Source organism: Silurus meridionalis, chromosome 1, assembly GCF_014805685.1.
Source record: "Silurus meridionalis isolate SWU-2019-XX chromosome 1, ASM1480568v1, whole genome shotgun sequence".
NCBI classification, from domain to species: Eukaryota; Metazoa; Chordata; class Actinopteri; order Siluriformes; family Siluridae; genus Silurus; species Silurus meridionalis.
In genome coordinates, this window is record NC_060884.1 from 29,286,536 (window position 1) to 29,358,624 (window position 72,089).

The following is a 72,089-nucleotide window of genomic DNA, read 5'->3' on the forward strand; positions in this document are numbered from 1 at the left end:
TTCCAGATTTGCTGCTTAAACGGGCAAACAATTAGTGCTAAAATAAGTTCAGAAGATGGTGTCTGGGGGTGGGATTATAAAACAGAGATGTTACAATAAGCAGTTTTGCTTTAATTCTTTTGACTCATTAGATTCGGAGCCTGCACTGCTAAAACAGCTGCTTCCTGTGAGATTATGCCTAATCGCTCTTTAATAATGTACTCATCAGACGCAGGGAGCTGCTTCAACTCATCAGTTGATAATTATTCCCTTCATGAGGCAGGTGCTAGACAGATAAACCACTGACATGTGCAGTTCAGATTTCCTTCAGGACTGAAACTGTGAAGCTCTCCTACAATTATAGGAGATACATTTGATATAATGTTTGCCAGAAAATTACCTTATAATTGTTTCAAATTGATCATTAAGGACAAAAATATATTTCAACACTATTAAACAACTATTGGGCTACCTGACTTTTTCAGGTCATATGTGGTTCTTCCACAAACTGTTACCACAAAGCGGAAGGCACACATACTGTATAGAATGTCTTTTTTAGGTTGTAGCATAAAATTTCTCCTTTACCTGAATTAGGAAACCCAAACCAGCTCCAACAAAATCCTTGTACACAAAAACAAGCTCCCTAAAAAAATAGTTTACATGAATTGGGGTGAAAGATCTTGAGCAACTTGCTACAAAGTTCTGATCTCTACCCTACTGAACACCTTTGGGATGAATTGGAATGCCGACTGCACCCCTGGACTCTTCACTTCACCTAAATCAGTACCTGACCTTACTCATGCACTTGTGGCTGAATGACCACAAATCTCCACAAGCACACTCCATAATCTAGTAGAACATCTTCCCAGAGAAGTGGAAGTTATTATAACAGCAAATGGGGACTAAATATGGAATGGGATGTGAGCTGTCTGTGTTGCTAACTGAGCGATTGGGGAGAAGGGCCTTAGTCAGGGAGGTGACCAAAAACTCGATGGTCACTCTAAAAGAGCTCCAGCATGTCTTTGTGAAGAGAGGAGAACCTTCCAGAAGAATAACCATTTCTGCAGCACTTCACCAATCAGGCCTGTATGGTAGAGTGGCCAGATGGAAGCCATTCCTCAGTAAAAGGCACATGACAGCCCGTCTGGCGTTTGCCAAAAGGCGCCTGAAGGACTCTCAGATCATGAGAAACAAAAATTGAACTCTTTGGTCTTAATACCAAGTGTCATGTCTGAAGGAAACCAGGCACCGCTAATCACCTGGCCAATACCTTCCCTACTGTGAAGCATGGTGGCGGCAGCATCATGCTGTGGGGATGTTTTTAGCAGCAGGAAGTGGGAGACTAGTCAGAATCGAGCTACAGGTGAATGCAGCAATTTACAAACAGCCTTGATAAAAACCTGCTTCAGAGTGTTCTGGACCTCTGTGGAGATTGGGAAGATGGTAAATCTTCCAACAGGACAATGACTCTAAGCACACAGCCAAGATAACGAAGGAGTGGCTATGGGACGACTCTGTGAATGTCCTTGAGGTGCTCAGCCAGAGCTCAGACTTGAACCCGATTGAACATCTCTAGAGAGATCTGAAAATGACTGTGCAACGACGCTTCCCATCTACCCTGATGAAGAGAAACGGGAGAAACCGCCCAAAAATAGGCGTTCCAAGACTTGAGGCTGTAATTGGTGCCAAAGGTGCTTCAACAAAATATTGAGCAAAGGCTCATTGGCATTTTTTTTTTATTTATTTTTTTTTTATAAATTTACAAAGACTTCAAACACTTCTTTTATGTTGTCATTATGGAATATTGTTTGTAGAGCTTTGAGGAAAATAATGAATTTTATCCATTTTGGAATAAGGCTGCAACATAAAATGTGGAATAAGTGAAGTGCTGTGAATACTTTCCGGTATACACAACAAAATATGATGATAATTCAGGGGCATTCTACGCTAGGAATAAAAGTTGTCTACTGTTCATTCGTCACGCTTGACACATACTGGATGGGTTCGCTTCTTGCCACCACAAGGAACTCCCAACTATCTTTATCGCCAAAGACACTCAAAATAAGATAAGACAGCATAAACGCTGCCAACACGTACACACACCCATCTTCACACACACACATGCACACTCACACACACACATACAGAATTCATATGAAGAAAATGTGCAGCTTGCAGTCTTCACCCTCCCTCACTGTGCCAAATCATGATAAGGAGAAACAGACTACAGATAAATAAACATTATTGCTCTCACAGAATTGCTTTGAATATTCAATGGAATTACATGCTGCACATGTAAAAATCATACATGATTGTTCCCTCAATCAGCAAATATAAAAAAAAAAATACTATATAGTGAAATTCATATTCTGCATCATATAGTTGCCATTACTTCTTAGTAATAATGTAAATAACTGACTGATAATAGGCCATGGTGATCAATAGCACAATAAAACCCTTAAGCTGTAATGTACATGTGACAAATAAAAGCCCATTTACCTTACAATAAATTACCAAACATGTTCGTATTTTCAATAAAAAAGACAAAGTACTTATAATATGTAAGGAATTAACCATAAGATGGAGTGATGTTTTTGGAAAATGATCAGGGAACAGCCTACTATGAGGCATCTTACAATAACTACCTTTAATGAATTAGCTTTTAACAACAGCAAGTCCTCAAACATCACAGCATACTGCCAAAGATCATATCTTTAAAAATGCAACCGTACAATGAGTTTTTATTTAACATACCATAAAACCAAATCCATGTGTATTTTTTTATAACAATGAAAACATTATTCATTATCATCAACAGAAACTATATTTCCATTAAAGAAATATAATCAAGATTTTTCGACCAATCAGCGCTAAGTAATTATTATAAAATATGATTATATAGTAATAGAAAAATGTTTATTAACTCAGTGGTTAAGGCTCTGGATTACTGGGTTACTGATCTGAAGGGTCGAGGGTACGAGCCCCAGTATCACGAAGCTGCCAATCTTGGGCCCTTAAACAAGGCCCTTAACCCTCTGTGCTTCAGTGTTGTTATATCATGGGTAACCTTGCACACTGAACCCAGCTTTATCCCAACATTCCTGGGATATGCAAAGAAAAATTTCACATAACTGTGCAACTGTGAAAAAAAAAAAATTAAAAATTAAATCTGAGGTAAGTACAGGAACATGTTTTAGAGTTTATATTATTATTATTATTATTATCTGTGTGGTAATCACAGATGTACTACATGAAATATAGATGGAAAACATAAAAGATGGAAAAAAATCAGAGGGAAAGGGAAGAAGAAAGAAGGGGATGCAGAGATGAGGGGGGAAAGCAGGTGATGGATGAAGGAAGAGGAGATAAAATGGATAGAATAAAGGAATGTGTGAGAGAGAGAGAGAGAGAGAGAGAGAGAGAGAGAGAGAGAGAGAGAAACATTTCAAATTAAACATACAAGTTAGAAAAGAAAATGGAGGGGGATATAGTGAACAGTGTAAAAGGCGGAATAACACTGAAAGATTTTTGAAGAGCTGACAAGAAGAACAAAGATCCCAATCATGTGAAAGGGAGGAGTCTTAAAGCAGTCCAGTGTCCGCTATACCATATCTGAGGAGCTGATGTCAGAAGGGATGACTGGGCACTATGTCTATCTTTTTTTGTGACAAGCGCCGCAGCTGTTTAAACGCTTAACTGTTTAAAAGATTAGCGTGGAACCTTAACAGGAGTCAAAAAGTTAAAAGAAGTTCCACATACCTGTGAAAATTCAACTGCTTGAGGTAAGGTTTTGTTTGCATTTATAAAAGTGAGACTATAATGAGCTACAATAACAGATTATTTAGACTGCACTTGAACATCTGTGCAATATATTTAAGCATGAAAGTGAACTGGTTATTCTTTACACTTACATGTAGACATCAGAATTGTCTGTAGAGATATAGAGAAACACAGGATAAAATACTAAATTTAATTGGGCAATGAGTAAAATATAAAAAATTAAGTACAAAAAGTACAAAATAAAAATATATTACTTGTGAACAAAAGTTTGGGCATTCATTACCAATTTACATAATTAACTGACATTTAAAAATAATATATTTTTTTTAAAACAATTTTATATATTGTTTTAATTTATTGATTTATATTTTTTTTTATTGTAAAACTTTTAAATCAAAATTAAATAGAAACTTGTAACTTTATAGTTTTGTATCGTATATAGTTGTGTTTAAATCATGTAGAAATCAAATCGTTTACACTGTTTCTAATTCCCTTTCAGGAGCCCATGGATCTGAGTCTGTATATAATTATTTGTATGTATGCTGGAAATGCTGCTGTTTGGGGTTGCCCTCCGAGTTGCCAGTGCAAAGATGGCAATACTGATTGCACAGGCTATGATATTAAAGAATTTCCATCCCCTATTCCACCAACAACAAAGTCTATACACATTTTATATACAAACCTGTCCTCCCTGCAGCCTGCTGATTTCGATGCATTTTCTGAGACTCTAACAATTCTCAAAATCAATAATTCAAAGATAAATGAGGTGCAACCTCACACATTTGACAAAACACTCAAACTCACCACTTTAGTGTGTTCAGGAACTGAGCTGGTTTCTCTTCCAGAGGATTTGTTTCAACAACTATACTCACTCTCCAATCTGATTCTGAGCAACAACAAGCTAAATCAACTTCCTTCATCTTTGCTAACATCTCTTTGGTCTCTGAAAAGCTTAGACCTAAGCAAAAACAACATGAGCTCCATCCCAGAGGATGCATTACAGGGTTTAGTTAACTTGGAGAAGATTGTTCTGCATGGCAATGGCATCAGAGTACTACAAAATGGAACTTTCCATGGACTTAAAAAGCTTAAAGTGTTATCCCTTCAACATAACAAACTAAAAGTGATCCCTGGCAATGCATTTGAGCACCTGGTTAATCTGGAGACCTTGCATCTGCAGCATAATGCTATCACAAATCTTCCAGCACAACTTTTTGCACAACAGCAGAAGCTCCAGAAACTCTACCTCTCTAATAATCAGTTGGCTTTTCTTCCTGAAGGCATCTTCTTGAGGCTCCCGAAGCTACAGCAGATCTCACTTTATGACAACCATCTGCAGAGTCTGTCTATTAACACCTTTGGGCCTATGCTACTGCAGGAGCTGTGGCTATATGACAACATGTTAACCCGGCTTGAGGAAAACGTATTTAGCAATTTAACCCACGTACGACTTTTGGTGCTGAGCAGAAACAAGATCTCGCATATTTCTCCAGGTGCTTTCAATGGATTGACTGCGCTAAAAGAAATTTCTTTGCACACTAACTGCCTAGCGAACCTCGATGAAGGAGTGTTCATGGGGCTTCCACAGTTGGTTAAAATATCATTGGAAAACAACAAACTTGAGTATATTCCAGAGAATCTGCTCGATGCTATTCCTTTTTAAACCAACTGGAGCTACAAAACAACTCTCTATTCTCTTTACCAAAGAAATTTCTAGACTCATTAATCAAAGTTGACAGTGTGGTGTTAACTGAAAATCCTTGGAGGTGTGACCATGGCATTGAACCCCTTCAAGAATGGTTAAAGCAAAACCAAGATAAAGTAAAAAATGTCACTCTTGTGTGCGCTAGTCCTTTAGACTGGAAAAACATCAGTATAATAAACTTTCTTTCCAGGAATAACTTTCCCGCAGATAAAACAACAGTACTTTTAGAGAAAAAAGAGCTCCTCATCGACGCACTAGGAATGCATATGATCATCGTCGCAGTAGTTTGCACTGCAGTCAATGTTATTATTATCACTTGTGTTGTTTGCTGGAGGAAGAACAAACTGGACAGTCAAAAAAATGTATTATAATGTTGAGTTTCTAAAATGCATTAAAAAATGTAAGTCATGGAAAAATATAAATTTGTATTGAATAAGAAATAGATTTTTCTTGCTAGATTTTTTTGAAAAACTTACTTGTTGAAAGCCTCACAAATTGTACAGTGACCTAAGTATTATTATTATTTATATTATAATGATTATTATAATAATAATTATTAATATAATTTTTATTATTATTCATTTTATTATTACCTTAAAATTGCTGTATTTTGACATTGAAAAACGAAACTTGTATGAGGTAATATGATTATAATAAAAAGTACCAAGATTAAATATGACAAAATATGTTTGTCAGCAAAGAATTGAATGTATTATCAAATACTATTTTTCTGTTTGAAAAAAAAAAAAAAGAAGGAATTTCCTGTAAAAACAAAGATCTTGAGTTTACTGATGCAAAGAATTCTCACACCCAACATCGACTTTGGTCAGTTTAATGTTTCTTAATCATGCATTTTTGCTTTACATGTTTCTAAAACCTCTACACAATATTTTAAAGAGTATGTGGAAATATTTACAAAGTGTGTAGTTCCGAAGAATCTAAATTCAGCTCCATTACATTTTCATTTTGTCTTTACTTCAATGTGGATGTTAATTGTTAAGAATTATGTGGAAAAAAATACATGTGGGAGGCGTATTATTCTTGTAAAGGTCTTTGAAATGGATTGAACTAACATCACGAGGTATTAAATTATATCAGTATGTATACTTTTATTTTTATTTACATTACACATTTGATATCAGACGGAGTCTATAAAATGTTGATTTTTAAATGAAACCTTTTCAGTTTTATAATAGAATTTTGGGTAGCATCAGTTAAAACGTATCCTTTATTTATTAGTTAATTTGAAACAATATGCAACCAGATTATGGTTATAGATGTTAGAATGATCTGCAAATTGACTACTCTAAAATATATCCACGTTTCATTTCTATAGTAGTGTCCCTTGAGAAAATATAATAAAATGATTGCTGAAATGTAAGGAGTGCACATTTGTGAGATTCTGTATAATATCAAACATCAATAACCATAATCTGGTTGCATTTTGTTTCAAATTAACTGATAAATTGGAAATATGTTTTAACTGATGTGACCCAAAATTATATTATAAAACTGAAATGGTTTAATTTAAAAATCAACATTTTATAGACTCCTTCCAATATCAAATGTGTAATGTAAATGAAAACATGGCTGTATGCTGTTACATCGCTCACTTTTGTGAGATTCTGTATATGCAGCCAATTAGACAGCACCTAGACCCTTTCTAGTTTTAAAATCAGTTCATTTCAAAACTATTTAAATATTTAAGGAAATGTTGTTGCAAGGTCTTGAAACATAATGTGATATGTTGTTGAGAATCAGTTAATGTGCTGTTTTATACTTAATATATTTAATCGTCCCAACAACACTCTTTACAATAAATGTTCCACTTCCATGTATTGCAGTGTAAAGATTCAATAGTAGAATAATAAAATAGGTATAAACATTAATAGAAATAAATGTGTACTTTTTAAGTCCAATGTTCTATGAAAGTACAGTTTAATGTCCAGCTGTTATCTTTAAAACAGAAAATGACCCGCCCACACATCCTCAGGTTTTCATGTATGCTGGGAAAAGAAGATAAACACATTGCACTGCAGTACGCACTGACACAAGTCAAAATTTTGGAGCAATAGAGTACAAGGTAAATATTTTTTAGATCTTATTAACACATGATCTTTCTATTTTTTTCAATTGCTGACTATCCTACCAAACTGATACAAATATTAGAAGATTAATATTATGAATCTTGTGACAGTGATGTGTTTCAGAGCATATCTTCTTATATTTTATTGGTTGGGTAAATGTATTAATATTTAATGGTTTTTTTTATAAGTATACATTCTATTGGTGAAATTAAATATAGTGTTGTGTATGTGTGTGTTTAAAAGAAAACAACCATTGTGTGTGAAACAAGTTATTTCCTATTATCACATACATCTGTTATATGTACATATACATATAACATCTATATACATTACCTCACTTTTTCTTTAAACTAATAAAAAAAATTGTTGTTCAGAGAAGCACACAGTGCAACATTCTGCATTCTTTGACACTTCATCAATGCTTATTGGTTATTTGCAGGTAAAATAATGGACAAATTGCTATATATCTGCATTCTACTCCATTTAATCTGTGGTTCTGCTACTCAGAAAAATGGAACGTTTCTTTATGGCAAAGAGGTGACAGCAATTCCAGAAACACTGAAGCCTGAAATCAAAGAGTTCCTTTTCATCGAGAGTCTGATTGATATCATACCGAAAGGAGCATTTTCCAATAACCCTCAATTAACAAAAATTGAATTTTTTAGGACAAGTACATATTCTATTGAAGAAGGTGCATTTGAAGGTTTAGAACATCTGCATACCATTGACATTTCAAAAACCAACCTGACATCTCTACCTGTTGGTGTTTTTAAGGATCTGTCCAATCTTAGAAAACTGATTCTGAAATCAAACAAAATTCAGAAGCTTGAAAAGGGACTGTTCGATGATACCAAGAATCTTGAAATACTCCGCATGCAAGAGAACGACATTTCAGCAATTGACGAGGGAACATTTGATCACTTGGAGAATCTCACAGAGCTTAATCTCGCAAAGAACCTTCTTTCATCCATCTCATCATCCCTTTTCTCAAAGCTCAGTAAGTTGATCAAATTCAGGTTGTATGAGAGCCAGCTGTCTTCACTGCCTGATGGAATTTTTGATAATCTGCCTAATCTGAGGGAAATAGACCTCCATATGAACAGACTCACACAAATACAACCAAATCTGTTCCCGCACAAGAAGACATTGACATTTATTTTGTTAGACAATAATCTCTTGACTGATCTTCCAGCTGAGCTATTTGTGGGTTCCTCTGCACTTAAAAAGTTGACATTAAATCACAATCAGCTCACCACTATCCCACCTCATCTTTTCAAAGATGCAGATATGATGTCTGAATTATGTCTGAACAACAACAAACTTACATCTTTACCTGCTGGGGTTTTTCAGTCACTGACACAGCTTAAGAAATTAGACCTGTCCTCAAATCAGTTTTCAACTCTATCTGGAGACTTTTTTGAAGGACTTGAGAAACTTTCGGAGCTCAATCTTCAGAATAATCTCATCGAATCACTAAAGCCTGAAGACTTCACGAAACTCCGATCTCTTTCTACCCTCAAACTGAATATCAATAAACTGAGAATGATTTCAAAAGAGGTCATTGAATCTCTGCCAGAAAAGCTCAGTAAGGTATATTTGAACAACAACACATGGGAATGTGACTGTAACCTACTGCCCATGTATACGTGGATGAAGTTAAATCCAAGTAAGATGAAGTCTACTTTTCCAGAGGTTTGTGAGTATCCTGAGTATTTAAAAGGCCAACCAATCTCATCATTACAAAACGATCAACTGATATGTTCCACAACTAAACAATAACAACCTTATCACCAACCACTACTACACCATCAACTACACTATCAACTACACCATCAACCACTTTTCCTTCCACAACTGTTCCAACAACATTCACCACTACTTTAGAAACCACTCAGCCTACAACTACACCATTGTAAGGATGGTCAGATCTGTTCTTGGTACCAGACCCCGAGAACTGCCATGCAAGTTCATAAGGCCAGACCCCAAGAACTACCATGCAACAAAACAATAAACCTTCTAATCTGAGGAGATGATCTCTTTGATCTGAGGAGAGAAAGCCATTTATTCAGCTGCCCAGTCACCCATCCTTGAGCCCCCCTCTTTCCCTCCTGGGGAGATGGCCGGATTATGGAAAGGTGACTGAGAATGTCCCGGAATTCAAGCTACTTTACTTGAATAATAATTACAATTAAGGAATGTATACATTTTACCTTTACATGTTTAGTATCATTTTAAAAGTCTCAGTGTGATTGAAAATATGATCTCAGTCCCATATCAGTAGAACAGACCCCAGGTTCGGGAAAATTCTGTCCTACTGACATAAGGGTTGCCCCGGAAAAGATCCTTACCACTTCTTCTTCCACAACTTTTCCAACAACAACATTCAGCACTACGTTAGAATCCATTCAATCACACAATATGTTGAGTTTCTAAAATGCATTGAAAAATAAAAACTTTGTATTGAATATTCAACCTCTCACTGGAGATATTCAACCTCTCACTGGAACAGTCTGTTCTCCCCTCATGCTTCAAACAGTCCACCATTGTTCCTGTCCTGAAGAAACCCCAGCCCGCCTGCCTCAACAACTACCACCCTGTAGCCTTGACCACAGTAGTGATGAAGTGCTTTGAGAGACTGGTCATAGACTTCATCACTGCGTCATTACCAGACACACTGGACCCTCTACAGTTTGTGTAGCGTCAGAACCATTCTATTGAGGACGCCATTGCTCAACTCCTCCACACTATGATGAGCCACCTGGACTACAGAAAAGGGAACTATACAAAGATGCTGTTTGTGGACTACAGTTCAGCATTTAACACCATAATTTCCTCCACACTCACCTCTAAGTTGAAGGTCCTGGGACTCAGCCTGTCGCTGTGTCAATGGATCTCTAACTTCCTGACAGACAGACCACAAGCCGTAGAATCACGTCCTGGTTCAGGAAAAGCATCATGCAGGACAGGCGAGCCCTCCAGAGGGTGGTGCGTTCAGCTGAATGTACCATCCACACCGAGCTCCCTAACCTGCAGGACATCTACAGCACGCAGTGCCGGACCAGAGCCAGGAAGATTGTGAAGGACCTCAGCCATCCCAACAATGGACACTTTTCTTTGTTGCGTTCAGGAAACGCCTTATCTCCCTGAAAGCGAACACAGAGAGAATGAGGAGGAGCTTCATCCCGCAGGCCATTCGGAGTTTGAACCAGGAAACACCCAGCATCTAAAACTTGTCCACTCTCTCCATCGCCACACCACATTTTTCTCCCCATCCTATTCCCTTATGCCGGACAGTCGTATAAAGCATTTCACTGCATGTCGTACTCTGTATGAATGTGTATGTGACAAATAAAATTTGATTTCATTTCATTTGAATTTGATTTGAATATGAAATAGAAATTTTATAACTTACTTGGTAATATCCTCACACATTGTACAGTGACCTAAGTATTATTATTATTATTATTATTATTATTAAATGTATTCTTATTTTAATATTGCTGTATTTTGACATTGGAAAACTTAACTTGTATGAGGTTATATGATTATAATAGAAAGTGCCTTACAGGTTAGCTAACCATAGCAGATTAAATGCGAATACACATCTCACAATCACAATAAACATCCACAAACACAAACCATTCATAATTAGTCCCAATCACGACATTACATTACACAATACACTTATATACAACTTCTATATAAAACACCTAACACATTTTACATAACAGCACATGAACAACATTATAATATTCGACACAATATTAACATTTACCGTGTGCGCCTTTGAACCACATGCAGATAAATGGTAGTTATTTGTGCAAACCGTTCATATCAGCATGTTCACGTGTCCATGTCTTTGCTACGCTCTGACCCATAATTCCCTATTCCCGCGCACAACACTGGCTTCACGTGTACATCACATCGTTTAAAGAAACATGCACATACACATTCTCTGAACATTACGTTTCATTTTTAACCTTCTGTTTAAACTTCCATGAAATAAAATGAACTTGAAATAATAACAAAAAACAGTTAAACTGTCTTGCAGACATTTACAATATTTACTAAGTGTGTAGTTCCCAGGAATCCAAATTCAGCTCCATTACATTTATTTTGTCTTTACTTCAATGTGGATGTTAATCGTTAAGAATTATGTGGGGAAAAAAAACATGTGGGATGCGTATTATTATTTTTGTAAAAGTCTTTGGAATGGATTGAACTAACATTACAAGGTATTACATTATATCAGTACGTATGCTTTTATTTTTATTTACATTACACATTTGATATCGAAGGAGTCTATAAAATGTTGATTTTTGAATGAAACAATTTCAGTTTTATAATAGAATTTTGGGAAGCATCAGTTAAAACTTTTTTACAATTAATCAGTTAATTTGAAACAATATGCAACCAAATTATAGTTATTGATGTTGAATATTATACAGAATCTCACAAAAGTGAGTGCACAACTCACATTTCAGCAATTATTTTAGTATATGTTCAATACTACATACATGAAAATTGGATATATTATAGAGTAGTAAATGTGCAGCTTGTATATCAGTACAGATCTGCCTAATCTGGGGGAAATAGACCTCCATATGAACAGACTCACACAAATACAACCAAATCTGTTCCCGCACAAGAAGACATTGACATTTATTTTGTTAGACAATAATCTCTTGACCGAACTTCCAGCCGAGCTATTTGTGGGTTTCTCTGCACTCAAAAAAGTTGACATTAAATCACAATCAGCTCACCACCATCCCACCTCATCTTTATAAAGATGCAAATATGATGTCTGAATTACTTTTGAACAACAACAACCTTACATCTTTACCTGCTGGGGTTTTTCAGTCACTGACACAGCTTAAGAAATTAGACCTGTCCTCAAATCAGTTTTCAACTCTTTCTGGAGACTTTTTCGAAGGACTTGAGAAACTTTCAGAGCTCAATCTTCAGAATAATCTCATCGAATCACTAAAGCCTGAAGACTTCACTAAACTCCGAACTCTTTCTACCCTCAAACTGGATAACAATAAACTGAGAATGATTTCAAATGAGGTCATTGAATCTCTGCCAGAAAAGCTCAGTAAGGTATATTTGAACAACAACACATGGGAATGTGACTGTAACCTACTGCCCATGTATACGTGGATGAAGTTAAATCCCAATAAGATAAAGTTTACTTTTCTACTTTTCCAGAGGTTTGTGAGTATCCTGGGTATTTAAAAGGCCAACCAATTTTATTATTACAAAACGATCAACTGATATGTCCCACAACTCCAACCATAACAACTTTATTACCAACCACTACTTCAACTACACCATCAACCACTTTTCCTTAGACAACTGTTCCAACAACAACCTTCACCACTCCATTAGAAACCACTCAGCCTACAACTACACCGTCAACCACTTCCCCTTCCACAACTTTTCCAACAACAACCTTCACTACTTCATTAGAAACCACTCATCCCACAACTACACCGTCAACCACTTTCCTTCCACAACTGTTCCAACAACAACTCTCACCACTACGTTAGAAACCACTCAGCCTACAACTACAGCATCAACCACTTCTCCTTCCACAACTGTTCCAACAACAACATTCACCACTACGTTAGAAACCACTCAGCCTACAACTACACAATATGTTGAGTTTCTAAAATGCATTGAAAAATAAAAACTTTGTATCGAATATTCAACCTCTCACTGGAGATATTCAACCTCTCACTGGAACAGTCTGTTGTCCCCTAATGCTTCAAACAGTCCACCATTGTTCCTGTCCCGAAGAAACCCCAGCCCGCCTGCCTCAACGACTACCACCCTGTAGCCTTGACCACAGTAGTGATGAAGTGCTTTGAGAGACTGGTCATAGACTTCATCACTGCATTACTACCAGAACCGTTCTATTGAGGACGCCATTGCTCATCTCCTCCACACTATGATGAGCCACCTGGACTACAGAAAATGGAATTATGCAAAGATGCTGTTTGTGGACTACAGTTCAGCGTTTAACACCATAATTTTCTCCACACTCACCTCTAAGTTGGAGGTCCTTGGACTCAGCCTGCCGCTGTGTCAATGGATCTCTAACTTCCTGACAGACAGACCACAAGCCTTACGGGTTGTAAAATACACCTCATCCACCCTCACTCTCAGCATTGGAGCTCCCCAGGGTTGTGTTCTGAGCCCCCTGCTGTACTTACTGTACACATACAGTACACTTCCATCTCCACCACTATCATCAAGTTTGCTGACGACACTGTTGTGGTGGGCCTTATCTCCAACAATGACGAGACGGCCCACCTACAGGAGGTTACAAACCTGGAGAGATGGTGCCAGGAGAACAACCTTCTCCTGAATCAGCAAGACTAAGGAGTTGATAGTGGACTTCAGCACGAAACTGGAGCGGTCATACCAACCGATAAACATCAATGGGACTTCAGTGGAGAGTATCGACAGTTTCCGGTACTTAGGTGTTTACATCACACAGGACCTGTCTCGGTCCTGTCACACCAACACCCTGTTGATGAAGGTTTGGCAGTGTCTGCACCATCTAAAACGCTTAAGGGACTTTACACTACCCTTTTAGGTGCTAAAGACTTTTTACACTTGCACCATTGAGAGCTTTCTGACGGGTAGCATCACTTCCTGGTTCAGGAAAAGCACCATGCAGGACACCGAGCTCCCTAACAGGACATCTACATCACGCAGTGCCGGACCAGAGCCAGGAAGATTGTGAAGGACCTCAGCCATCCCAACAATGGACTCTTTTTTTTGTTGCGTTCAGGGAAACACCTTATCTTCCTGAAAGCAAACACGGAGAGAATGAGGAGGAGCTTCATCCCACAGGCCATTCGGAGTTTGAACCAAGAAACACCCAGGATCTAAAACTGGTCCACTCTCTCCATCGCCACACTTTATTGAAAATATTTTTCTTTTCGCACTACGACACTTTATTTGCTGGACTGTCACTTTAACTGTGGACTTGCACAGCACAGTGCACTTTATACCACACCACACCGCACCACGATCACTTTAAGGACAATCACATTAACCACCTTTAATCTTTACTGTTTTACTGTTTACTGTCATAAGCATACCTTGTATTTACACTTTTTCTCATATATATATATATATATATATATATATATATATATATATATATATATATATGCATGTCGTACTCTGTATGTATGTGTATGTGACAAATAAAATTTGATTTGATTTGAATATGAAATAGAAATTTTATAACTTGTTAAAAGCCTCATAAATTGTACAGTGACCTTATTATTATTATTATTATTATTATTATTATTATTATTATTATTATTATTAATAATATAAAATGTAGTATTATTTTAATATTGCTGTATTTTGACATTGGAAAACTAAACTTGTATGAGGTAATATGATTATAATAAAAAGTGTCTTTCAGGTTAGCTAACCATAGCAGATTAAATGCGAACCAAGATTAAATATGACAAAATATGCTTGTCAGCAAAGAATTTAATGTATTATCAAATACTGTTTTTCTGTTTGGAAAAAAAAAAAGAAGGAATTCCCTGTAAAAACAAAGATCTTGAGATTACTGGTGCAAAGAATTCTCACACCCAACATCGACTTTGGTCACAAATTTTTCTTGCACTTAATCATGCATTTTTTTCTACACAATATTTAAGAGTATGCGTAATATTTACTAAGTGTGCAGTTCCTAAGAATCCAAAATCAGCTCCATTACATTTATTTTGTCTTTACTTCAATGTGGATGTTAATTGTTAAGAATTATTTGGAAAAAAAACATGTGGGATGTGTATTATTATTTTTGTAAAAGTCTTTGGAATGGATTGAACTAACATTACAAGGTATTACATTATATCAGTATGTATGCTTTTATTTACATTACACATTTGATATCGAAGGAGTCTATAAACTTTTTTTCGGCTTCTCCCGTTAGGGGTCGCCACAGCGGATCCTCCGCACGTTTGATTTGGCACATGTTTTTACGCTGGATGCCCTTCCTAACGCAACCCTCCCCAATTTATCCGGGCTTGGGACCGGCACTGAGAGTGGCTGGGGAGGGTTCCCTGACCGGGAATCGAACCCGGGTCCCAGCGGTGGGAGCGTTGCGTCTTAACCACTAGACCACCGGGGGACCTATATCAAAGGAGTCTATACAATGTTAATTTTTAAATTAAACAATTTCAGTTTTATAATAGAATTTTGGGGCGCATCAGTTAAAACTTTTCTACAATTAATCAGATAATTTGAAACAATATGCAACCAAATTATAGTTATTGATGTTGAATATTACACAGAATCTCACAAAAGTGAGTGCACACCTCACATATTCTCAAGTGACACTACTATAGAAATTAAACTTGGATATATTATAGAGTAGTAAATGTGCAGCTTGTATATCAGTACAGATTTACTGTCATCTGACTGTAACAGTATATAACAACATACAGCCATTATTGTCAAAATAACTGAAAACAAAGTCAGTGGTCCCCAAACCCTGTGCCGTCACCTGTCCGTGGGTCAATTGGTACCGGGCTGCACAGACCGAATACATAACTTACATTATTTTCGTTTTATTTATTATCTGATTCTGAACAATGTTTTATTTTAGAAAATGTCCGGATTCTCTCCGCCACATCTGTCTATGACTCACTCTTGATGCATGTAAAGATGCCTTAGTCACATGTCTTACCTCCATCCGCTATGTTGTTGCAAGGTCTTGAAACATAATGTGATATGTTGTTGAGAATCAGTTAATGTGCTGTTTTATACTTAATATACTTAATCGTCCCAACAACACTCTTTACAATAAATGTTCTACTTCCATGTATTGCAGTGTAAAGATTCAATAGTAGAATAATAAAATATGTATAAACATTATTAGAAATAAATGTGTTATTTTCAAGTCCAATGTTCTATGAAAGTACAGTTTAATGTCCATCTGTTATCTCAAAAAACAGAAAATGACCCGCCCACACATCCTCAGGTTTTCATGTATGCTGGGAAAAGAAGATAAACACATTGCACTGCAGTACGCGCTGACACAAGTCAAAATTTTGGAGCAATAGAGTACAAGGTAAATATTTTTTAGATCTTATTAACACATGAATTTTCTATTTTTTTTCAATTGCTAACTATCCTACCAAACTGATACAAATAATAGAAGATTAATATTGTGAATCTTGTGACAGTGATGTGTTTCAGAGCATATCTTCTTATATTTTATTGGTTTTGTAATCTTATTAATATTTAGTGGTTTTCTTTAATAAGTATACATTCTATTGGTGAAATTAAATATAGTGGTGTTTATGTGTGTGTTTAAAAGAAAACAACCATTGTGTGTGAAACAAGTTATTTCCTATTATCACATACATCTGTTATATATACATATACATATAACATATATATACATTTCCTCACTTTTTTAAAGCTAATAATAAAATACAGTTCAGAGAAGCACACAGTGCAACACTCTGCATTTTTGACACTTCATCAATGCTTATTGGTTATTTGCAGGTAAAATAATGGACAAATTGCTATATCTCTGCATTCTACTCCATTTAATCTGTGGCTCTGCTACTCATAAGAATGATTCGTTTCTTAATGGAAAAGAGGTGACAGCAATTCCAGAAACACTGAAGCCTGGAATCAAAGAGTTCCTTTTCGTCAAGAGTCTGATTGATATTATACCAAAAGGAGCATTTTCCAATAACCCTCAATTAACAAAAATTGAATTTTTTGGTACAAGTACATATTCTATTGAAGAAGGTGCATTTGAAGGTTTAGAACATCTGCATACCATTGACATTTCAAAAACCAACCTGACATCTCTACCTGTTGGTGTTTTTAAGGATCTGACCAATCTTAGAAAACTGATTCTGAACTCGAACAAAATTCATAAGCTTGAAAAGGGACTGTTCGATGATACCAAGAATCTTGAAACACTCCGCATGCAAGATAACGACATTTCAGCAATTGACGAGGGAACATTTGATCACTTGGAGAAACTTACAGAGCTTAATCTCGCAAAGAACCTTCTTTCATCCATCTCATCATCCCTTTTCTCAAAGCTCAGTAAGCTGAAGACATTCAGGTTATATGAGAGCCAGCTGTCTTCACTGCCTGATGGAATTTTTGATAATATGCCTTATCTGAGGGAAATAGACCTCCATATGAACAGACTCACACAAATACAACCAAATCTGTTCCCGCACAAGAAGACATTGACATTTATTTTGTTAGACAATAATCTCTTGACCGAACTTCCACCTGAGCTATTTGTGGGTTTCTCTGCACTTAAAAAGTTGACATTAAATCACAATCAGCTCACCACTATCCCACCTCATCTTTTCAAAGATGCAAATATGATGTCTGAATTATTTCTGAACAACAACAAACTTACATCTTTACCTGCTGGGGTTTTTCAGTCACTGACACAGCTTAAGAAATTAGACCTGTCCTCAAATCAGTTTTCAACTCTTTCTGGAGACTTTTTCAAAGGACTTGAGAAACTTTCAGAGCTCAATCTTCAGAATAATCTCATCAAATCTCTAAAGCCTGAAGACTTCACTCAACTCCGATCTCTTTCTACCCTCAAACTGGATAACAATAAACTGAGAATGATTTCAAAAGAGGTCATTGAATCTCTGCCAGAAAAGCTCAGTAAGGTCTATTTAAACAACAACACATGGGAATGTGACTGTAACCTACTGCCCATGTATACGTGGATGAAGTCAAATCCAAGTAAGATAAAGTCTACTTTTCCAGAGGTTTGTGAGTATCCTGACTATTTAAAAGGCCAACCAATCAAACCATTACAAATCGATCAACTGATATGTCCCACAACTCCAACCATAACAACTTTATCACCAACCACTACTTCAACTACACCATCAACCACTTTTCCTTCCACAACTGTTCCAACAACAACCTTTACCACTCCATTAGAAACCACTCAGCCTACAACTACACCATCAACCACTGCTCCTTCCACAACTGTTCCAACAACAACCTTTACCACTCCATTAGAAACCACTCAGCCTACAACTACACCATCAACCACTTCTCCTTCCACAACTGTTCCAACAACAACCTTCACCACTCCATTAGAAACCACTCAGCCTACAACTACACCGTCAACCACCTCTCCTTCCACAACTGTTCCAACAACAACATTCACCACTCCATTGGAAACCACTCAGCCTACAACTACACCATCAACCACTGCTCCTTCCACAACTGTTCCAACAACAACATTCACCACTCCATTGGAAACCACTCAGCCTACAACTACACCATTAACCACTTCTCCTTCCACAACTGTTCAACCAACAACCTTCACCACTCCATTAGAAACCACTCAGCCTACAACACCATCAACCACTTCTCCTTCCACAACTGTTCCAACAACAACCTTCACCACTCCATTAGACACCACTCAGCCTACAACAACACCATCAACCACTTCTCCTTCCACAACTGTTCTTATAACAACCACAACTCCAACTACAGTGTACACCACACCAACAACTACAGAACAAACCACCACTTCTACAGCTTTAACAACGTTACTTACCACAGTTACAACTCCTGAGGCCACAACTACAACATTCCTTACTACACATACAACAAGACAAACAACACCAACCTCCATCATGCTCAAGACATTTGTATGTACTAGTTTCTCTAACTCTCAGCATGCTTCTTCACATGTGTTTTCCTCCTCACTAAAAGGAGCTTCATCATGTAAGACCTTGCTGATTTTCTATTCAATATTGCTGGGAATAGAAATATTTTGTACAGTAGTACTTGTCAAGTTATTATTCACACTGTATTGTTTGCTCCAGGAACGTGAAAAGTTCTACTGCACTGTCAGCCTCACACACTTTTCCTACACTAAATCTGTTACACTCAGACCACTCATAGAAACTGAGACTGTGGCTTTATAAAACTGGATATAAAAGTATTTACTCATTTGGAGCCTCAAAACAAAATAAATTGTAATCAATTATCAGCCAAGTTCAGTTATATATTCAGTTATACTGTATAGCACTGAGTTATAAACTTTTAATATAATGGTTTGTCTAGCATGGTAGTGGGAATGGGGTTGATGCCTGATGGTGATGCCTATATGGCTATACTTATTTATAAAACAACTCATTTAATTTGAGCTGCAGAATTCTCACATTTCATTGAAAGCACAGTCATTTTTCGGAGATACGAACACGGCCACCAAAAAAAAAAAAAAAAAAAGGAAATCAAAATATATTCAAGAAAACTTTCAAAATCCAGACGCGCTATTCAGATTTGACAATGCCGCAAAGGGGGTGAAGAAGAAGAAAAACACGTAATCGACTTTTTCCGGCCCCCATCTATTTCGTAAGTCGGAGGCTACCTGTATCTTTTGCCTCCTTCTTGTCCATATTGATTTTTTCCCAATTCAAAATGATAGGTTTCGATCGATGTTAGTATAGAGCAGGGGTGAACACACTTTTTCAGCATGCGAGAGCTACTTATAAAATAACCGTCAGCATGACCTACCTACTATAAATATGCATAAATAAGTATCTATTTTTTTGATGTTATGCGATCTAGCCACACTACCTTTGCAATCGATGTATTGGGAACCCCTTGTATAAAGCATGTGTTATGCTTATTTATCTTTTTTTCTTTTATTATAGTAATTGGCTAACCCAGCCATTAGGGAGGCACATGTCAGTGCACTCTTAGTGCTGGTCCCAGCCCGGATAAATAGGGAGGGTTGCGTTAGGAAGGGCATCCAGCGTAAAACATGTGCCAAATCGAATATGTGGGTCACGAATAAGAATTTCATACCGGATCGGTCACAGGTATCATTAGCCGACAGGGTACCTGTGGAAATTGGGCTACTGTTGGCCGAAGGAGGAGAAATTAGAGGAGGAAGACGACTACAGAGACAGCAAGAAAAGGAGAAGTGTAGGAGAGTGGAGGTTCGGGTTGGTACTTTAAATGTTGGCACTATGACTGGTAAAGGGAGAGAGGTAGCTGATATGATGGAGAGGAGAAAGGTAGATATGTTGTGTGTTCAGGAGACCAAGTGGAAAGGGAGTAAGGCCAGGAACATTGGAGGTGGGTTTAAATTGTTTTATCATGGTGTGGATGGAAAGAGAAATGGTGTAGGGGTGATTCTGAAGGAAGAGTACAGTAAAAGTGTAGTGGAGGTGAAGAGAGTTTCTGATAGGGTGATGATCGTGAAGCTGGAAGTTGAAGGGATGATGATAAATGTCATCAGTGCCTATGCTCCACAAGTTGGCTGTGAGATGGAGGAGAAGGAAAGATTCTGGAGTGAATTAGATGAAGTGGTAGATGGTGTACCTAGGAAAGAACGATTGGTGATTGGGGCAGACTTTAATGGGCATGTAGGTGAAGGAACAGAGGTGATGAGGAGGTGATGGGTAGGTATGGTTTTAAGGAGAGGAATGTGGAAGGGCAGATGGTGGTAGATTTTGCTAAAAGGATGGAAATGGCAGTGGTGAATACGTATTTTAAGAAGAAGGATGATCATAGGGTGACCTATAAGAGTGGAGGAAGGTGCACACAGGTGGACTATGTTCTATGCAGGAGATGCAACCTGAAGGAGATTGGAGACTGTAAGGTGTTGGCAGGGGACAGTGTAGCTAGACAGCATCGGATGGTGGTCTGTAGGATGGTTTTGAAGTCGAAGAAGAGTGAGGACTGAAAGAAAAATAAGATGGTGGAAGCTGAAGGAGGAAGAGTGTAGTGTGAGGTTCAGGGAAGAGGTCAGACAGGGGCTCGGTGGTGGTGAAGAGGTGTTGGATGATTGGGCAACTACTGCAGGAGTGATGAGGGAGGCAGCTAGAAAAATACTTGGTGTGACATCTGGAAATAGAAAGGTAGACAAAGAGACGTGGTGGTGGAATGAGGAAGTGCAGGAGAGCATAAGGAAAAAGAGGTTGGCAAAACAGAAGTGGGATCGACAGAGTGATGAGAAAAGTAGGCAGGAGTACAAGGAGATGCGGCAGCAGGTAAAGAGGATGTGGCGAAAGCCAAGGAAAAGGCATATGAGGAGCTGTATGAGAGGTTGGACACTAAGGAGGAGAAAAGGATTTGTACCGATTGGCCAGACAGAGGGACCGAGCTGGGAAGGATGTACTGCAAGTTAGAGCAATAAAGGATGGAGATGGAAATGTGTTGACTAGTGAGGAGAGTGTGTTGAGAAGGTGGCAGGAGTATTTTGAGCAGCTGATGAATGAGGAAAATCAGAGAGAGAGAAGGTTGGATGATGTGGAGTTGGTGAAGCAGGATGTAGATAGGATTAGTAAGGAGGAAGTGAGAGCAGCGATTAAGAGGATGAAGAGTGGAAAGTCGGTTGGACCAGATGACATACCGGTAGAAGCATGGAGATGTTTAGGAGAGATGGCAGTGGAGTTTTTAACCAGATTGTTTAACAAGATTCTGGAAGGTGAGAGGATGCCTGAGGAATGGAGAAGGAGTGTGCTGGTACCGATCTTTAAGCATAAGGAGATGTGCAGACCTGCAGTAACTACAGGGGAATTAAGTTGATCAGTCACACCATGAAGTTATGGGAAAGAGTAGTGGAAGCCAGGCTGAGAGAAGAGGTGACCATCTGTGAGCAACAGTATGGTTTCATGCCGAGGAAGAGCACCACAGATGCCTTATTTGCTTTGAGAATGTTGATGGAGAAGTATAGAGAAGGACAGAAGGAATTGCATTGTGTATTTGTGGATTTAGAGAAAGCGGACGACAGAGTGCCAAGAGAGGAGTTGTGGTATTGTATGAGGAAGTCAGGTGTGTCAGAGAAGTATGTGAGGGTGGTGCAGGACATGTATGAGGACAGTGTGACAGCAGTGAAGTGTGCAGTAGGAAAGACAGACTGGTTCAGGGTGAAGGTTGGACTGCATCAAGGATCGGCCCTGAGCCCTTTCCTGTTTGCAGTGGTGATGGACAGGTTGACGGACGAGGTCAGACAGGAGTCTCCTGGACTATGATGTTTGCAGATGATATTGTGATTTGTGGTGAGAGTAGTGAGCAGGTTGAGAAGAGCCTGGAGAGGTGGAGATATGCGCTGGAGAGAAGGGGAATGAAAGTCAGTAGGAGTAAGACAGAGTACATGTGTGTGAATGAGAGGGAGGGCAGTGGAGTGGTGCGGTTACAGGAGAAGAGGTGGAGAAGGTGGAGGAGTTCAGGTACCTGGGGTCAACAGTGCAAAGTAATGGAGAGTGTGTTAGAGAAGTGAAGAAAAGAGTGCAGGCAGGGTGGAGTGGGTGGAGAAGAGTGACAGGAGTGATTTGTGATAGAAGGTAATCTGCAAGAATTAAAGGGAAAGTTTATAGGACTGTGGTGAGACCTGCGATGTTGTATGGATTAGAGACAGTGGCATTGAGTAAAAGACAGGAGGCGGAGCTGGAGGTAGCAGAGCTGAAGATGTTAAGGTTTTCTTTGGGAGTGATGATTAGAAATTAGTCTATTAGAAGGACAGCCCATGTAGGATGTTTTGGTGACAAGGTGAGGGAGGCGAGATTGAGATGGTTTGGACATGTGCAGAGGAGGGACATGAGTTATATTGGTAGAAGAATGCTGAGGATGGAGCCACCAGGTAGGAGAAAAAGAGGAAGGCCAAGGAGGAGGTAATGGATGTGGTGAGGGAAGACATGCGGGTAGTTGGTATGAAAGAGCCAGATGTAGAGGACAGGGTGGTATGGAGATGGAAGATCGCTGTGGTGACCCCTAATGGGAGGAGCCGAAAGAAGAAGAAGAAGAAGATTATAGTAATTGGCTGAAGACTTTACAGTGAAGTGAACATGGAGTATTATAGGCTTATTCTAGCTGTTACGTTTACATTTCCTTCTATTGTGCACGTTTATTTATATGTTACATTTGTGCATAATGTTAAATATTATATTATATTATATTAGATTAGATTAGATTAGATTAGATTCAACTTTATTGTCATTGTGCAAGGTACATGTACAGAGCCAATGAGATGCAGTTAGCATCTAACCAGAAGTGCATAGATAGCTTATTTACATTGGCAGTGTAATAAGTAAGGGTATGAGGTTATACAGAAGGTGTAGTAATATGTACATATAACTGAATAAGGGTATATATAGTGTGTTTTTACAGTATGAAGTGGTATGACAGATATAGCTGTATAAAAGGAATGTCAATATATATATATATATATATATATATATATATATATATATATATATATATATATATATATATATATATATATATATATACACACACACACACACACACACACACACACACACACAGAATAAACAGAATAAATATAGATGGACATACAAAAGTGTTTTTGGGTGTTGCAAGGATGCATGATTTTAAAGTGGTGCAAAATAGTGCAAAACACAGAAGAAAAGTGACAGTGCAGTGGTGATTGTTAACACCATATCAGCTGTTCAGTGCAGAAACAGCCATGGGAAAGTAGCTATTTTTCAGGCAAATATGTGCTTAGGTATGTCATTGTGCTATTCACATATAGATCTAGAGTTATTTGTATACACTTGTTTAATTGTACTCATTTTGTTTTTTGTGATGATTGTTTTGTTTTTTATTTGATAGTATTTTGACCGTATGTAAAAGCCTAAATAGAGACGAGGGCTGCAAACTAGCTTTATGCTATATGCCCTATTTACAAGGCATGGGTTGCCAGTGTGCAACAATGTCTAGTGCAGGGGTCACCAACTTTTTTTAAACTGAGAGCTACTTCTTGGGTACCAATTAATGTAAAGGGCTACCAGTTTGATACACACCGTTTTCAGTTTGATCTGAAATAACAGATTTGCTCAATTTACCTTTTATTATATGTTATTATTAATAATTAATGATATTCATCTATGTGAAGACACTGATCATGTTAATGATTTCTCATAATAATTATCAACAATGATTTAACAGAGTAGGAAACAGCTACCTGGCGCCCCTTGTTCTGGTGCATTGTCCCTGTAAAATAAACTAACAAACAAATAAACCAAAATATGTAAAAAAAAATAAATTAATTAATACATTTAAAATACATTTATTACATTTATTAGCAAACTTGGCCATTCTTGAACCTTCCACAAACTTTTCCCTGAAAAAAGTGGAACGCAAACCATCTAGAATGTATTTGTATCCTGTGAGTATAAGATTTCTATTCACGTGAATTAAGAGGCCAATGAATACATGGTGGACAAATTTGAATGACTTGCATAAAGCCCTTGTTGGTGTAAACTGGAATGATTTCTGCACCCTCCTCAGCCAACATCAGTACCAGATCTCACTAACGCTTTTGTAGAGGCCATATAGTGTACACTAGTGTTGCATGGTCCAGCCAAGTCTCACAGCATTTCGTGATATATAAAATGTAATCTATAAATTCGTGTTCTTAGACGCAAATTTCCCTCTGTTTTCGCGTCCCTGACGACTTTCTATGTAATGTACTACAATAGGAAGTGTTTTTGGTGCCTCCGCCAAAGTTCTGCCACTGATGTTTTTTTCTTGTTTGTCATTTATTTTTTGTATCTTTTTTTTTAAGCACCATTACTCAACATTTATGCAGGAAATGTTATCAATGTTCTTATTGCTTTATATTCGTTAAGCTACTCGCTATTATGAACCATCGTCAGTGGTCCCTTAGAGTCAAAATACAGTAAATATATTCTTCCGGGTAATTAAGGAGACTGCGTTAATTAGAGACGCACACATTTATTACAGTGTAACCCTTACCTTTACCCTAACCGTATACGTTCAGCTTTTTTCTCTGATAAAAATGGAAAAAAGATAACCTTTAGCATTTCTGTCAGCATTACCCATGAACCATGATGGGGACGGAGCCAGATGGAGACAGTCGTGCTGAATGACATGAAAAAAGAGGGGAAATTCGTGTCAATGGACACGAATCGATAAATTAAAGTTCGTGACTATATCATATATATCATATATATTGTGCTATTACTAGATTTCAGTCTGCACAATTTACAGCATATGAGCACTACTGTGTTATTTTATTCCAAATAGTAGATTTGTTTATGATACAATTACAATACAATTTTATATTGTAATGTACAGTAACGTGCCAAATACCCGTTTTGTGTATAACACCATATAATGATTTCTATATAACGCTTGTACATTCATCCTTAAATAAAGTCATATTTTGAAAGCAAACAAATCTATTGTTCATATACACACACATAACCATGCTCTGTCACAGCTAAGGGCAATTTATGTGAATGTGAAGAGACCAGCAAACTTAAAAAACAACTTGCACATACACTATATTGCCAAAAGTATTGGGTCACCTGTCCTTTCCTGCTATATGTGGTTCTTTTCCAAACAGTTACCACAAATCTGGAGGTGCTTAATTGTACAGAATGTCTTTGGATGCGCTATAATAAAATTTTGCATTCACTTGGAACCCAAACCTGTTTCAGCATGGCAATGCCCCAGTGCACAAAGTGAGCAAAGTGGTTTCCATGGTTTGGAGAGGAAGATCTTATCCCTACTGAACACCTTTGGAACGAATGTGAACGCTGACTGCACCCCAGGTCTTCTCACCTACATTAGTACCTGACTTTTGTAACACCCTTGTGGCTGATGAACACAAATATCCATAAGCACACTCCAAAATCTAGTGTTCCCTGAAGAGTGGAGGAAATTATAAGAGCAATTTGGGACCAAATGTGGGATTCAATGCTCAAAAATCACATACTGTACTTATGACCAGGTGACCCAATACTTTTGGAAATATAGTGTACATTGGGAGAACATGCAAAGAAATGAGTTCAGGATTGGAGCAAGGACCTGGACCCTGGACCCTGGACCACCACCCCATCCTATACACATAATGTAATGAAATATAATTCTTGGTATATGCCTATACAATCAAACAGGCAAAAATCCGGGGCAATCGTTCTAGAATATGAATTTATTTATGTGCATTTTTATAGCATAATTAACACATGCCAGTGTTTCAGACACTGTGACTTCTTAGTAAAGTTACAGACATACTAAAATTCTACATTCCCTTTATAATTTGATATAATAGAACTATGACCTGCATTGATACTTGAGAACAAAATCAATTGTACGATTTTTTTTTTTGCTATAAATAAAATCCTGGAAAGTCTTTAATTGTGGAGTTTTTTTGCCACTTGGTGCCAGTGTTGTAAAATACATTGAAATTTTGTGATGTGACGTTCAAAATAATCTAGATATGATTCTTTATGTGGAGAGATGTGAAGCCAGTCAATCTCTATGGTAAGTGATGGAGGAACGTCTTCGAGGTAGCTATGCATATTTGTTCTAGACTTGTAAAGAATTCGAATTTACAACCTCAGCTACAACACGTTATACATTTGCATTTAGAATTGAAATACCTGATTTAGTAGGCTCTTAGATTCCTTTTTTGTTTGTTTGTTTTAGGAGTAATCATTAAGTATTATATGCAGACTGCACCCACAAACAGCTTAATATATCTTCTGTTGTGGATGAGGTTATTTACTGTTAAGTTATTTACTAACTAATTAAGCAATTTACATGAACTAACTGTGATCCCCTGGAAGGAATTTAAGGAGCCGGAGCAGGATCTCCCTGTGGTGCATCAGGTCTTTGCCACAGCATCCTACAGCCTGATGACTAACTGAGTTGTCCTATCAACAAATCTCTATCCTGGGGCCTGAGTCTGATACCAGCAGAGAGAGTCAGCTAATGACTAATTTCCAGCAAAAGGGCACTGGAGCTTGTCTGCTAATTAGAATGAGCATTAATGGTAGGATTTAAGCAACAGTTCTTTGTTCTTCTAAGGGCAAAATTACATAGTTAGCAAATGGCACTCTGTTCATCATAGGCCCATAAAACCTGCTATATTTTCAATACAAAAGCAATACATGAATAATTCATAAATCAGTTAAATACGAGGATGTCCTGCATAAGTCACATACAATACAGTGAAACAAATATCTAAAAGGATTTAATGATTATTATTTAATTTATTTGTTCGTTTGATCATTTATTAATCTTAAAAAGCTTTAGCTATAGAAGTTCCTGGTATTCTCAGACACACAAGTCAAGTCAGGTCAAGTCAGGAAGCTTTTATTGTCACTTCAATCATATATATAGCTGACGCAGTACACAGTGGAATGAAACAACGTTCCTCCTGAACCATGGTGCTACATACAATAACAATCACAGAAACAAAAAAAAAAAACAGGGCTAAGGAATAGTAAGTGTCCTCGCCACATAAAGTGCATGTGTGCAACCTGGTGCAAACGGTGCAAAGACAACACAAGACAGTGCAAGACAAATACACAAAATACAAAATAGTGCCACTAGTAAACCTGTGAAGAGACAAAGTGAACAGTGGCAAAAATGTAAACAAAAATGTTGTGCAAAAGAGATTATTATTATTATAAAATAATAATAATAATAATAATAATAATAATAATAATATTATTATTATTATTACTTTTCATAGCTAAAAAATATTTTAGTTATAGAAGCCCCTGGAATGCCTCTCACAACTATGCCATTGAACAATTAGTCACACTTCCTACTTGAGTATGAATGGAACAGATATCTTATCTTATTTACTATTATTAATATTATTATTATAATTATTCATTCATTCATTTAATCCATTTTAACACCAATTCCTTCATGTGAGGAAATTATGTCTTTGGTCTGAGGACTTTTCCGGGTAGCTAACGCTAACATTTAAACCGTTGGTGAGAGAGACGGCTGATACACAGTGATATTGTTATACTGATATCGATACATGTTGTTTATGCTCTCTCAGACCAGCAAGTAACTTCCTGTCGGAAATGAAAGTTTCTGAAAAACGAAACACAACGTGACGCTTGGATTGCAGAAGTAAAGGCTAGATATCGACTAGCAACTCCAGTATATCTACTTTTATCTAAAACTGAAACCACATGATGAATTACAATTGAATAAAAATGAGATTAAACAGACACAAAACAGACAAATTAAACAGACAAATGTATTTATATTTTTTATTTATTTATATTTTGATGTAATATGGCAATGAAATGCACTAAATTTAGATTTAGATGTCACAGATATTTTTGGATGCAGTTTTAGCAATAAAATGTGAATATCTCTAAAAAAAAAAAAAGGAAACAAATTACTTGTTCATTTTAAGAATCCTGTCTTATTTTTTCTTGTATATTTCTTCTCTTCCCCCTTCTTTCCCGTTACCATAGCAACGACCCAAACAGACACCTTTTTCAAACACTTTATAAAGTGAGGGACCCTTCAGCCTTCGTCATACACAACCTAAACCACGTTGACGTTGTGTGACCACAAAATTTTCACCACTTTTCTGCTAAGAAGTACCAGTAGGCATCCAGACTGTAGTGTAGACGCACTCGGTCTCAACTAAATAATAATACAAGCCTGGATACAGTACTTAAAGGTAAACTTTTAATGTTATGATTGAAAAGTTGTCGCCTAAATGTGATTTTCGTGGTCTTTAGATGAACAATGTTTTAGCTGTAGAAGCCCCTGTATACCTCACACAAACTATCGAACAGTTAGCCACGCCCCCTTGAGTAAAAATGGAGCCCATTATTATTATTTTTTATTATTAGTAGTAGTACTTAATTATTATTAGTGGTAGTATTTACTAGTTTTTCTATGGCTAAAAAAAATTACATTTCTATAGCTAAAAAGCTGGTATACCTCCCTCTTTAAATTATTATTATTATTATTATTATTATTATTATTATTATGTATGCAGTTGAACACTTAACCACGCCCCCTTGAGTAAGATTGGAATATTAATATCCTCTTTAAAATCTAAATGATTTATTATTATTATTATTATTATTATTATTATTATTATTATTAATAATATTAATAATAATGATGACTTTTCAAAACCAAAAAAAAAAACGTGTAGTGCCCCTGGTATACCTCATGCATGTAAGCCTTTGAACACTTAACCACGCCCCCTTCAGTAAGACTGGAACATTAATTCTCTCTTTTAATTATGACTTACGTAATATTATTATTATTATTATTATTATTATTATTATCAGTGACTTTTCTATAGCTGAAATAAGTTGTAGTGCCCCTGGTATACCCCATGCATGTATACCATTGAACACTAAACCACGCCCCCTTGAGAAGGACTGGAACATTAAACCCCTCTTTAAAATATAAATGATTTATTATTATTAATAATAATATTATAAATAATTATTTTTCCATAGCAAAACAAAACAAAAACCGTGTAGTGCCCCTGGTATACCTCACGCATGTACGCCGTTGTATGCTAACCACGCCCCCTTGGGTAAAACACGGAACATTAAGCCCCGCCCCTTGTTGTTACGTTCTCACTTTGAAAGTTGAGTAACTTCCGGCTTTTCTTAGTCCCGGCTCGGTGAGTTTTCGCTAAATGTTCAAGAAACTATGAAACGGCCATTTTCACTGAAGATCTTTAACTAAACTTGCCATTACTTGTACCAGCTCTTTGCGCTATGGATAATCAGATCAGCTCCACTACAGACGACCTGAAGAACCTGCAGCAGGCAGATGAGAACCTCGCCCCCAAAGAGCTCACGGCGGAGGTGTCACATTTCTCCCAGTGTAGTAACTTCGACATAGATGATATTTTGGACTTAGCCGGAGGCGCGAAAGATGCCATTGAAAGACACCGAAAATCAGAAGATCAGCTCATGGAGATAGAAAACAGCACGAGCTCTCAACCTGAAGAAGAGAAAGCACCTGCGGAAGCTGAAGCACTATCATCTCAGTGTGAGTAGAAACCGTGAACATAATATTTACACTTCACATTAACGGTGAAGTTTTTTAATCAACAATTACAGAAATGACAATTCAAAAACAATAAGTTCTACAATTAGTCCTGTAGACCAACCGACCAATCACAGGCTTCTTTCTCATCCGGGTCTCCAGGCAGCTGTCTCTAAGCTAAAGGGCACCTTGCTGTCTGGAAGATTCCATTTCACTATTGGGGTACATTTGTTTCCTCTGATATCAAATTACATTTACAACTCTGTATGAAAAGTAAAAAATGTTTATATATAAATATATAGATATAATGTATGTCTATTAATAAATATAAGTAAAGTGTCATCCACAGAAACCCATATGCAAAGTTCAGATCAGCAACTTAAAAACCCAGAACTTAGAAACCAACATTTTCACCACGACTTCCTTAAAATATGACCATTAAAAACCCTCCAAAATCATATTAGTTCACACTAATTCCCAAATTAAAACACTTTAGTTCATATTGATTGAAACAAACCTGTTACTTGAAACAGTCACCCCCCCATAAAATTTGGAACCTTCCACAAACCTAATCCAAATCCCAGAAAAAAAGAAAACCATCCCTTATCCTGTTTCATCAAATTGAACAATCGTGTGAAAAATCACTGATGAGGTCAATTCGTTCACTGATGAACGTCACTCTCACGTGCGTTCGTCATCCAGGAAGTGAGGAAACGAATCAGAGTAAAGCTACATATATATTATTTACACCATATGTGCCAAACATATAATAGACACCATGAGAGGAACCTCCATATCGCCTACACACACTTGTACACATGCCACGATGCAAACGTTGCCTGCAGACTACATCTGCATACGTTTTCACATACGTACAATTTGTTCTTCGCATATCCTAGATTGCTCAGAAGCTGGGGTTAGAGGGCAAGGCCCTTAACCCCAAAGGACGGGTTAAGGGCCTTGCTCAGGGGCCCAGGAGTGTCATCCTCTGCACATGCTTTAGCAGACTAGTACTCATATGTCTGTATTTTATGCCATAGGCTGCATAGAGAATTCACCAGAATGCCATTGTACATATGGCATTAAATAGAGGTGGTTAAGTCTGAAGTCTTTTGAATCAAAAGGTCATGAGTTCAAATCCCACAACTCTGCTGCTCGGTTTTCCGAATGACACAAATGGACGTCCGATTTTGCTCGTATTTCCTATTTATTTAACACGTTTCCCATTGGTTCTTCTGACATTCTTTAGCTTCTACTGGACACCGCATCCCTCTATAGACAAATTTCTAATTTTACTAGTAGGGCTTCGTTGAAAGAGGTTACATCATATAACTTGAGTACTACAATATACAGGAGGCGTGTCAAATTAGATTTTCAAGGAACACTAGTTTATACATTTCAGCATAGATCATGTTTAATCCGCACTCGGTTGAAGTGTGGGTCGCAGTGGATCCACAACATTTACGTTTTATTTATAAACAGTTTATAAACGTTACTCTGTGATAGGAGTGTTTTATAGAATGTTATTTCATCTTTGTGTGTGTGTGTGTGTGTGTGTTTTATGTACATATACGTTCATTCTAATCATATAACAAGAAGCATTACAAGATATTACAGTTACCACTTATAAAAAGCGGTTAGTCAACATTTTGTATAAAGATTTTTCTCATACCTTTAGACCTCAATTACTATATAATGAGAAGGTTTTCAGTTAACACCCCTAGATATCGTAACTTGTTAACGAGTAGCGTAAGTTGATTTTATTTTTTATATTGCGAATATAATATGATGTAGTATTTTTCTGCATTGGGATGTTGGTAATTGCATTTTTATTATTTTTTTATAAAGCCTCCTAGTTTGAACAAGTTGTTTTTCACTGGCATTCTCTCCTCTATATTTGATTTTCTCACCAACTTGTGACCTTGTTGAGCAGGAGGTTAAAAGGGTTCGACGAAGCGTATCAAAAATGCGTTTTTGTTTTTGTTCAAAGCTCACCCCGTAGCTACGCTTTGTAAAAGGATCTGCATTCGACCTGCCTGGAGGGTAAGAAATGTAACCTTCCATCATAAAAACTGTTGTAACCGATACCCCAGATCTCTTGGTTGGAGGATTTTTCTAAAAAACAACAAAAACAACAACAAAAAACTCTTCTGTCTTTGCCTGCAGATATTTGGTTTGTGCTGCTATCTAGTGGCTCAACTCCAACTTTGCATCCAATACAGTTCATGCCCGTAAATGCTTGTGTGTACATATATAACTGTCAAAAAAAAGATTGGGCAAACTGTAAATGCAACATCACTGAAACAAAACATAAAAAGAGAGAGAGACAGAGAAGTCCTGAGTGCACTAATCATGATGTAATGTTAAGTGCATATGGAAAGTAGATTTTTATGTTTGCATTTAACTCGTGTATGAAGCCAAAGATGAAGCTGGTCAACACACAATAAGCTTTCATTTGGATTTAAACATTTGTGTGCGTCTCAATCAGCTCTCCAGCTTGTTGTCTCATGAATCGGTATATCTAGTAAGCAAGTTGGGGCACTGGGACCTGGCTTACTTCACTGTGGATCAGTTATGTCTTTATTTCCGGTTACACGAGTTGCAAAACGACACCACTGGCATCAGCAACACGCTGGAGAAACTTCAAGTTTGTCATACACTGCAAAAAGCAGAACATAACACATTTGTTTGTGTGCCTGTGGCAGCGTGTTCAAGCAAGACTCTGATATGTGAAACTGACTGCGGCAAATAGAACCAAGTGTTGGTTGAAACCAGTCGCCCGCCTCCTATAACTTCTCCCAGGTTTTTGTACCAGTGTGGAGAGAAGGAAACGGAGGCAGGTGACTGCTGGTTTCATTTGCCACAGTCCCTTCAGTTTCACTTTTCAGCGTTATTTTTTATTAATACACACACACACCCACACAGAGCTCTTCCTGTCTGGCTCTTTTCCTCAGCTTCCACCTGTCTCATTTTATCCTCTCTGCTACCCACTGCAACAGAGAACACGTGTTCGTAAAACCACACACAGGTGTGTGATCCTTACCACTCATTTCTGCCAGCTCCGCCCACTATTTGCAACCCGGTGCTTGACAACGCCCCAGCTGACACAGTGCCATATAAACCTTTTAGCGTAATCACACGTTTCTGTCATAGCACTTTGAGCAAAATAAATAATAATAGTTATAAAAAGAACTATATATATAATATGTAACTATAATATAATCTATTGAGAGCGACAACAACCATAACAAGCGACTTCCATCTACTTCAAACTCACAGCTTTAGATATCATTTCTAGAAGGGGAAAATCATAAGCATTGATGCTCTGTGGATTCTGGGATGTTTTTAAGAGACTTAAACGTTCCAGTGCGCTAAAAAGGTTCTGTGATCGAAACAGGCCTTAAAATGTCTGATTTTCTTGATTAGTACCCTGATTACCGAACTAGAGAGCTGACTGTTGCGATGCATCTTATGTTAAAATAATGCATTAAAAAAGCTGCAGCTTATGTGCCCACTTTGAATTGACCCTTTATTAAGTCATAGTTTTTCAAGAAACTGAAAAAGTGAGTCTGGTTAGTAAAAAAAAAATATTTTGCAGCTATACAGTAACAAGTAATACAATACGAAAGAGGGAAATTATTTTTTTATTGGTTTAATTTTTATGTAATAAATGTTGAAACAACTGTTTTAATTAGTTTTAATCCAACATACGACTTATTTAGACCTAAAAGGCCTTGTTGATCAGTGCATAATGACTGGTTTAGGTACAAGGTAACTGTGATGCAGTTTAAGACCCAGCTTAGAAAGGGTAAAGAGTGCATCTGAGAGACAGATGCATACATACAAAGACAGATAGTAGAAATCAACAAATGCTTTAATTAGTGCAATTAATCCGCACCAACCGTTGATGGCCGGAACTATCAGCCATCTGCAAAAAATCCATACCGATAGTTTTTCCAGGTCACGTCTGCGCTAGAGCACCCGAGAAGATTCGCTGTCATTATACAGTACGAGAGCGGCCTCTAGAGGCGAATCGCTGGTGCCACGTGCTGTTTGTTTTGACTCGCAAGACTGCGTGCTGCCTCATTCGTGTCAACTCAAGTGAAGAGATGAAATCAAAATGAACTTAATTAAAACCACTTTAAGCATTTATTACCTTCAGTTGATGTTTCAAATGGAATCTTACACTGTGTTACCGTTTCACATAAATCCTGTCCTACTTAAAATGGCCAACTAAAATTCCTTCAAAAAGGCCAGAGCATTGAAATGACCTTTTATTCATTTTTATTTTTGAAAATATTTATCCAGTATCAATTTTAAAAAACGGTTGTAAACCGATACTAAACTTAACCAATCGGTTATCAGCAAATACATTCCATATGAGTAAAGGTAAAGTAGACCTCTAACAAACAGACAGACGGACTGACAAGAGAACCTTTTGGGATGTATCCAGGATGTGGGCAGTCATCCTCATAGTTAAGCACCAGGTAGAATGTTGGCTTAGGTGTTTCAGTAAAAGATCTGCTGTGCCACATTGTAAAAAAGTGTGTGTGTGTGTGTGTGTGTGTGTGTGTGTGTGTGTGTGTGTGTGTGTGTGTGTGTATCAGTGTGGGATCTGCTGTACTGGCACAACGTACAGAAGACAGCGTATGTGTTCGGAGCGACGCTGTCCCTATTGATCTCTCTGAGTCTGTTCAGCATCATCAGTGTATCTTCCTACATCGCTTTGGCTCTGCTGTCAGTCACCATCTGCTTCCGGATCTACCGAGGAATCACAGATGCTTTTCAGAAGAGCCAAACCACACACCCGTTTGAGTGAGAAACATGCACTTACACCCTGGCAACCTGGAAAGATTATTTACAGCTATAAAGCAGATAGATGCTGACGTGTGTGTGTGTGTGTGTGTGTGTGTGTGTGTGTGTGTGTGTAGATTTTATCTGGAGCGGGACGTTACTCTACCAGCTGATGTATTTTACAAACACAGTGACATGCTGCTGAAGCAAATCAATGCCACTGTTCATCGGCTGATGCATCTCTTCCTGGTGGAGGATTTGGTTGACTCTCTGAAGGTATTGCTCTAATAATAAAGATAAAGTTGATGATGATGATGATGATGATGATGATAATGCTGTTGTATCTGTGTGTTAAACAGTTTGCATTGCAGCTGTGGGTTCTGACCTACGTCGGATCATTCTTTAACGGCCTCACCCTTCTCATCATCGGTAAGTCTTCATCTCAGCAGCGTCCGAAGGGGAGTTTGTTTTCTCATAGGAAAGATTCCGAGCATAATACGCAAACACACCACTGATCAAATGTGAAGCACAGTTCCCACTTTAATTAGGAAACATGTCGATAACGTTGGCCCACTGAACCGCAAAAGTCATTGCATTGCTCTTATTTCTTCACAAAGAAAGCCTCGTGTACGAATCAGAATCTCTGAAATCTGAATGCTATATCATGTAGAAAAATGGTGGAATTTGGGATCGGTTCTGAAAGTGACGCCCCTGGCTTTGATCCACTTTTATCTCTCAAACAGTGGGCTTGTTTCTAATCTCCACGTTTTTCTGTTGAAACGGAAAGAAAAAAGGCTCGTAGCCTCTCAGCTATACAGCCGTAAAGACTGACCTTGCTACAGCAGCCCCTTTGAGCTTTTCCAGTCTGGTTTCTTTTCACTGCACAGCACTGAGACAGCTCTTGTAAGAGCCGCTAATGCTCTTCTCATGTCAGTCGACTCGGGTACCCTCAATATTCTTCCTCTTTTAGACCTCAGTGCTGCCATTGATGGAGTTAAACTCTCTTGCTCGCCAGCAAGTTTCTGGCATGGTTTGCATCCTGCCTCTGGCAGACTCCACTTTGGATCTATTGATAACCATAAATCCTTTACTGTCTCTTTCACAAAGGGTCCCTCATGCTTCGGATCGTAGTCCTTCTCTTGGATTTACGACGGCACTCGCAGTAATGCCTTTTGAGTAATTGAATGCACGTATACATGATCAAGAATAGCGGCTGAATTTCAGCGTCACAATTTTACCCCTGAACCCCGAAGCCCCCGCTTTAATAGAACCTCTAAGCTTTCTGTTGCCATTGTGTCACTGTTAAGCCTCTTGCTAGTGCTTCCAATCAGTAAGGCTTCATCTGGCATAAAGCTTAATAAACTGCAAGTTATTCGAAATTCGTCTCACGGCCACCCGAGTGCTCAGCTCAGATTACACCTGTGGCTGGCTGGGTCATCCTGCGTTAAGCACAAATTACCGCTACTTACATTTTAAGCTCTTTAGAGTCCCGTCGCATTCGATGTCTTGGAGTGTTTACACTCGTACAATCAAGCTTGCATATTTAAGACTTGCTGTAAAGGAGGGTTTTTTTTTTTGTTTTCTTTTTTCGTGTCAAATCCCAAAAGCCTCAGAAAGCTATTTTCAGCACCGTTGACCCAAGATTACTCATATTAAAGCAGAAATGAGCAGTATTTTGCTAGGAACAATGTAAAAATGGAACCAGAAAACTGTAATCATCATTAACGGTGCCTGTTCATCTGACACGGAAGATCATGAGTTCAAACCCCAGAATTACCAAGATGCCACTATAAGCCCTAAAACAAGGCTCTTAACCCTAATCTGCACAGATGTATGTTTAGAAATGACTTACAATTGCCATCAATTTGTCTTCTAATGTTTAAAAGAACACAAGTAACGTGAATAAGATTACCGTATTTTTCAGACTATAAGCCGCTACTTGTTCCCACGCTTTGAACCCAGCGGCTTAAACAATGAAGGCTAATTTATGGATTTTTCCTGGGTTTTTCCTGGTTTCACAAACTTCATGCCAAAAACCTAAGCCCCATAACATTTGACCAATGAAATTGCAGAACGGGTTCAGGTGAACCAATGAAACTCTTTATATTAAATCAGATGCGCTCCCACTGAATCGGGCCGCACCACATCTTAAATATGGATGATGTTCCAGGATATACAGGAAATGCGAATCATTCGTCACGCTGAAAACAACCGGGCATGAAAACACACTTCACCTGTGTTCTGAGCTGCACGGCATCGGGAGAAAAACTTCACCGATGGTGATTATTAAACGCACGACGATGCCAAAAGATAAACTCCCGAGAGAAATAGTTGTGAAAGTAAGGAGGAAGACAGTGAACGATGAGTTTCTTGGTAGGCTACTGTTTAGGTACAAGCCGTGTTACAGACACTGTCTTTCATTAAAGCCTGTGTAAAGTTCATTAGTTTCAGTGTAGACACCTGCGGCTTATAGACAGGTGCGGCGTATTTATGTTCAAAATAAAAATCTTTGTCAAATTCAGTGGGTGCAGCTTATATTTGGGTGCGTTTAATAGTCCGGAAATTACGGTAATCACCTCACTGAACATCAGTACCTGACTTTACCAACACAACCTTGTGGCTGAATAAGCTGAAATCTTTCCAACCACAATAAAATCTACTGGAACATCTTTCCAGAAGAGTGAAGGTCATTCAAACAGCATATGTGGACTAAAAGTGGATTGAGATGTTCAAAAAGGACATACCAATCTTATGGTCAGGTGTCCACAAACTTTTTTTTCTATACGGCATCAACTGTATGATGGGAAAGGAAATAGTTCTGACTCATACTCATCTTTAGACTTCTAACGGAATGGACAAAGAGGTAAATGTTATGACACCAAGGTTATCAGTGGCTTTGTTGACTCCAAGAAAGGACAGAGAAAGAGGCAGCAAGCAGTTGAGGGTTGAGAAACAGGGAACATTCAGTGTTCATAGGTTTGTTGTTGTTTTTGTTTCCCCCCCAAGAAACTGGTTATTTAGACCTGTGATCATTGATTTCTCTTTTCTTTTGCAGGTGACGTCGCAGCGTTCACCTGCCCAGTCCTCTATAAAAAATACAAGGTAAGACTGAGCACAAAAAAAGACAAAGCATGTTGTTATAAGAAAATAGTCCAAATCATGTTGGCGCGAGGCAATTTGATTGGACGTGCAATTCTAGCAAATGCCTCCAACACGTTTTTAACGTATTACAGTTACATGATATGTTAATGCGTTCATGTGTTAAGGAACGACGCATTGTGCTTTTTTCCCCATTATAGTCGCCTTTAACAGTTTTAAGCGCTGGTCTTAGGGTCCACATTCTTATTTGAACTGTTATGCCTGAAAGTTTTGTGGACACCTGATGCTAAGGCTCATAACACCCCTTTCCACATTTAGTTCCTATTTTAGTTCCCGTGTACAGATTTGGTCTCATTCAGCCACTAGGGCATTAAAAAGGTTAAATAAGAAGCCTGGGGTGTGTTCCAATTCACCCCAATGGTGTTTAATAAGGTTAAGAGCTCTATTGCAAGTCGCTCAAGATCTTCCACTGTTCCAACCCAGGTAAAGCATAATCTTTATTTAGCTGTCCTGCTGGAACAGGTTTTGGTCTCCTAGTTCAAATGAGGGCAAAATGTATTTGTAACGCTGACAGATTCGTGGTAACAGTTCGGGGGGGACGACTCGGGCGTCCCAATACTTTTATCCATATAGTGCATATCAGCGTTCTTCTGTTACATATAAATGATGTCTTGTCAATCGATTCAAATATTTAATTGCGATTAATCATAAGATTTAATCACATTAATCGCAACTCAATCGCACATTTTTATCTGTTTTAAATGTACCTTCAATAAATACTTTTCACGTTTTTAATACTCTAATCAACACTGGCACGGACAAATACGGATGATTTATGCAAATGTATGTTTATTAAAAGTGAAACCTAACTGAAAATATTCTTGTAAATGTTTGAAATCAATTATGTTTAAAATTCCGTAAATCAGGACACCAATCGGGAACTTTTGCCATGTTTCCACACGGACGGTTTTAATTGCCGGATGTGCGCATCATGACGGATTTCGGTGCTCGATTCGAGAGCGAGCGCATCAGTAAAACAAATGGTTTTTTTTCGGCTGATTTTTTTCCTTAATTCCTTTTTTATATCCGAGTATAGAGAAATAACGCCACGAAGAAACACACGTTTATATTTTATATAAATATATACAAATATTCAAATTTTTTATTCTTCTTTGTGTTTCCTCTCCCGTAGGTGCAGTTTGATCATTACTATGGACTGGTTCAAAGCTACTTCAAAGATGTAGTGCAAAAGTAAGTCTAAAGACCATCTGTTTGTTTGTTCTTTTAAGCATTTAAAGACCTATTGATGTAGTTAAACAGAATTCACTTCATCACATTTATAGAAGAACAGAAACTATATTTGCAAAAACAAAACAAAAAGGTTTCCACAGGGGAAGAATTTGGTTAAGCATTTCACATTATTTGCCAAAGACTTAAAACTGCACTTTCAATTATATTATCTTCAGCAGCATTTGCCGTAGTGACACGTGTGATGTCAAACAGCAGGGGCAGAGCTACAGCGTGACAGCTGGCGCCTCCTCCGTGGCACTTGACACTCTAATTAACGTGATGCTTCCGTACCCCCTAAAGTAATTTTATCATTTTATTAAGCACAAACTGACTGGACTGTCAAAGCCTCTCAGATTTGCCAACCCCATGAAGATTCTATTCTTCGGAGTTGAGTTCGAACTGGGGGGAAGAAGAATGTGGCTTTCATGTAATTTTCCAAACATAATAAGAGGAAGATGATCAAGAAAATAAAGATAATGCGGAAGATGACAAGACAGAAGGAGAAGAGAAAATAAAAGGAAAAGCAGTGCCTTCAATAGTCTACCATGGCTCACGTATGCAGCGCATCCGGAAAGTATCTACTTTTTCTCCTGAATGGATCAAATTCAATCAAACCTCAAAATTCTACAAACAAAACCCTATAACGACAACGCGGAAGACTTTCGATGAAATCTTTGCTTATTTATCAAAAAATTTGTACAACGGGAAACCCCCCCCGCATATATTCACATCCTTCGCTCAATATTTTTGTTGAAGCACCTTTGGCACCAATTTCACAAGTCTATTTTTGGGCAGTTTCTCTCATTCTTCTTCGCAGAACCTCTCATGCTCGATCAGGTCGGACGGGGAGCGTCAGTCTACAGCCGTTTTCAGATCTCTACAGAGATCTGGCTGGGCCACTCAAGGACATTTACAGGGTCATCCCGTAGCCACTCCTTTTTTAAAAGTGAAGCACTGTGAATAGTAGCAGCGGATAAGAGACGCTGAGAGAGGGATGTAACATCTCCTGCCTTGTGAGATTAATTACTCTCGCCAGAGGTCGACAGTCGCCTCGGTGGTACAGCACAGATATTTTTTTTTCTTTCTGTGTTTTTGGGTGTTTCAAAGCCCAAATTTAGCTTCTGTCACTCTTCTTTTTATGGTCGTGGCCAGACACTGAAACAGAGCGCGTTGATTAGTCCGGTCATTTCTTAACTCGCAATATTTTCAAGGACTACCCGTAGTGAATGTTTTAGGATCGATGGTGTGGTCTCTCTCAGGATGACTCCACCTCCATCCTCAAGACATGAACGCTCATTTAATCCTTTGTTAGTTTTTAAAACATGGTGTTCGCACCTAACCATGGGGTGAACATTTTTTGGGATGAACGCTGCCTCACACTACATCAGAACCCAAATCTTCACAACCGCACTTGAGAATCTATTGGAACATCTTCCCAGAAGAGTGGAGGTTATTATAACTGCATACTATGACTGAATGTGATGTTCAAAAAAGGACATACAGTCACCCAATCACCTGATTTTGAGATTTTAGAAGTTTAAACAGCACTCAACATCATCATCATCATCATCATCATGATCTAAGTCTTCAGTCAATTCAGTGGAGGAAAAGTGTTTGTGGCTCCATTGCTGTTCCAGAGGCTTGTTGCAAAGATGTACTGAAGCTGTGCTGGTGTCTTGTGGTGGAACAATACCTCACTAAAACACTTTTTTTTCCTTTTTCATATACGTCTGTATACGTCAGTCTCTAAAAACACAGAGGAATTGAAACCTTTAAAAAAGAAATATAGAAAAAACATTCACTTTAATTATATATGCGAAAGAAGCTGAAAAAGACTTACACCGAAAGCTAATTGTGTGTTCGTGTGTGTGTTAATTTTGTTTCTGTAACTTTATTTTGCAGGATTCAGGTGAAGATTTATGGATTGAAGAATAAAGCTGAATAGAAAGCAGCAGCGTTACAGATCGTAAGCGAATAAACGGTGTGTGTCTTTATGCAAAGCGTGTGCGTTTGTGAGTGCGTGAGTGTGTTAATCAATTGCGTATTAAGGACGAAAATCCACTTAAAAAATATAAATGGATTGTATATTTTCATTTCGCCCTCCTTTATTACTTCTGGTTGCTGCAGTGTTTTATTTCATAGGTTTTTTTTTTTGTAAATGAAATAGTGTTTATGTAAGAATTAAACGAGAGGCACATTTTTTCCACGCCTCCGTATCGTTAATGAGAACAGCATCGGTCATAGCGCATCTCGAACATTACGACTGTGAAGATCGGCACGGATCGTATTTCATTTTGTTTCTCTTTTTCCTTTGTATCACGTCTGTTTGTGAAAATACAGTCGATGCAAATAAATCGGAGGGATGAATTTAGTGATGTTTGTTGGAATCTTTCTTGTGTGTGTGTGTGTGTGTGTGTGTGTGTGTGTGTTTTAAATCTAGTGAAATCCCATAATTTCAAACAATAGTTTACTGCAATCCAGATATTATATTTTAAATTATTTAACAAAAAAGAAAGAAAAAACGAACTTGTGGACACTTTGTCCTCTTTGTAGGACCTGAGAGAAGAAGGTTTTGGAGCACCAGATGAATGACATCATACTTAAGCTCCATAATTGAGAAAGGGAAAAAAATGGATATTTATAGTATCGAGCAGTGGTCCCCAAACCCCGGGGCATGGACCAGCACCGGTCCGTGGGTCAATTGTTACCGGGCCGCACAGAAAGAATACATAACTTACATTATTTCCGTTTTATTTATTATCTGATTCTGAACTATGTTTTATTTTGGAAAATTACCGGATTCTCTCCTCCACATCTGTCTATGACTCACTCTTGATGCATGTCATGATGCCACATGTCTTACCTCCATCCGCTACCTTCTTAAAGGGGCTACTCCGCCCAGTAACACATAATACATTACCGCTAAATTCAAACCCACAAGCGAGCAAAATGAAAAATACCAGTTTTTATGTCGGTCGTATCATTTTATTTTGTTGTATTTATCCGCCACACCCTAAAGGCCGGTCCGTGAAAACATTAATCTGGTCCGTGGCGCAAAAAAGAACCGCTGGTATAAAGGCCAAAATTTGCCCAGGGATAAACCCACCAGAGGGCACATTGTTTTTAATCACCAGGTGGTGTAACGCTGTCTTGCATGCAATGGAGTTACTTCTACCACCCTGCAATTGATTAATGTTCTATACGAGAAATAAATAGATAGATGGACCACTTTATTTTATCCCAGAGGCAAATCTAGAGCAGCACAAAGAGTAAGAAGTATATCAGAAGTCATTTGCATTGTAAATGAAATGTTGCAAAGGAATAAATACACTACATGGACAGGGAAGGTATAACTCAGTGATTAAGATGTTGAACTTCTGAATCAAAAGGACGTGAGTTCAAATTGCACTACCACTATGATGCCACTGCTGGGCTCTTGAGCAAGGCCCATCAAATGCTCAGTCGTTTGAATGAGATAATAGTAAATCACTCTGGATAAGGGTGTCAAAACCTATAAATGCTAATGGCAAGTACTGGGACGCTGAACTGTTACCACAAAGTTGTGACACACAATTGTATATTATGTGTTTCGCTGCTGTAGCATTTTGTTTAAAATTTGGACTAGGAGACCCCGAATGCCCTTGCGGCTGAGTGAACGTGAAGCTCCGCATAATCCAAAAATCTCACATCTTCCCAGAAGAGTGGACGTTATTATTACGATAAACGGGGACTGAATGCTAAACAGGATGTTCATAAGCAAGTCTTGAGGTAAATCCAACCTCAGATGAACACCACATGATCTATTGCACGATGTGTGAATAAACTAAGTACACTGCTGTTCCATGGGAAGAGGCTAAGTAGCAGGAATTCAGGGAAGATCTTGAGTGGCCTGCTATAGCACTCAACCCTTTTGAACACATTTGCCAGGATGTGGAATGCTGACTGCACCCCAGATTTCCACACCTATAAGAGTATGAATGGTGAATACTACTATAGTTAAGATATGTCCCAATGGGGTAATATCTACATATCCTCTTATATTACTATAACTATTTTATAACAAAAACTCACAAAAGTGAGATCATCCCTTTGCAATCGCATAACAGTAATAACTCATTTTCTTTGGGAGTTATGTGGCGCATCTGCCGTACCAGTCCGCAGTCCGTGCACATGTTCATACTATATAAATTATAAAAATAAATGTATCACCTTAATATAAATCATACAGAATTATAGCATTTATACAGAATTTATATATAAACCGCATATTCTACATTGTAACTTTGTATGATTTATATTAAGGTGATATCACGTGTGTGCGTGTGTGTGCATATATTACATTTGCAATATTACATATGCATATTTTTCGAATGTATGCAGAACCATTATAATAATCTATTTACATGCCACCAGTGTAGTACAAATAGCAGCGAATCTCATTGTGTGGTTTAAATTACATCATTTTCACCTTTCTCTCTAATTTTGTACTTTCATAGATTTCCCAGATACTTCCACTTGGTGTTGCTGTTGTACTTTTGAAAATCACACGTGTGTGTGTGTGTGTGTGTGTGTGTGTGTGTGTGTGTGCTTCTCTTCTAAATCCATCCTGTAAAATAAAGGCAATCATTGTAGATATTCATTGAGAAAGTGAGAGAGAGATCAGCTCTGGTCTTTCTGTGGTTTATTTGCTACAGAATGATATGCATTATATACTGTAAGGAAAAATCTGAACTAAAAACTAATCTAAAATAAAATATTGGGGCACAAAAGGTAATATTGTAAAGAGACTGCTGACAAATTTAATCGTTTTAAAATGTAGAGCACCCCGTGTTATTGAAATTAGTCATTCGCCTTCATTCACTCATTCATTCACTTTCTCACTAGGTGCGTTTATACGGAGCATTGTAATTGGTTTAAAAGTCCAATTCGAATCGATATAAACACCTCAAGTGGAGCTGGAGGTAGCAGAGTTGAAGATGTTAAAGTTTTCGTTGGGAGTGGACAAGATTAGAAATGAGTTTATTAGAGGGATAGCGCATGTAGGACGTTTTGAAAACAAGGTGAGGGAGGCGAGATTGAGATGGTTTGGACATGTGCAGAGGAGGGACATTGGGTATATCAGTAGGAGAATGCTGAGGATGGAGCCACCAGGAAGGAGGAAAAGAGAAAGGCCAAGGAGGAGGTTCATGGATGTGGTGAGAGAAGACATGCAGGTGGTTGGTGTGACAGAGGCAGATGTAGAGGGCAGGGGGTTGTGGAGATGGAAGATCCGCTGTGGCGACCGCTAATGGGAGCAGCCGAAAGAAAAAGAATTGGAATAAAAATGCCCAACTCGAATGAAATTGTATTCAGTTTAAGAGGGGTGGGATAAACCTTTCTATAAAATGAACAAAAAAAATCTGCCATATAAACCCATAAACCGATTACTGGCATTGATAAAAAACAATTACTTGAGGGACAAAATGTGCTTCCTTAAATCTCTGTGCGATTTCCGAAGCCTCCTCTTCATCTGGCACCGGGATCAGATCTTGTATGGGTAAACGGGAAAACTGTGCTCTTGTGAACAGTTGATTTGCCACAACACGCAATTCCGCAAAGCTTCCGAGTTTGCATAAAGCAACCACGACACGTGTAATTAGTGGGATTGGATTTCTGACGGTCTCTTCTCCTGGGGCCATAAATTCCTCTACCAGTCCACACAAACGTGAATGACTGGCGACTCATACCGAAGTTTATTTTCCATTCCAACCCGATCCCACCAGGCCTTACGACGGACCTTCATCCACAAGCTTCTCGTTCTCAGAGGAGGGAAGGGTAGTATGGAGATACCACCAAAAAGCTCTGCTTCCTGCGCCCGTCTTTTCCTCATAACTTCCAGCAGTATTTTTCCTACAAATTCAGGTGGTTGCTTGATTCAGAGCAACATTTACGTTCAAATAACATGCATAAGAAATAACGGAACTCAATGATGGTAAAAGCTAATGTGCGTGTTACGATCCTTTTTGACGTCTAGTGTAGAGAAAAAACGTATGGTGTTTTTGAATGGTGCTGGAAGAAAGGACATAATTGAGATTTAGGGTTTTTTTTACTTTAATTTCTAGTGTATGATACAAATTTACATGCATAAGTGACAGGACTATATATAACAAAACAAAAGAAAGAAACAAACAGCCAGGGTCAGGGTTCACCTGTCTACACAGTGTGTTAAGTGTGACTGTATATGCCAAGGAGAAGTTACTGTCTGTAGTTGATATATTTTATATATATGCTCCCTTTTCCTTCCTTCCTCCCTTTTCCTTTCCTTCATTCCTCAGCTCTTTAATCCTCTAATCCCCGCCTCTTTGGTGACGGCTGCTTCCGATAGGGGTGTGGCAGATCCCCCATAATGCCTGAATGAAATGACCCGGCAGCTGCATTGTCACAAAGTCATTTCGATTGAAAGCGCAGGCACATGTAAACACCATATAGGATTAGATAACGGCTCATGTAAACAGTCCACCGAATGTTTTAATCGGAAAAAATTCAACAAATGAACGACAAAAAAGTGTACATGTAAAAGTGGCTACTGATTCCCTCATTCACTGCCTCTTTCTCTTGTTCATTTGCTCACTCAGACACTGATTATCTCACTCAATCACTCACTAACTGCTCATTTATTCACTTATCCATTAACACTTACTCACTCACTCACTCAAAAACTCACTCACTCAAAAACTCACTCACTCACTCACTCACTCAAAAACTCTCACTCACTCACTCACTCACTCAAAAACTCACTCACTCACTCACTCAAAAACTCACTCACTCACTCACTCAAAAACTCACTCACTCACTCACTCACTCACTCACTCACTCACTCAAAAACTCACTCACTCACTCACTCACTCAAAAACTCACTCACTCACTCCTCACTCACTCACTCACTCACTCACTCACTCACTAACTCACTCAAAACTCACTCACTCACTCACTCACTCACTCACTCACTCACTCAAAACTCACTCACTCACTTACTCACTCATCCACTCACACCTATTCACTCATTTACTTACTCACACACTCACTCACTCACTCACTCACTCACTCATCCACTCACTCACTCACTCACTCCTTACTCACTCACTCACTCATCCACTCACACCCATTCACTCACTCACTCACTCACTCACTCACTCACTCACTCACTCACTCACTCACTCACTCACTCATTCACTCACACCCATTCACTCACTCATCCATTTACTCACTCACTCACTCACTCACTCACTCACTCACTCATTCACTCACACCCATTCACTCACTCATCCACTCACTCACTCACTCACTCACTCACCACTCACTCACTCACTCACTCACGAATTCACTCACACCCATTCACTCACTCATCCACTCACTCACTTACTCACTCACTCACTCACTCACTTATCCACTAACACCCACTTACTCACTTATCCACTAACACCCACTCACTGACTCAATTATCCACTCACACCCATTTACTCACTCACTTATCCACTCACACTCACTCACTTATCCATTCACTTACTCATGTATCCACTTACACTCACTCATTTACTCACTCACTCACTCACTCACTCACTCACTCACTAATCTACTAACGCCCAACCACTCACTCACCCACTTATTCACTCACTCATCTACTAACACTCACTCGCTTATCCACGACACTCACTTACTCACTCACTCACTCACCACTCACTCACTTATCTACTTACACCCGCTCACCACTCACCCACTTATTCACTTACTCATCTACTAACACTCACTCGCTTATCCACTTACACTCACTAACTCACTCACTCACTCACTCACTCACTCACTCACTCATCCACTCACACCCACTCATTTACTCATCCACTCACACCCACTTATTCACTGCTCACTCACTCACTCACTCACTCACTCAATTACACCCACTCATTCATTTACTCACGTATTTTTAATTTAATCACTCACTTGTCTGAATAGACACCCATAATAAGTAATTGAGACAAAAACTGAGTAAGAATGTCAGTGAGTGACATTCTTACTCACTTTTTGTCTCAATTACTTATTTACTGACATTGTTTTTTCACTCTCTGATCTCTGGTCTTTAATTCACTCACTACTACTCACACATCAGCTTTACTCTTTTATTCATCGACTCATTGATTTAATCACTGACTCACACACAATTCACTGACTCACATATTTATCACACAATCACACTTACTCACTCACAGTTATTTACTCATTTGCATAAATACATACATACATTTAACCAGATGAAATTGTTCCCAAGCATGACATATTGGCATTTATTTAAGTACATACAGTAGAGCTGCACAGGAACAGTGGTAATACCACAAAATACTCTGGATTTTCACTATTGAAATTGATACCGCCATACCAGAGGTGGCAAATGTACACACATTGTTCAGTCAAGTACAATTACAGATTCTTGTGTTTTAAAATACTATTAAAAGTTGAAGTATTGACTACACTTTTTCACTTAAGTTAAAGTAAAGAGGTTTGTGCTCTGACATGTACTTAAATAAAAAAGTAGCCATTTCTACATCCTGTTTTAGTGTCACACTGGTAACTGGACCTCACATCAGTTTAACAGTGGTGGACGAAGTACAAAAAGCATGTAGTTAAGAAAAAGTAGAGATACAGTAGGTAAAATATGACTCCAGTAAAAGTACTCCTTTTAAACTTTCACTTGAAAGTACAAAAGTATTTGGTTTTAAATGTAATTAAGTATCCAAGTACTATGAGTTATTATGGCTTTAATGACTAATTATCATTTTTATTAAAAAAAAACTGTTGCTTAATCATCTCAGTTTATGTGAAAAGACTTTAATGTTACTTTTTGCACACCATTTTATTAATAGAATGATATTAATTTGTCGAAATATGATTAATACATAATAAGTTCATCATGAGCCCAAAACGTTATTTTCTACAACTTAAAAAAAAAACAAGCGACGATGGCGTTTCTGGCTTAAATGACACTCCGTCCCACCGTCTCCCCCATTCATTAGTTTCAGCTTTGAAAAGCTCCACTCTGCTTCAGCCACCGTCACTGGATGAGTAAGAACATATTCTCAGAGCAGTTCACAAATTTGGATACATTTCTGAGCGCTTCCTTTCATGTATAAATCTTTTTCATCTTTCGGCTGCTCCCATTTGGGGTCGCCACAGCGGATCATCTGTCTCCATACTCCCCTGTCCTCTACATCTGCCTCTTTCAACCCAACTACCTGCATGTCTTCCTTCACCACATCCATAAAACTCCTCCTTGGTCATCTTATTTTCCTCCTTCCTGGTGGTTTCATTCTCAGCAGTTTCCTGCCGATATACCCCATGTCACTCCTTTGCACATGTCCAAACCATCTCAATCATCTTCTCTCCAAAATGTCCTACATGCGCTGTCCTCCTAAAAAACTCATTTCTAATCCTGTCCATCGTCATCACTCCCAACAAAAACCTCAACATCTTCAGCTCTGCTACCTCCAGCTCCACCTCCTGTCTTTTACTCAATGCCACTGTCTCTAAACCAACTTCATTTCATGTATAAATATCGTCCTAAATCTATTTATTGCACAATTAAATACACCTCATTGTGCACAATCTATCAAACTCTCTGAACCAAGAACCATAAAACTCCTTGGCTTATTGTAGCCATAAGAAAAATATATTATAAGGATATAGATGTTTTATGTCTTTTAAATTAGCCTTTTAAGCTACTGTAGCACTGAAGATTCCCCTTACTGAACTTAGTTCTGGATCTAATCAGTTCAATACAGTTATCACAGAAAACCTTTATGATGTCACCTCAATTAAAGGTACAGTAACCACATCAATGAGTGCTATTTTAACTACAATCCAGCAAAACTAATTAGGTTGTAATTGTTATGTTGCTACACACATTATGATAAACTACATGCTATAACTGATAATGTTATACAGTTAAAAGAACATTGTTGCTCTATAGCAGCAGGCAACACAGCATAACCTAACCAGCATAATCAAAGTGCTATACATTTATTAGCCTGCATTAGCTTACACTATCCTTGTAACGAGATGAGTGATAGAGCTGCATACTGTACACACCTTTATCTATTGCACGTTTCCTCCCTTACTTCTTTCCTCTCTTTTCCGAATTGTGCTTCTAAAGAATTAGACCTTTTTTGTCATCCATGATTTCTAATTGGGTTCACTGACATGACGTCACTCGAGGTCTAATCAGTTCTCCCACTGTAAATTCTGAAGGCTGAGGTGACGTCACCCAACCTCCACCAGTGTATGAATGAGGGAACTTATCCGGGCTGTGGGTGAACCTGGTCCCAACCAGGTTCATTGACCATGACATGACATAATAATTTATGTTTGATGACTGTATAAGACTGTAGAAAGAACATTACTCATAATCTTACATTCCAGTGCTCACGTAAGTTCTCACTCTCCAGTGTTCTGTATTGTTTAAAGATTTATGATCACACTCTTGATGTCACCCAAATGAGGATAGGTTCCTCTTTTGAATCTGGTTCCTCTCAAGGTTTCATGAGACCCTGGCAAGATGTCCCCCTGTCCCGTTTAAGTTTAAAACAGAGCGTCCGCTCTTCCCTGATTGGTGGCTTGCTATGCGATTGACCAGTTAAGTTTTTTATCCACTCATAAATAAATAGGAACTACTGATTTTGCGAAATGTAATTGAGTAAAAAGTCAGATATTTGTATTTGAAATGTAGTGAATGTAAAGTAAATGTCTCCCCAAAAGGAAATACCTAAGTAAAGTACATATACGCAAAAAAAACTTCTTGAGTACATTAAGGAATTGTATTTTCTTCGTTGTCCACCACTGCATATTAATATAAAAGAATTTAAAATGTTGTTACCTAATGAATGATTGAAGCAGAGAACAGATGATGATAATCATGTGATCAGGAATGTCTCTGTTCTCAGTCATGTTTACATCATTGACCTTCTCTGTCTCATCCACGTTAACCCCGCCGCTTGTTGTTAGCTTTGTAAACTAGCCTACGTCTGTGGTGTGTAAGAGCCAGGAAATGAGAGACCAGTGGTGGATTGAAAAAGCTGTGCAACGGCAAGAAATATGTTGCTGAAAACGGTGCGCAGTGAGAAGGAAAAATATGAATAATTTCACCAAATATATTAAAACTAAAGTAACAAGCCTGGTTTGAAAAGATATTTGCGTAAAAAATGTAGTGAGGGGAAAGTAAAATTTGTCCAAAAAATAAATATTAGAGTAATGTACTGATACCAAATTTTTTTCAGTACAGTAACAGAGTATTTATTTAATTTCTGCTCCATACCAATGCTTGTGGAATGATAAATATGATGTTTAATGAGGCACATTCGACATCATATACACATATACACCATGTAGTTTTATGTTTTGGGCAGGTGGAAGGATGCGTGGAAACCAGTACAGACATGGGGTGAATGTGTAGGTTTGCACCAGTTCTCTGGTTTCCTCCTACATCGATGCTCCCTGCTGAACCAGTGTTATGACTGACAGTATAAAAGCCAGTACCTCTGGAACTGTATAGTCTTTTTTCTCAGTGTAAGTTGTAGAGTGGTTTACAATAACCTGCGAAAAGCTGCAAGTCCTCACGAATTAGCAAAAGTAAAACATAAAAAAAATTGTACACACCAGACAGGTATGATTATCTAAATAAAAAGAAATAGATTTAAATACAATTAAATAAATGTAATTAAATAAATGCACCTGCATGATGAAACTACATTCTGTTCAATTTAGTTTAATTCAATTCAATTTAATTACATTTCTATAGCACTTTTTACAATCAACAATGTCCCAAAGCATCTTTACAGAGTTAATTGAATAGATCGCAACTATAGATTATTCCCTATACACTTATCCCTAATGAAAGAAATTGCATGGAAAAACTCCCTGAGATGGCATGAAGAAGAAACCATGAGATGAACCAGACTCAAAAGGGAACCCATCCCCATTTTGGTGATGCCAAATGTATTACAGTTCCATCAGTATTGAGGATGTTCAACTGCACTGATGAACACTTGAATGCAAAATTCCGAATATATACATATTTTATAAATATTATGCACAAATGCGCATCTTCATAGATACAGGACATGTGAAGGTATGAAATCTATGTGTATATGTGTGCATGCTAATCAGATCCACTGAAAGATTTCAGCTCAGGTGCTCATTATCGGTTCATGAGCCATTATTTACAAACCCAATGAGAAAATGATCATTCTCAGGAGACCCTGTAGCCCTGCACCTATTACAGGTGTTTCATTGAATTAATGTAACAACAATAATTTCCCAGGATTTATTTTATATTTTATTTATTTTAGAGTAAGGATAATCCTCTTTTCTGTCCTGACACACTGACACCAGTTTTTATCATCCCTTCACAAGACATGGAGTCTGTGTGTGTTTGTGTGTATGTGTTTGTGCTGTGTGTGAAAGTGCATTTCTCTCTATGCGCTCTGGGAATGAATCAGTCGCCCGAGTCGCATTGTGCTTCTGCTTTGTCTATTATTTTTTGGGAAGAGAAGAAAAAAGAAAAAGTTGGCTGACGAACACACACACACATATAGAGTCAGAGACGGAACACAAGGTTTTCCACTCTAAAGTGTCCAGCGAACACAGGAGACATATCAGAGTCTTGTGTTTTTGTGCTATTGGGAAGCATGTAGAAAAAAAAGGAGCTTAGGATTGTACACAATATACACTCACATAGACTTAGTGTTTGAGATTTTTGCCAAGTTATACAGCTTTCTTCTCTCTCTCTCTCTCTCTCTCTCTGTAGACCTGTTAACTCGCAGCTGAAGACAAAACCGGATTTCACATCAATCCCTGCAGGCCAAAATTACTAATCCATTACTAAAGACTCGTTTATCAGATGTTATCCATGTGCATCAATAACACTGGTGTTTAAGTTGGCTAGTAGCTGCCACAGTGGAAAACCAAATGAGATTCTTCTTTTGCCAGTCTGCATATTTGACATTGACATTGCTGCACCAGCCTTGGAAACGGCTGAACTGTGTTTGGCACATTTTCTGTCATTGTGGTAAATACTAAAAGCTGTCTCATTTTCTCTGCTCGGTGTTAGGAAATACGAGGAGGTATCAAAAGGTTTTCAGGACAGTTTTATAACACGCAAACAGATGGCAAACAAGGTTGCACGCACAGTCACAGGATGCACCGACCTTCATAAGTCAGTGTGCCAAAAGACATCATCCTGTGCATCCGAAATTCATCCCCAGGAGCGATACCCAGGGGTTCTACAGGCAGGTTTTAAGGCACCTGATAGAGGACATTTGGCTCTGTCACCGAGCCCTTCTCATGTGTGAGTTTCTTACTAGAAACAACACGACCTCACCCACCCTACAGATTTGGCTCCTGTAGACTTCTCACTCTTGCTGAAGGTATAGTTCCAGCTCGAAGGTCGCAGATTTGACAGCATTAGGGAAATTCAGCATGAACCGCAGGAAGTGCTTGACATGCTCAGAAAAGAGGACTTCCTGGACATATTCTTGAAGTGGCAGGAATGCAGGGAGAGATGTTTTGCCATGTAAGGGGACCATTTTGAAGATGATAGTGTGTAAAGGTAGATAAATAAAGTACATTCTTTTACACAGAGATAGTTTTTAAGTTTTTTGATACCACCTCGTATGCACATTCCATGCTGAGTCTCTGAGATAAACATTCTTTCCCCTTTCTGTTGTTTGATCTGGAGGATTTCATGCTGATACTTGACTGGTTGAATAGACGATGGTTGAATAAATGTGAACGTGGCATGAGTGGAGTCTGCTAATCACACTGGGAACATCCTAGGAAGGTATTTCGTGTCTTAATAATATGACAAACATTTTAAAAGGGCAAGTAGTTTTATTATATAACTCTTTGTTCTCTCTGCTTGGGTGATTTTTGTGATTTTTTTTTGCATGATTAGTTTTACAGGTTTTTTTAAACCAAACAGTTTATTTCAGGGGAAAGTGGTAGTTCAGTGGTTAAGATTCTGGGATTCTGCTACTGGTCTAAAGTTCTTTGGTTCAAGTCCCAGGATTGCTAAGCTAAACAATTTCACTACCTGTCGCATGCTTGGAGCTCGACACTGATTCTTGCAATGAAACACATGAGTGCTTCAGTCTTGTTTACTGTTAACTCTGGACATGGGCCTGAATGCAACATTAACACTTTCCAGATGTCCAAAGGATGAATAATGTGAGTGAAAGGTGTATGTGATCACTTACCATGCGTGTGACTTTGCGGATGCAGTATGTTGTGTAAATGTCCATGATTGAAGACCCCAATAAACTTCCTTACTCTCCACTGTAGGATCTTGTGATACAAGATGTTGCAATTCCCAAACCGGCAGTGATATAGTTGCTCAGGATGTGATAGTCCCACTGTAGAACATTGTAAGGATGGGTAGTGGAGCTAGACCTTCCTCAGCTTATTAAGGAAGTAGATATGCTGCAGCTTTCTTTGCTATAGAGGTGGTGTTGAAGGACCAGGTGAGGTTCTCCACCGGGTGAACAAGGGATCTGATGTTCTTGTCCATCTCCATGGAAGAGCTGTTGATGTTTTGTGGGAATTCCTCACTATGTGTCCCCCTGAAGGCAACAACCATCTCCTTTGGTTTTGTCAGAGACAAGTTGTTGGCTTGACACCATTCTTATATGCTTACTTGTCATTCTTGTTGATAAGACCCACCAAAGTCGTGTCACTGGCAAACTCAGTGAAAAAGTCCAAATCCAGTTGCAGAGGGAGATGCTCAGGCCCAACAGCTCAGGCCCAATCAGATGCTGAGGAATATTATAAAGCATTTGAACTAGAGGTTAACCAATTCATCTGTTTTAGTTGATTTCTGGAACCATCGCCTATCGGAAAAAATCCGTGCAGATAGTTTTTCCGGGCTGTTCTGTTGTTGGAGCGGCTAAGAAAGTCTCTCTCATTATACAGTACAAGAGTGGCCTCTAGACTCCAATCACTGAGGCTGAAATGTTGAGCCATTTTATGAGTTGCTCAGTAGCTCCTAGTTTTATTATTACAAATCACTGTATAAGACTGTAGAAGAACATTACTTTTTATTTTTTTATTTTACATAGTTCTGTATTGTTTAAAGACTATAATCACACTCTTGATGTCACCCAAATGAGGATGGTTCCCCTTTTGAGTCTGGTTCCTCTCAAGGTTTCTACCTCATGACATCTAAGAGAGGTTTTCCTTGCCACAGTCGCCATGGCTGCTCATCAGGGATAAATGCACACCGTTCACCTTAACTGTTGATTTCTGTAAAGCTATTTTGAGAAAATGTCTGTTGTGAAAAGCGCTATAGGAATAAACTTGACTTGACTTTACTTAAAGATAGCATCTTCTGTAGGATGGTTAGGATTATACATGAACTGCAGGTGGTCCAGTAAGGAGTGGAGCAGGATTTTGATGTGACTCATGATGAGCCTCTCAAAGCACTTTATAATGATAGATGTGAGGGCAATGGGACGATAGTCACTGAGGCAGAATACAGAAGACGTTTTTGGAAATGGGATGTTTTCTGGTCCTGCAGCTTATCTATAGGTTGACTGTGTTTAGAGCACACATCATCTGTGGTAAGACACAGCACCTGGTTGTTGGGTTGGGGATTGGTCTACTTACAGGCCGCTGATGTGTAATTGGTTATGGGATGGATGCCCTGCCACATGCACATTGTGTCGCTGCTATAAATGTTCTTAATTCATATACATATGAATTAAGAACATTAATTCATATATATATATATATATATATATATATATATATATAGCTCAGGAGTTTAGTGGTAGCTCAGAAGTAAAACTCTGTAACTGATCAGAAGGTCAGGTTTTAAGCCCTAGTATCGGCAATTTGCCACTCTTTCCCCTTGAGCATGGCCCCTAAGCCTCTGTGGTCCAGGGGCACTGTATTATAGTTGACCCTAGATTCCTAACATCAGTGGGATACATGAAGAAACAATTGACAACCTCTCAAGGTTTTTTCCTCATACCATCAGCAATGTCAGATTTTCCATGCCACAGTTACCAATGGTTTGCTCATTAGGGATGAAGTTATAGGAAACTTATTTATCTCTCTAAAGCTGCTTTGGGAAAATGTCAATTGTTTAAAACTCAAATGAATTAAATTGAATATTGTTTTTCATTTAGTACATTTCTTTAACTAAAGAAAAACATCATTTATGAGGAGTTGCTGTACACGTTTTAGCTTAAAGCATATTTAAAAAATCTCAATTAATGATATAGCTCTGAAAGATTCATATAATATCTTATATATTAATCACTTTTAGAGCCTACTACACACACTGTATGATTTCAGTAAACGAAAGTCTCTCTGTCCTTCACACTATTTAAGGATTTGTGACTATAAGTCATAGAAAGAGCGAGAGCAAGAGAGAGAGAGAGAGAGAGAGAGAGAGAGAGAGAGAGAGAGATCAAGTACTTTCCTAACCTACGTTTGATCAGCATTCTTCTCCATACATCTTGTATTGATCTGTTATAGTGTAAAATATAAACTGGAAGTCAAGTAAGAGTTGATTTTAGAATGGCAGAAACATCTTACGTGACTCAGGGGTGTGTGCCGTTATAAAAAGAGAATCGTGTGATGAATTCACTCAGGCTTTTCCCATTAAACGCTAGAAAAAATTTAAAGTCTATGATGGCAATTAAGGACTAAAAGGGGGACACTCTACTAAAGAAAAGATCTGAGACAGAGATCTGAGTCATCGTATCAGAACACCAGATGAGCAGGATCCCCATCCTCTTTTTTTAAATAACAGAATTATGACTTATGCTTAGTGTAAAAAAATAAAAAATAAAAAAGGTGCCTGCACGATCGCATCAGAATCCTCTGCGAAAATAATTTATAGTAATTCTTTCACAGATAGCGAACATGCTGCTCAGAGAACACAGAAGACCTGAGGTAAGAATACACGTGAGCATGTATTTTTATCCCGTGCCCCTTAGCACTGTCAATTAATGTCAACTCTGAGGAAAACAGCTCGCTCGTCGCTTCTTCGTCTAGCTCACGTTTAGAACCTACACACTGCAATACACCCTCAGTGCTCAAAAAGAGAATGAGAGCAAAATCACATGAATATTCCTGAGAAAGCAGGGCGCAGATGTGCGGCATTAGTCATCTTAGCTCATCCCTAAACATCTCCCACCCAGAGCAGACCCAAGACTTTCCACTTTCTCTCTAAGGTTTGTGACAGACTGGATGGCAGCAGGTGGGTATACTGTAAACATCTGGCCACTGTAAACTTAATATGCTGTAACTGTAGACAGCAATGATCATTGGCAGGCTTCAGACAGTTGTTCAGGAAATGTTGTAGAACAGAGAATGGAAAGGAAAATAAGGAATATCAGAGAGTGCTGACTGCTCAGACACTCCTTTTCAGTGTCGCTATACTTGATCTTCAGCAAAGAGTGTTTTCAGGTAATGGATAGTATTTGGTGGTCTTCGCTCTCTCCACTATCCTGAATATAATAATCCCCAAATTGCTGTCTGACTTGTGAGTTAGCACCACAGACATTTAAGGGAGGAAATTATGGGCTCCCACAGAAAACCACTTTAACGTTCACCAAGTCTTGCTAGCACTGCTCAGTCCACCAGACCAAATCTGGCCATCCCAGATCAGTGAAGACTGAATAAATAAGCACAAACCTGTGATAATGTCTCACCTGCCTTACTTCCATTTTCTTTTTTGATCTTGATTAACAGTCTTATCACATTTGGGGCACACCTGCATGTGGATCCAAGTGGAACCATATCTTGATTTGCACATGGTGGTTTCACTGAGTCCTGGCCACTGGAAAGCAGGTGATTTTCCATGGACTTTGGTGCTAAAAAAAGAATCTGCCTGCAGCCTTTGGTAAACTTCAAGCTGGATTCGAAACAAGCCACATCCTAACTAGCCGATCCAGAATCTCATTAGCACAAGGCTTTTGATAGGCATCAAATTACAGAAATAATTTCACCTAGTCGAAACCTATGCAGAAACAATCTGACTCATCCAGCTCGAGCACAATCACAATAGGACTCTTCCAGTCATTGTGTGACTCTTCTTTATCACTTTGATGATAATGGAGTCTGCCAGTAGCCCTTGGTAAAATCCTTGATGGGATAAAAAAACGAGCTGTACCTTGCCGATCCAGGATCTCATTAATACATGGAATGGGATAGGCATCACATTTCAGAAAGGTATTCACAGTGTGGAGCTCCATGTAGAAACAAACTGACTCATGCAGCAAGAAAAATAGGGCTGCTCCTCTTTAACTCATCTTTTGCTCGCATTTACAAGATTTCCTTTTCTTTTGTATTTAATCAAGGAGCCAAAAGCCACAGCAAGTGAAATCCAGTTTTTACTATAATTTCGCTGTATAGCTAATACACATTAGAACAAAAGGTAATAGCTCTATAGTCAAGGTCAGAAATTAATGAGTGGATAATTAATGGATTGTATAATCACAGAAGCAACCAGTCTAAATTTCTCTTGTTAGTAAACAAAGATGTATTCTGGTTTTCACAATACATCACTAGCAAAGATGGCAGATATAAAGTGAACTATAGACCAAACTGTGCACACAATGCAACAGGCAAACAAGACATCCTATCTTTTTATTTCATATACTGTATGAATAAACATGTCAGTTTTTTTGACAGGAAGAAATGCTTTATGCTGCCAAACTGACTTTTGCTTTAGTTTCAAAGCAAAGGGAAAGCAAAGCAGCTCTTAAACAATGAAGAGTGCTGTAGCAGTGTTTTATATAAAGAGGTAAACCTATATTTTGTAAGTAATATTAAGGGTGTACACATATTTACCCCGAAATGTTTTTGCACCACTTCTGTTTTTACGACAGTTTCGCAATATGGATTCTTTAGCATTTTCTTCAAGAATTTCTTTTAAAAAGAGAAAATCCTGCCAATTTGATTGTATGCTGAAATAAGTAGAACATGTGTTTAGAAAATTAAATATTATATGTATAAGCATGCACACACACACACATCTGTATTACCCAAATGGGGTATAACAACTGTAAACTTTTTAATTTAGTTTTTCAAAATATTTTATCAATATCATTTGTGCCAATTTAATCGATTACAAAATGTAATCAATATAAAAAAGTGTATTGCATTGATTTGTATATTAATAAATATTACAAAATATAATTAACCAATTTGTTTAACCAAGCAAGCATTTTATATAACATTATTTTAAAAACGTGAACTGTTGATGATGTCAAATGTTAATAATAAAAAAATAAACAAACAAAAAATAAATCGACAAGCAATTTAACTTTTCCCCCTTAAACTGAAATTTAACTAAACCCTAAACCTTGACTTAAAAACTGAGGTACATACTGAATCATGAATTTTGTGTACCATTACACTGTTACACTGTTATTTATATATATATATATATATATATATATATATATATATATATATATATATATATATATATATATATATATGAAATATAAGGATGTAATCAATTTCATAAATTATCATTTGTCTACTTTATTTTTTAGGGATGACATGGTGCAAAGAAAAAGTCCTACTCACAGATACCAAACACCATGACTCAAATAACAACCTCTGGCACAAGCTGGAAGATTCTTAAGATTTTTGATTCTTTACATGCCAAAAAAACCCTTGGATGTTGATCAAAATTGAAAGCATGGTGCTAATAGATTCACTTCACTGCAAAATATACGTAACCAGGCAGCAAATCATCTAACTTGAAAGATAATTTGTCGTATGTCGTTTGTCCTAACATAAGTTGCTTATAAGAAATCTACTCCTTTTTCAGAATGTGTTTCTTTTTTATGTAAAAAAACCTCTTCTTTATTCTATCAAGGCTTTGTAGTAGGTTTTTGAGCATGCCTGTGGTGATTTTTCATTCAGCCAAAACAGCATAAGTTAGATAAGGCACAGATATTTGGTGAGGACGCCTGAGAGTGCAGAATTTCTATTTATTGAACAGTGGGCAAGGGGTTGGGGTTTCGGTCACTCAAGTTCTTTGTGGAAAACTATGTCTTCATTGACTAGCTATGGTCACAGGTTGAACATTTCTTTGTAATTGGAAAACTCCTATGGAAAAAAATTTATGGGTGAGACAGTGTTTTATAGAGCCATATAGAGTGTGTGGTAACAACACTTATGCACTTTACTGGTACTGAAACACTTGACCACATTAAGCTAATAAAACCTTTGCTTGTGATGTCAAAAAATGTAAGCTGACACAGAAAAGGCAACACTGAACATGGATCCTGAATATAACCACCCTGACAGTCAAGGCCAATTAACAGACTAAAAGAATGTCAGTTCTTACATATGTAAATGGAAAGATAGGCATAAGTGTTACAAATGTGGGCTTTAGCTTGTTTGCTTGAGCAGCGCAAAGAAAGGATGTTTGAGCAAGTTGAGCTATTGACATTAGTGGTTAAGCACAAAGATTAGCAAGAAGAAAGGAAATGTAGAGTCAGTAGGAGTCAGCAGAGTGAAAGGGTGACACTGTGTATTTTTATTATGCTTCACAAAACAAACTCTCCAAGTTAACCCTTAGAATCCAACGATTGCCATTGGCATCCAGTTATTTACATTTACATTTACGGCATTTAGCAGACGCCCTTATCCAGAGCGACGTACAAAAGTGCTTTGAGTCTCTAGTAATAAATAAATCTACACTGGTACACCAGATTACAAACTTAATATAAATATAACTCTTGAAAGTGCTAATTTAAGTGTTTCAGGTAGAGAAAGGTCTTCAGTTGTCACTTGAAGATAGTCAGGGACTCCGCTGTATGGACATCTAGGGGAAGTTCATTTCACCACCTCAGTGCCAGAACAGAAAAGAGCCTTGAAGTGTACTTACCTCGCATTCTGAGAGAAGGTGGTACCAGTCGAGCAGTGCTGGAGGATCTCAGACAGCGTGGTGCAGTGCGAGATGTGATGAGGTCACTGAGGTAAGATGGCGCTGGTCCATTTTTGGCCTTGTAGGCAAACATCAGTGTTTTGAAGTTTGAAGTTATGCAAGCTGACTTCTCAGTTTCCTAACTGGGGAACGTGTTAAGGTTTCTAATTTCAGGGACTTCTAATGAAAAATCATAACAAAAACAAATCATAAGAAAAAATCGACACAGTCAAAATCTTAAGTAAAAAAAAAAAATAACCTTACATTAAAACCCGGGCAGTCAAAATAAACGTTTTAATAAAGCGTTAACAAAAATACATTTTAACAGCACTAATTTTATTAACACACGATTAACGCAGCACAAATTCCTGATTTACCATTTTTATCTTAAAATAAATACACCAAAAATGTTTAATTAATCACTAAACATTTGTTTTACTGATGCCTCAAGTCTCTTAAAATTCAAACCGTGAGAAAACATAGCAAATATTCCTTTTGGTGTCCTGATGATTTACATAATTTAAAACACTATACAGGTTGTCCTCTACTTACGATGGAGATACGTTACCACGACCCCACCCTATGTCACTAAGTCGAAGATTGTGCAATGACTATGACAGTCTTTTCTGCTTCATGTTGATTTATAATTTTCATTTTCTGCTTTAAACTGATGGCTTTCTTCTTCTTTTTGATCCCTACTAACAGAAGACATACTAAGGCACTTGGAAAACATGCTTTTATCACTAAATGAATGGATAATTTAACAGAAACAGCTATAACAAATAAAACAATATAAACAATTAAATATCATTATAAGCTGAAATATCATTTTTTTCGAAATATATTTTGACTTCCTTTTCCTTTCAGTCCTCATCATTCAAAGTGGATATGACATTTAATCTTAAAAAAATGTATGCACTCCCACGAATATTATCATATCTATCATATATATTGTGTGATATTTTAATCAAAATCAATATTAACTTCAGACCACAAACAGGAACAGACCAAAAATAGAGAGACGATGTGAGAGACACCGAACACTTCTTCCTTCTCCATCTGATCAAAATTCTCCTTCATTCATCAACCTCTATCTCCATTACTACTGTATATTATAAGCTGATAATTGGTAAGGAAGTGAAAAGTGATTGCAGAAAGACCAAAAATAAGTTTGAGGCAGCAGAATGTTTTTTTCACCCCTATTATAATTAACACCTTTTATATAAGGTGCAATTGACACTCAGGAATTCTCAGGTGCACATTTTGTAGGAGAGGAAAAAAAAAAACTCAACATGGTTACGTAATACAGTTATATTTGGCCCTCCAGCTTTTATTATTCGATCCATGAGTCATATTTCTCAATGACTTGAAAAGCCGACTCTCAGATTTGTGTGTTAGTAGAAAGGATTTAATACTGTGGTGAATGTCAATTTCTTTCTCTTGTAACATTTGAAACATTCCTGATTGCACAAGCTGGATGAGGTCATAATTTGAGCAAGGTGAGAGTAATAATGCTTAAGAGTGATGAAATTCTTTAGAGAACATAGAAGATAAATGTTGTAGCAATATAAATTCTTGCAAATGAATAAAATAAATAAATAAATAAATAAATAAATGGCCAAACAGGGAGGATAAGCTGTGATAATATGCAAAGGGTTACAGCGTGCTAACAACAAGTTTTTCCCAGATGACTTCACACATCTTATTGCAGAAAAAGGTTGGTACAGTAGTTATTTTAGGCCTAAAATGTACTGACAAACAAAAGGGCAAGGAACTTATGTCAAAATTAAAAGTATTTATCAAAATACCAGCGTTGGTTTTTATAAAGAAACACCATGTTAATATTCGCATTAACGAAACGTACAGTACAGACCAAAAGTTTGGACACACCTTCTCATTCAAAGAGTTTTCTTTATTTTCATGAGTATGAAAATTGTAGATTCACACTGAAGGCATCAAAACTATGAATTAACACATGTGGAATTATATATGGAATTATATACATAACAAAAAAGTGTGAAACAACTGAAAAATGTCATATTCTAGGTTCTTCAAAGTAGCCACCTTTTGCTTTGATTACTGCTTTGCACACTCTTGGCATTCTCTTGATGAGCTTCAAGAGGTAGTCACCTGAAATGGTCTTCCAACAGTCTTGAAGGAGTTCCCCGAGAGATGCTTGGCACTTGTTGGCCCTTTTGCCTTCACTCTGCGGTTTAGCTCACCCCTAAACCAGGGGTTCAGGTCCGGTGACTGTGGAGGCCAGGTCATCTGGCGCAGCACCCCATCACTCGCCTTCTTGGTCAAATAGCCCTTGATGCCTTCAGTGTGACTCTACAATTTTCATAGTTATGAAAATAAAGAAAACTCTTTGAATGAGAAGGTGTGTCCAAACTTTTGGTCTGTACTGTAAATGCGATGGCATGTTCCTTGATGTTGTTAGCTTGCAGTTATGACATTTGGCAGACGGTCTTTTCAAGAGTGTTTTACATTTATTGCAGTACAGCTGAACAGTTGAGGGTAAAGGCCTTTGCTTTGGGGCTCAACAGTGACATTTTGGTAGTGCTGGTATTTTAACTCACAACCTTCAAATCAGAAGTCCAACCACTGAGCTACCACTTCCACTACCTTCTTGGTTATTTTCCACTTCCTTGTTGATTAAGGCATTTCCCATTTTCCTTTTGACCATTTTTTTAATAATAGTGTTTGAACGTTATATTAAGTACACATTGGTGTATTATATTGTAATTCTCTGTACTGTAATTTCTTCTCTTGAATTCAGTGATCAGTATGATTCCTGCTCAGCTTGGTCTCTTCCCTTTCTAACCTCTATCTGTATGGAATGTTTATCTTTTTGCAAAGTAAAGTTATGTTCTTTACTTTAAATACACTATATGTGGACAAAACATTGTGAACACCGGACCTAATATTAATATGTACTTTCTGAACATCCCATTCCACAGTTAGTCCCTATTTGCTGTTATAATAACCTCCACTCTACTGGGAAGATGTTACATTAGATTTTGAAGTGCAATTGTGGAGATTTGAGCTCATTCAGCTACAGGGGTTTTAGTAAAATCAGGTACTTATGTGGGTAAGGTGAGGAGGCCTGAAGTAAAGTTATATTTTAAGTTCATTCCAAGTGTAAAGGTCAGAGCTCCGTCGCAGGCTACACAAGATCATCCAGTCCATTCCATGTAAAGCATATCTTTAAATTTCAGGTCCCAAGACTCTTGTCCAAAATAGTTTATGTCTTTATTTTTGTTTAAATATTGTGTGTTCTGTCTTGGATGAATTTGGTTTAAATCTGGTTATAGGTTATGTTGTCTCCTTGTTTGCTTTTATATTTTTTTTAAACCTTTGTTTAATCTTATTATTAAAGGCAAAAACATCATATGGGCAAAACACACCGTTTTTAAGTGTTAATGTTTTTATTTCATCAGCATGAAATCATGAGATGAGATTGGTAACAACAGCTCCATGGTGTTTTATTCCTTATTTTTAATAAACAAACAGAAATACCAATATGAATGGGATTTTTTCTTTCACACTACATTTTATTGTTATTCATTATTTATTCAAAGTGTGTGTGCAGAGGAGGGACATGGGGTATATCAGTAGAAGAATGCTGAGGATAGAGCCACCAGGAGGGAGGAAAAGAGGAAGACCAAAGAGGAGGTTTATGGATGTGGTGAGGGAAGACATGCAGGTGGTTGGGGTGAAAGAGGCAGATGTAGAGGACAGGGGGGTATGGAGACGGATGATCCGCTGTGGCGACCCCTAATGGGAGAAGCCAAAAGAAGGAGATTTATTTAAAGTGTGTGATTATATAAATATCACTTTCTTTTTTTTCACACACTTTATATTTGTAATATTACATATTAAAACCACCTGCCGAGGAAGATTGGGGCTAAATTCTCCACTGGGGAACCAAATCAGCTGGTGTGTTTGCAGAAGCCAGTGCACTCAGGTCTGGTTCTAGGAGACCTGAAACAAAAATAGTATCCAATGTAAAAAGAAAAGAAAAGAAAAAAAAACAAATAGCAGCAAAAACACAGTACAAAAATATACAGTACAGAATATAAATACAAAAGAGAAAACCAACAATAATAACCTCTACCAAATTAAATCCATGGATCATAATGATGAACCACTGTTCTGACCCTTGACCTTGGCAGGGCAGCTGAAAGAAGGTCATCATCATTTCAAGTGTCTGTGTGTAACGGATATTTAGCTGTGTGACTACAGGTTGAGGGACTGCATGGGATTTATGTATTGGCTGGAACATGTGTTTGCTTCTGTTTCTGAACATCTGTTTAGTTTCTCCACACATATACACACACAAGTAAACATTACAGCAGCAGGTTTATGAAGTGTAAATCTTAAAGTTTACTTCATATTCTCAGTTCTGAATATTTGAATTTGACAACCAGCACAATGTTCACAGTTACATTAATGGGAGTTGGCCAACTTACTAAAATCTTCACAATTATGAAAAATTAATAGTCAGGCTTGTTATCATGGCATAGGCGTACCATCTGTCTAAACTCTGCTGGCAATGTTAATACACTATAAAAAAAACTCCAAGACAAGAATTTCACAATGATTGTGATGATGTAGGTGTTTAGTTTTTGTTTCATTATAGCTAGTTATATATATTCACACAACCAGGGAAAGCTGGTTCCACCACCTAGCTGCCAGAACACAGAAGATCCAAGAAGAACCTTGATAAATATCTGACTTGTACTTATGAGAGATTGTGAGACCAAGTAATCATTGCTAAAGAATCAAAGACAGTGTGGTGAACTGCAGGGTGTGATAGAAATATAGAAATCTGGGGGAGAACTTAGGAAGGTTGAAAACAAGTGCATCCATTTGTGCATCTGCATTCTGGACAATTTGATCAGGTGGGATGCAGAGGCAGAAAATATTTTCATTTTTTCCAATCTCAAAATGACCAGCAACTGAAAAAGAACAACCCAAGTGACCCAGATCCTTCTGATTGTAGTGGAACCGAAATGAGAAATTTAATTCAGAGATGTGAGCCACGGAGGCCCATGATTATGTGGAGTGACAGATTGTAAGACTTAGGAGGTGTCTTTGGAGATTATACAGTAAGTTCTTGAGAGAGAACCATTCAAGTGGACTAATATTGTACTGTGTTGCATTGTTTCCACATGTGTGAAGTCCAGAGTCAAGGTTTGTTTAGTCTTTTTTAGTTATGTGTTGTCGAGTGTTGTTCTGGTTTACTTTATGTAGCTCCATAGTCCTGCAGAGTAAAACATTTTAAAAACAAGATTTGTTTTACTGTTTAAAGTACCAGCTGTGTATAATTAAAATAACAAAAACCTAGGTAAGTGGTAGCTCAGTGGTTGGACATTGAATGTTGGACTTTTGATCAGAAGGTTCAAATCTAAGCTGGACCCATGAACAAGGTTCTTATACCACAACTGTTGTAAAAATAAGAAAATTGTAAGTCTGGAAACTATAAATAAAAATGCAATAAATACACCTGATATGATTTGACCTCCTGAGATGTACAGTAGGCCAGAGTTGCTAGGAGCCATGATGAGACTACTTGTTTACAGTATGTGCAGACACATATGTCTCGAAAAAAGCGAAAGAGAATGAGTTAAGACTGATTTAAAAACAATGTAAAGCTTAGAGCAATTATAGAAGGAAAAAGAACAGAAGAGTATCAAGGATTGAGCCTTGTGGGACACCAGTGGAACATCTGAATTGAGCAAATGTGGAGCTCCAGCAAGTAGGGAGCAAGCTATTTGCAATCCCATAATAGCATGCTTGATTGTGTTTTATAACAGCAAATTGTCTAACACAAATCCACACTCAGCCCTCAGCCCAGTATTTTATGCACAATGTTTTTTCTTATTTTTTACTCTTATTTTATATACGAATGAAACCAGCTTAAATCTGATGAAAAGTGAACTTGATGAAACTAAATGATGATTGTAAATATATTGTAAATATGAATTTGATTTGTAAATATTTTTATTGCTGTTTATTTAAAGTGTGTGAGTGTTGAAGACACTGGATTGTGTGACGGCTGGATGAGGGAGTGAAAAAAAAGACAGTTGAAAATTTGTAGCTGTGGGATTTGTGTAAGCGGCTGGAACATGTGTTCACTTCTGTTGCTGAACATCTGTTCACACACACACAAACACAAAACCTACAGTAACTTCTTCAAATTGACTTTGAATATGATTATATTTCATGTTTAATATTGTCAGTCAATAGTTATTTGTATGGTTTATGGAAACCTTAAGGGTATTTGTGTGTATAAAAGTGTTATATAAAAGCGAAATATCTTGGGGGGTGTATGTGTGTGTGTGTGCACATGTTAGTGTGGTTAATTCAATGATACACTGCAGTATGTGATGAAAACTGGATGAATAAGTATTATTAATAACTGATCGATCTGAGTGCAGATCTCTTTTACTATGACATCATTCTTCTTCGGGAACTTTAAGTAGTTGAATTCTTTCTTAATTCCACGGCTTCTATTACAGATTAGAAAGCATGACAAAATTTCCACAAAGCTAAAAAGAGATCATACTCAAGGTCGTGTCATAAAAACACAGAGGACGCACGCGAACCATCTGCTTGCTCAAATATTCCTCTTCTTCATGTCAGATTAAACTCTAATTAGGGAATTCTGTATTGAACTCACATCTGTTTCAGTCTCTCCAATGTCCAATCCTGATAAATTCTAATCTTTGCTTTCAAATGAAGGCCAGAAACAACCTGATCATATTACATGCATTAACTTTTGGGCTTTGCTGATACACAACACAAAGAATTAGGAACAGAAGAAACTAGAGTAGAAGTCCAACTAGGGCATGCTGGAGGCTCTGATATACTTAGATCCAAAATGTAAGGTTCTAATATTGTGTGATGTCCAGTATGAAAAAAGTGTTTGCATAAACTCTGCTTTTAATTTATTTACATTTAGGCCAGAAATCCTAGTCAGAGATCAAGTCAGGGTTTAAACAATATGCAGACAGGTTCAACAGGGCAATCCTGATGATGGATTTTGACCATAATTAATATTATCAGCCTATTACAATTGCTCAGGACCACAGTTTGAATCAACAACTTTGCATTCAAGTGTCCAACAGTGAACAGTTGACAACCTCAACAATGATGGAACTGTAATGAATGGACATTAGGTGCCACTCAGTTGAGGATGGGTTCCCTTTTGAATCTGGTTCCTCTCAAGGTTTCTTCTTCAAATCATTTAAGGGAGTTTTTCCTCACTCATTAAGTATAAACTTAGAATGGATAAACACTGGATAATTTCTAAATGCAAAATATATATGTAATCTATTTATTTCTGGAAAGCTGCTTTGGGACAATTTACATTGTTAAAAGTGCTTAACATATGAAATTGAACTGAATTGAATTTAATGCATAATCATAATTCAAAATACACATTTAGAGATAAAAGAAAAGAAAGTATAAACATAATAAACCTTTCCAGATTTTCACAGAAACAACAAGGTATAATTAGACAATCTAATCAAGAACTTTAAGGATAAATTTGGACTGTAATTTATGTCTACTACAATGAACATGAACTTTACTGCATTTAAGGGCTTCTCACTAAACAGTAGACCTCAACAATGATGGAACTGTAATAAATGGCCATGTGGTGCCACCCAGATGAGGATGAGATCCCAATTTAGTCTGGTTTCTCTTAAGGTTTCTTCCTCATTCCATCTCAGGAAGTTTTTCTTCACCACAGTCCCACTGGCTTGCTCATTAGGAACTAATTAGGAATTAATTATTAGAAACAAACCGTATAGGCACTACATTTAGACATTCTTTTATACACCTTTATAACCAAGAATTAACACTAAACAGATGCACACCATTATGGAGTAAACAAATGAAGGAACAGAACAATTTTGACTGCAATAAATATGAACATTTTATTTGCTGCAATGGTTTTAAGCCATGAACAGCTTTGCATTCAAGTGTCCGTCAATGAAAAGTTGACAGTGATACTGTAGTACTATGATGAATTGACATTCCATGTATCCAGATGAAAATGTGTTCCTTTTTAAGTCTGGTTTCTTACAAGTTTTCTTTCTAATACCATCTCAGGGTTTTTTCTTTGCTACTGGTCGGATCAATAGAAATAAACCTATAGGGACAATATTATGTTTGCAATCTATTTAATTCTGTAAAGCTGCTTTGGGAAAATATCTATTGTTAAGCTGATGTTAAATCCATTTGAATTGAATACAGTGAATCCAAAAACTATTCAAAGTGCTTCACCTTTCCCACATTTTGTTACGTTACAGCCTTATTCCAAAATAGATTAAATTCATTATTTTCCTTAAAATTCTACAAACAATACCCCATAATGATTTGAAAAAAGTTTGTTTGAAATCTTTGCAGATTTATTACAAATAAAAAAATCACATACATAAATATTCACAGTTTTTGCTCAATACATTGTTGAAGCACATTTGGCACCAATTACAGCCACAAGTCTTTTTGAGTATGATGCTACTAGCTCAGCATACATACTTTTGGCCAGTTTCTCCCATTCTTCTTTGCAGAACCTTTCAAGCTTCATCAGGTTGAATGGGCAGCATTAGTGCACAGCCATTTTTAGATCTCTATAGAGATATTCAATCGGGTTCAAGTCTGATCTCTGGCACTCGTAGCCACTCCTTTGTTATCTTGGCTGTGTGTTTAGGGTCATTGTCCTGTTGGAAGATGAACCATCACCACAGTCTGAGGTCCAGAGCGCTCTAAAGTGGGTTTGTATCAAGGCTGTCTCTTACATTGCTGCATTCAGCTTTCCTGAGATCTTGACTGGTCTCCCAGTTCCTGCTACTGAAAAACATCCCCACAGCATGATGCTGCCACCACCACGCTTCACTGTAGAGACGGTATTGGCCAGGTGATGAGCGGTGCCTATTGTCCTCCAGACATGATGCTTGGCATGAGTTCAATCTTTGTTTCTCATTTTCTGAGAGTCCATCAGGTGCCTTTTGGCAAACTCCAGGTGGCATGTCATGTGCCTTTTACTGAGGAGTGGTCTATCTGCCCACTCTACCATACAGGTCTGATTTGTGGAGTGCTGCAGAGATGCTCTTCTAAAAAGTTTTCCTCTCTCCACAGATAAATGCTGAAGCTCTTTCAGAGTGACCATCAGGTTCTTGGTCACCTCCCTGACTAAGGCCTTTCTGACCCGATTGCTCAGTTTGGACAGACGGCCGGCTCTAGGAAGAGTCCTGATGTTCCCAAAAGTCTTTGGTTTATGGATGATAGAGGCCACTGTACTCATTAGGACCTTCAATGCTGCAGAGACTTTTTTAACCCTTAATCCTTAACCCTCCCTAACTGATCTGTACCTTGATACAATCCTGTCTTCAAGTTCTACAGACAATTCTTTGGACTTTATGGCTTGGTTTGTGCTCGGACATGCACTGTTAACTGTGGGATCTTATATACACAGGTGTGTGCCTTTCCAAATCATGTCCAATCAACTGGATTTCCCACAGTTGGAATCAAGTTGTAGAAACATCTCAAGGATGATCAGTGGAAACTGGATGCACCTGAGCTCAATTTTGAGTGTCATGGCAAAGGCTGTGTATACTTATGTACATGTAACTTTTGTTTAAAAATTTTAATAAATTTGCAAAGATTTAAAGAAACAAACATCTTTCACATTGTTATTATGGGGTATTGTTTGTAGAATTTTAAGGAAAATAATGAATTTAATCAATTTTGGAATAAGGCTGTAAAAACATAATGTGAAAAATGTGAAGCGCTGTGAATACTTTCCGGAAGCACTGTATGTAAATCAAAAAAAAAAAAAAAAAAATGTTTTAGCATGTTGCTAGTAAGGTTAAGTTTGAGTATTAAAATAACAAAGATAAATGGCTAATATTAAACATTAATGATTTAAAGTTGAACTTCTGACTACAGCATAATGTCAATAAACCTACTCATTATTAAAACTCAAGTAAATGACAAAATTTCATTTACTAGAAAAGTGTAGAAGCATCATAATATAGTAACTAAGTGTAGAAGGATGATTGGGAAATTATTTGGTGACTATGGCTCCAAAGCCTCAACTGCTAGCTTGCCACTCCACACTCAGCTGCCCACCCTAAAAGCCATCCAATATAAGAGTGGGACAAATAAAAATCACAGCTTTATTGCAGCAAGAAAAAGTGTGGATGGGAGGCTTCGAAGCGGAACAGAAATAGATCATTTTGTCCCATAAGTGTAATAGTCTCTTTACACTGCAGTGAAACAAAGTTTTTCTTGTCCTACAGCACTAAAAGCTAGGAGACAAACAGTTTGGATTTCTTTGTTTCCTTGTCAGCTTTATCATACTCTATGTTTCGACCAGTGTATAAAAAAGGGCCAAATGTGTGTATCTAGTTGGTTATAGATGTATGTGTATGAGTTATGGGTATGAGTTTACCCCCGAAAAAAGAAAAATTATGAAAACTCCTGCTTCTTTACACATTTTACACAACTAATGCTATGACTAATGTAAACCTCAACGCTGTTGATCTCAAATCACTTATTAAAATGCCCTTAAAATTCACATTTACTTAAACTAGGAGACTCAAACCTGTTCCAGCATGACAATGCCCCTGTGCACAAAGCATTAGGATATGGTGTACTTGGGTTGGAGATCTTGAGTGGCCTGCTATAGAACTCTGACCTCAACTCTACTGAACACCTTTGGGTTAAAATGGAAAAACCTTGTGGTGGAACGAGCATAAATCTCCACAACCACACTTCAAAATATAGTGGAACATCTTCCCAGAAGAGTGGGGGTTATTCTAACAGCAAATGGGGGATGAATGTGGAATGAAAGGTCAGGTGTCCACAAACCTTTGTCTTAACAGTGTAGTTGATATTTTGTCCTGGAAATATAGTATTGCATATAGAGTAAACATTCTTGGTGGTGAACACACACACACACACACACACACACACACACACACACACACACACACACACACACACACACACACACACCAAATTCCTGATTCACATTGGTGGTCAATAATAAGGTTCTGTAGGTGTACTGTTATATTCTGAAGCCCTTTGGCCTTTTGGAGATTGAGGTCATGACCCATTCATGATATTTGATAACGGATATGATAGCATTTTAAAGAAGTTGGAAAGGAAGTTGATGTACTATATATCCGAAAACTTAGCAAGCACTGTGTGTGTTCTAGAATACAGTTATAGGATGACGAATAAGGATGAAGGATGGGCTGATTTGGGTAGCGATGTTTTAAAGAATATAGAATTAAAGTGTGAAAGACTGAATCAGTCATATTTTATTCACTCTTTTATTTTCACTATTTATTTATTTATTTATTTATTTATTTATTTATTTATTTATTTATTTATAGGAAAATTGGTTCCAGTGTTTACAGTTAATCCGTTTAATATGGGTTACATTTTGGAACTGGCTCATTGTGGTCTTTCAAATAAATGAAATTAACATAGACCATGCATACAGATTGCATTAGTCACTGCGGGCTTG

The 72,089-nt window shown here is 37.7% G+C and overlaps 4 protein-coding genes across 5 annotated transcripts; all 4 read left to right on the plus strand.

Moving 5' to 3' along the window:
- Nucleotides 1–3,610: 3,610 nt before the first annotated feature.
- On the plus strand, nt 3,611–6,911 carry LOC124388145 (leucine-rich repeat-containing protein 15-like). The gene is given in 3 exon segments (XM_046852846.1): nt 3,611–3,761; nt 4,259–5,414; nt 5,417–6,911. Coding segments are annotated over 2 exon segments (1,569 nt in total). The 5' UTR covers nt 3,611–3,761; nt 4,259–4,264; the 3' UTR covers nt 5,836–6,911.
- A 563-nt stretch (nt 6,912–7,474) lies between these two features.
- Nucleotides 7,475–13,248, plus strand: LOC124382759 (leucine-rich repeat-containing protein 15-like). Its single transcript, XM_046844984.1, has 3 exons — nt 7,475–7,547; nt 7,991–9,324; nt 12,253–13,248. Exons 2-3 carry the CDS (start codon nt 7,999–8,001, stop codon nt 12,784–12,786), a joined length of 1,860 nt encoding a protein of 619 aa, XP_046700940.1. The 5' UTR covers nt 7,475–7,547; nt 7,991–7,998; the 3' UTR covers nt 12,787–13,248.
- A 3,273-nt stretch (nt 13,249–16,521) lies between these two features.
- Nucleotides 16,522–20,352, plus strand: LOC124388140 (carboxypeptidase N subunit 2-like). The gene is made up of 2 exons (XM_046852833.1): nt 16,522–16,657; nt 17,098–20,352. The coding sequence occupies exon 2, from the start codon at nt 17,106–17,108 to the stop codon at nt 19,527–19,529; it is 2,424 nt and encodes an 807-aa protein (XP_046708789.1). The 5' UTR covers nt 16,522–16,657; nt 17,098–17,105; the 3' UTR covers nt 19,530–20,352.
- An 8,528-nt stretch (nt 20,353–28,880) lies between these two features.
- On the plus strand, nt 28,881–41,938 carry rtn4a (reticulon 4a). Of its 2 annotated transcripts, none has more exons than XM_046854717.1 (8): nt 28,881–29,044; nt 30,100–30,387; nt 34,992–35,199; nt 35,316–35,454; nt 35,538–35,607; nt 38,234–38,280; nt 39,470–39,528; nt 41,470–41,938. In XM_046854717.1, exons 2-8 carry the CDS (start codon nt 30,111–30,113, stop codon nt 41,510–41,512), a joined length of 843 nt encoding a protein of 280 aa, XP_046710673.1. In that variant the 5' UTR covers nt 28,881–29,044; nt 30,100–30,110; the 3' UTR covers nt 41,513–41,938. The 2 variants fall into 2 exon arrangements, with proteins under 2 accessions (XP_046710673.1, XP_046710680.1); XM_046854724.1 differs by lacking the exon at nt 28,881–29,044 and adding an exon at nt 29,936–30,013.
- Nucleotides 41,939–72,089: the final 30,151 nt, after the last annotated feature.

Bases quoted from the DNA above. Each gene is read 5' to 3' on its own strand.
- rtn4a (XM_046854717.1), top strand. From the start codon at position 30,111: ATGGATAATCAGATCAGCTCCACTACAGACGACCTGAAGAACCTGCAG. The intron at 30,388-34,991 runs GTGAGTAGAAAC...TGTGTGTATCAG, and splicing joins TGAAGCACTATCATCTCAGT to TGTGGGATCTGCTGTACTGG. The intron at 39,529-41,469 runs GTAAGTCTAAAG...TTTATTTTGCAG, and splicing joins TTCAAAGATGTAGTGCAAAA to GATTCAGGTGAAGATTTATG.
- LOC124382759 (XM_046844984.1), top strand. From the start codon at position 7,999: ATGGACAAATTGCTATATATCTGCATTCTACTCCATTTAATCTGTGGT. The intron at 9,325-12,252 runs CAATAACAACCT...CCGAACTTCCAG, and splicing joins TGATATGTTCCACAACTAAA to CCGAGCTATTTGTGGGTTTC.
- LOC124388140 (XM_046852833.1), top strand. From the start codon at position 17,106: ATGGACAAATTGCTATATCTCTGCATTCTACTCCATTTAATCTGTGGC.